The sequence below is a fragment of the Schistocerca piceifrons genome, chromosome 2 (assembly GCF_021461385.2).
Source record: "Schistocerca piceifrons isolate TAMUIC-IGC-003096 chromosome 2, iqSchPice1.1, whole genome shotgun sequence".
Taxonomy (NCBI): Eukaryota; Metazoa; Arthropoda; class Insecta; order Orthoptera; family Acrididae; genus Schistocerca; species Schistocerca piceifrons.
In genome coordinates, this window is record NC_060139.1 from 1,036,420,354 (window position 1) to 1,036,492,442 (window position 72,089).

Sequence of the window (72,089 nt, forward strand, 5' to 3'; positions counted from 1 at the left end):
AAACTCTACATTTCAGCAAGATAATGCATGACCGCATGTTGCAGGTCCTGTACGGGACTTTCTGGATACAGAAAATGTTCGACTGCTGTCCTGGCCAGCATATTCTCCAGATCTCTCACCAATTGAAAACGTCTGGTCAATGGAGGCCGAGCAACTGGCTCGTTACAATACGCCAGTCACTACTCTTGATGAACTGTGGTATCGTGTTGAAGCTGCATGGGCAGCTGTACCTGTACACGCCATCCAAGCTCTTTTTGACCCAATGCCCAGGCGTATCAAGGCCGTTATTACGGCCAGAGGTGGTTGTTCTGGGTACTGATTTCTCAGGATCTGTACATCCAAATTATATGAAAATGTAATCACAAGTCAGTGTTAGTACAATGTATTTGTCCAATGAATACCCGTTTATTATCTGCATTTCTTCTTGGTGTAGCAATTTTAATGGCCAGTAGTGTATATTATTGGTAGTGCAGTGTCGATGAATTCCATCTCTAGCCGTACGTTTCATGATTTATCTTTGTGTGAACGATGCAATTGAATATACAGAGTCCAGGCACATTAAGGTGACCACCCGCAACGTTAGCAGCGCTAGCAGTGAAGAGTGTATAAACTGCGTCGGGGGACGCAGAAAACAGTGCAATCGTTGTCGTAATGCGGAGACAGAGCGATTTATGTGACGTCCAAAAGGGCATCATCACTGGCTTTCGGGTCAAGGGTAGAACAATTTGCGAAATTGTAAACTGTTTGCATGGCGCGGTGATTAAGATAATCGTCGGAAGGGTCCAGGCCGGAGGAAGGAGCATTATGGTCTGCTAAAAATTTTCGTGCTATTCCCTGGTTGATCTGTCATTCTGGGAGACATAATGGATTGCTATCTTTGGCAACCTACAGAACAGCCTCAAAGCAACAGCCCATAACTGATGTCATGTCGTACAATGATTCACTGCTTGACAGTTGCTAAGGAACAGAGATATTGTTGGAATAAAATGTTCTTGGTTTTCATCAGTTCGAATAAAATTCTCGAGCTAGTTTTATTCCTGACGACGATGGTCGAGACAGCTATCGAAAGCTCGAGAATTTAATTCGAACTGACGCGGCTTGAAAGCCGAGAAAATTTTATTCAGACATGGCCGCCGCGAAAGACTGCGACGACACAGAAGCATTGCTGGATAGGAACAATCATAGGCAATGACGGACGACATGAAACAGTATATACATAGTAGAGGTGGACTGGTATATTTATAACGCAAAACGGTACAGATTTTGCCACAGTGGGCAGCAGGATAATAGAAACAAATAACGTTCATATTTGGCACAGGTCAGACTCCCAGCATAAAGACTGATATCGAATTCTCATCAAGGAATACACCCTCCTCAGACAAGCCCTGGATCTACGATATTTCTGAACCGGAGCAAAAACTTGATAGTGGCTCCCCCCCCCCCCCCCCCCCCCCAACCCGGGTCTAGTTTAGCAGGGGATACAACCCGTCGGCTTTGACCAATGACTTCAGAATTGGCCAGACAGCATGTATTACAAAGATGAAAGAGCTGAGAAGAATGTTCAGAAACAAAGGAATGCAAGAGAGAAAAACTGTACTTTACATATATAAGGGCCAGTAGTATTTTCACGTTAACGATATCGTGTGTTTGTCTCTTAGTATTTCTCCGCAAAATACAATGGAAAGAAATGAATGAAATATGTTACTAACAAAGAATACATCACGTTACATGTATGTCAGTTGTATCTCGAAACTCTTTCGAACTGTTAAGTGCAGTACGGGATGCAAGTTCAGCGTAGTCGATTTCTTAGTTTCAAGTAGCATTGCTGTCCTGTTGTTCACTTGAACTATGTATCCCCTGCTTCACTAAACCGCAAATGAAACACCCGATACAAATTAAAAGCTCATTCGAAGTGTGTTGCTTAAGTACAGTCCGGAATACGAGTTGGTCGTAAATCGATTTCTTTGTTTTCACTAGCATTACTGTCCTGTTCTTCACCTGAACGATGTATCCTCCGCTTCAGTAAACCCTACGTGGAACACGGGATACAAATTGTACATGTGCTGTTTATTTCCTCTCCGCTATTACTAACAGTCTTTTCTTACGTACACTCTTTGACATAAAACTCGACCGGCGGCCGGCCGCTTCAGAGGCTAAGTCCGCGCCGATCGCGACATGGGACAAAATAACTGGCCAACTCGCTAATTCTCTAAGTCCGGTTATCTGCACAATCTGGCAACACTGTAGACTGCGGCACTTCCTGGAGGAAAACTTGTCCCATGATAGAGAAACACTAGGCTGATTACGCCTGTGGTCTAGCGGTAGCGTGCGTTGTTTCTGTTCGTAATGTCAGTGGATCGAGAGCAGCTGGCATAAAATATTTTTATAGCCTCTTCTGTCTGAATGCTGAAGACGTGAATGTAATGGTAGCGCAGATTCAATCTATTTCGCTTTCTGACACACCGATATCAAAATTTTATCCAGTAACGATTTTGCGGCAGATTTCCTGCAGACTGTCCTCCTCTGGACGCCGTATGCGGCAAAGCTCCGGGATCCATTTGCTGGCTACCGGCAGCGGCCGTGGCGACAGCAGCGGCGCTGCACTCCCCCGTTCTTTATCGAAAGCGCCTGCTCCCGCTCATCGCTTTTGATGATTTAAAACGCTTTATTATTAAATGTTGCTCCACAGAAAATTTCTACGATTTCCATTCACGCTCAAAAGCAACGGAGACAGACGCCCTGATTAGTAGGCGGGTATTATATTACATTAATCCGCAAGAGCTGAGTATGGCCCGAAATTAATTTTATAGACTGGGACGAAATTAAACCACCTCGCTACATTCGATGAATTTATAAATGCTTCCTACCTCGTTTCTTTTCCTTTCAAACTCAATTATTTGTGCAACTTTTGGTCAATGTTCGGATGTTTTCGTCAAGCCGGGGTGAGCGTCTGTGGTGTAAAGTGTATTACAGTTCTTGTTTTATTCCTTATGGTAACTCTATGCGATAAACTGTGTGAATACCTTGCAATGCATGCTCTGTAGCAGTGCAGGAACACTGCACATTTGGAGTTCCATGAATGGGTTCATGAAGTATTTAATGTTGATCGGAAGTGATAGTTAAGGTCATCAGATTTAGACCAGAAAAATTTGTCGTTTTGGAGGTTTCAGAGAACGGAAAGGAATTGCTAACGCCGGTGTTAGAAAACGTCTGCAGTTAAATGCTATTGCAAAAATTTAGAAGAGGGGAACTATATTAATCAACATGTGCACTTCATAAACAACCTTCTGACATGTTAGACCTATATGACGAACAAAACTCAAATTTATATCGTTGACAGTCGCTTTGAATCTTTTCAGGATCTATTTTACCGTGAAGCACCTTGGCATTTGCAAAGCAGACATCCATGATATTAACTAAATTTACTGAGTTGAATCGGACGAAGACTGATGTTTAAAGGCATTCTTCAGATTTCATATAAAGAATTTTTACTAGCCGTTTGCAATTCCATTAATTAAAATGGAAAATACAAGGTAGTAGTCAGCGGCTTCCACCGAGATTGGAACTGCTGTGTCATACAGTACGACCACCGCAACGCACAAGGGAACCTCTTTTTTTTAAATTTTGCTTTTTTTCTTTTACTTTTTTGACGATTACCCCTTTTTTTCTCTCTTATTTTAAAGCCCCTTAGGAATATGGCAATAAGAGAAGAAACTAAGTGCCACCGCCACTTTTCATCCTATAACAAACAAACAAAAATCTGGTCCACTTCAGGCGTTGGCTCCTGACTAAACTTACCCCAAGAGCTGCCTATATACCAGGGGAAATATGCGAATTCAAGGTTAGGGCTATCATTACAAACAAAACAAAATCTTCCTTTTCTGATTTTATTTTTATTTTTATTTTTGTTTTGTATATCTTTGTTGTGTAATTGATCAGACGCCTTGAGTCACGTCTTCTCGAAATTGGTGTGTTCCGTTCAGTAGTTCAGAAATGTTCATTGGTTCAAACTGGAAACCTTCTTCACTCTTGGCTTAACACATTCCAGCTGCGAGGCGGGTCGTGGAAAGCACTCCCAAGGAAGTTCGAGAAAAATTGTCTGTATTTTGGGTGGCGGACAACGACATAATGACGGTCGTTGAGGTATGTCCAAAAATCGAGTACAGAGTCTACAGTTTGTCCAACTAGGTAGTGAATGGCATGTCCGCGAATCCAATTCACAGCATTGGTCTTTGTCCGAGGAAAATAGTCACGTCCCGGAACTAATAATGAAAGGGGAGTATTCTGATTCAGAATGTCCCGCGTTAGAAAAACCACAATATGACGAATAACCTCTGAGCTAACGACACACTGGCGACCACAGACGGACTTTAGTCACTGCGATGTTGCCTGAGCCTCAAAACGCAACCTTAAAACACACAAACAGGTGTTACTTATGTGAAGAACGCCGTTCTTGGAGTCCAGAAATTAATTATACTTTCTAAGTGTCGCATCTTACGGTGGATTCTATCGTACGAGTCTTCGATGTGGAAAACGAATGACAAGTGAATTTAGCGAGGTAACGCCGGCCTACACCCGGAAGTAAATGCACTATCAGAGTGTTGACAAATACTTGCTACGACGCTGCCATTTCTCGGTTCTCTTACGAGGCAGCTCTTCAGCGAAATGCTTGCCGTGATTCTCCGATACGGTCCTCCAGAGTGGAGACGCGCGGGCACGTTTGGTTTTTATGCGGCGTTCTCCCCTGATGGTTTCTGACATCGCCTTGTGGGCTATGTCTACATTTGAGACGTTCAATTATCATTAATCCAGAATGATACAAGTTTCAGCGTCCGGCGTGGAAGAAGGCTGTTGACGCCGACATTATATCATGTCAACGTAGGGAAAGCAAAACGGGTCATCCAATGTTTCTCATTCAACATAAAGCATGTGAGATAATTTTCCGTAACGTTCATAATCATCTAAAAATACGAACGAAGTAAAAATACATCTGAAGCTTATTCGAATTGAATATAATGTAAGATACCAAACGCTTTGCACCTCGATGTCGAATTTGTCCACGTGCAATCTTTTGCAGCATACAAAAAGAATGTCATGATTACCACGAGAATGAAGAAATATGTTGCTACGGATGGAAGCAAGGAGAGACGCAGTCAACAAATATTCGATTCCTCATGACATTCATTTCATTTGAGACGTAAGAAGAGTTAAAGCGGGATATTACTTTCGTTAACACGAAAGATATGCCGCACATATTGATAACGAGGAAGTCTTCGTCTTCATACGTTTCCTCCTTGAAATCTTTATGCTCTCTTATATACTAAGTAGCCTGATCATTATTTCAGTAATGTTACCCTCTTGTTCGACCCCGTAACGATGAACAGATTCCAAGTGCATGTCTCTGCATGAAAGTAGCTGTTCGAACCCTTCCTGGGTTGCTTTTTGTGTTTTATTGCTTGGATTTCCTGAAGCAGACCACTGTGCCTTCTCCCCTTGTGGGTTAGGTCTCAAAACTAAACCGCTTTTTATCCAATGGCATAATTTATTCAGACAGCATCAGCACAAGACTGTCAAACAAAGCCTTCCATTTACAGTTGCAACACTCTAACCAGCACTGACCGAAGTGTAATCCACGGTCATGGTCCGAAATTCGCAGCTGTCTGCTGCTGAGCCAAAGTCCGTACTACACTTTCGATTCCGCAGCACCATTTTATCTGGTAACACTGTGTAGTTGCAGAGTAGTGCCAGCATGTCTGTCCTCACACTGTCAGCTTTATGTATGTCACTTCTCCTGCAGCGTTGATCATGAGGAGCAGAAGTAAATGAGTGTATTCTGCATGACGTAACATTCAGTATTCCCTTCTTTCATAGCCACTCTTCATGTGCATCGATACCAAATAGGAATGTGAAAACTCTTACGAGTGAGAGAATGACAATAACAATCGTAACAAGAACAATCAAATAATGAATAATGTTTATTCCAACGCAGAACGAGAATGGCTTTAAATATAAAAATCTATATCTATATCCATATCTACTGATGTTTGAGTTGGCACAATGCAAATTTATTCTTAGCATTTAGTTACTGAATTTAGTTCGGGATGTTTGCAGAGAAAAGGAACAGTCGGTACTTCTCGCTAGTGTAATATAATGTGAACCAGCAACTACCCTTCCCTTAGAACACGACTCAAGCAGGTCCCCAAGTAGGTACCAAGGCATTGCTGCATTCTGTTCCCTGACATTGCTCTGATGACGGTTAATGCAGATAGTTCCGATTATGAAATACAAAACGTATTGCAGGTTAGTTCCTAGGATAGTAACATTAAATTTGCGTTGTAGACGGCACATGAACGTGACGACTATCTATATTACTCATCAATATAAAAAGACAATACTATGGGAATTTAGCAGGATTACTCAACATGAATTCTGAAATTGGTTGACTGACCGCACAGGTGCTAAACGTCGTCAAGAGTATACGATGGCCTAATCGCATTAGGAATATGAAGATCGTCTTCGACAGCTCGCAACTTTCACATTGCTATCTCCACCCTACTCCAGACAGCCCTCGGTGGAGTTGCACTAAGTTGCCGTTGCAATGTAAGGCCTTCAAACCGACAACAGACCACATATTGAAAAATACAGGCAGTAAGATCTCTTGCCTTTTGGGTTGTCAGTACTCGATAGCCATTTCTAGGTGCAAGTAAATGACGAAAGGCAGCGCGTTTTTGTCATCAAGTAAAGTCTTCGTCAATTACTTTAGTTTTAATGTAATCTAAGAGTAATTGCTGATGTTTGATATTAACATGAAAAGGATTCCGTAGACAGGGAAAGAACCTGTTCTTGGGAAGCTACTTCTATATTAAAGGCATTAAATGATCTTCAAGCACTTGTGTTCCAGCAGCGGTATGAATAAAATGATAGTAATAATAACAGTAATAATCGAATTATCCGGCAACTTCACACTTCACAGTGGATTTTCTCGAACTAAGAAAATTGCTGAATTTGTGAAAAATCAAAATGGCTTCACATCCAGCCTATGATGCCTAGAAGAGTCTTTACATCCTGCTGACGTGAGAATAGCATAATCTCTGCGTCAGAAGCTTGCTTCTACTTAACCATTTAATAGACTCGCATTTTTTCCACCGTGATTAATTTTGTAAGCTAAGCACATCATTCGTTCCAGCAAACTCCAGGGGCTGTGAAATGTGGCCACAATGGTCTGGTGTAACGAACTATCACAGGTGCAATGCTTGGGTTCAGGCATTTGCTTTTAAGAGGCACAAACAGATTTATTTTACCTCTGGTATCCTCAAGAGAAAGACGTTATAATCCAGAATCAGCATTAAGCATCACGTTCCTTCATTACCAACTGGGCAGAGCCAGTTTACGTTGGGAAATGACATAGCGGAAGTCATTGTAAACAGAAATACAGTCGCCAGTAAGCTTAAATACATTAGCAAATTTTATTTTATTTGATGGACCGATAGCCATTTAAAGGGACAGGGCTCTTAGTTTACTTGTACTTGATTGAACTAGGGACGTTGAAAAATTTGGTGCTGGACTGTGATTCGCATTCGTATCTCCTCTTTCGAGGATCTGAATCTCTCGGAACAGTATAGTTCAATCATTTCGTTCCTTTCCCCAAGACTGCAGTCTTCTCTAGGTCTCCTCCAAAGGTAAATATGTGGGTCCGAATCCTGATCCAGTACAAAAATATTCATAATTTCATTTCCAGCTCTATCAAGTGCACACCCACCTGCTAGTGAAAATTAACGCGCATTTTTAATGTCTGTTCATGTGTTGCCAACAATCGCAACAGGTGTCGTTATTTCTGGTCAAACACGCACACATCTTACTGTTCGTGAGTAAGAAACTGATACTTAAGCTACTTTCGTGGATGCACGGTAGGTGTGCAGTTCGATTGTCGCTTAGGCTGCGTTCACACTGCCGGCCGGGCCGGGCCGGGCTGACGCGTGCTGGCTCGGCTCGTGCCTAGCCAGCTCAGGCCGACAAGTAGTGCATTCACACTGCGCGCCGCGCCGAGCCGGGACGGCGAAATGGGGGAAAATCCACTTCTCCGATTTTCATGTTATAAAAATACTTAGCGGTATATAAGACTGCGCCACATCGTTTTATGAACTCATTTTTTCCTTAAAAGCGTTACTTACGTCGTGAAAAAAGAAAAAGTCTACTTTTCGTTTCGCGTGATTTCTTAGTTTCGTAACGCTTCCCAACCGATTTTGAAGAAAGTATGCGGCTAAAAAATCTTATTTTTGTACACGTGCTAGTGTAACATCTTAGCTTCGTATTGAATCATTTATCTTTTCATATTTCTTAACAGTCATTGTGAAATGATGCTATTTGTCAACGTTGTGCACTTGATTTACAAATCTTGTAGTGAAAAAGTTATGTAGCGGGTAGCTTACTGTTAGATCCGTTTTAGACCATACATTGTTGCGAATGAAATGTAGCTAAAAGTACCAAAAAGTTTTTGAAATGATAACGACACTGATATCTGTCTCTGGTCACAAGTAATGCGAGATATTCAGTGGCGTCAGTGCCGCGTCCGCAAGCCACGGAGTTCGAGCGGTTACAGCTTGGTTTAATGTAGTCATATAATGCAGCACAGAAAAAAACTAATTACTAGTGATCAGTGGTGTAAAACTAATCACAAAAACAAACTGGAGATTTGTGATACGTTTACTGCAGAAACTGAAGCGCAATTCTGTAGTCTCGTTGTCTACTTTGACAGAAAAAATAATGAAGAGTTAATGAAACTACTGTACATCGACACAGATGTGCGTTTCATTGTTCTTCATTGTTTTTTTTTTTTTTTCTTCCTTGGCGGGCTGCGCTGCACTGTCAAGGTAATCACCACTCTTTGGCTAAATGGATGTCAGCTGCCGGAGGCCAAATAAATAAATTTTAAAAAATCCCCACCCTTCGACAGCTGACAAGCAAGTCAGTAGAAAACGCAGCTGCAGCCAACAGCTGCTCGCCTTTAGCTAGTCTGTGCTGTCGTGTAGAACAATGTCTTCACTCTTTTATTCGTATTGTTTTGAATCTGCTGTAACTCGTCGAGTTTTGAAGTACAGAAGAACTAGGAGGTTATGGATTCATCCCATAAATAGCGACAGACATTTAGGAGAATTTTTTTCTTTACATGAAGAACTTAAAAACTGTCCTGAAAAATTTTATTCATATTACAGAATGAATCCTAATACATTTTAGTATGTGCTGCAGAACATTCAAGACAAAATTTCGAAACAGGACACAAATTTGAATGTAAATACGGTAGATTAAATAAATGAAATAAAAGTAATTTCTCATGTATCATTATAATAAACGTAATTTTTCCTCACTGATTGTGAAATGTGAGGTAACATCTTAAAATAAAAGACGTGTGCAGTCACACTTGTGATGAAAGCAGAAGGGAGACGTGTGATGCGTATACTGCAGGAGCAGAAGTGCTGCGCCACAGGCTCGCGCCTGCGGTCGGCTCGCGCCGGCAATATTAAACATTCGAGATGTCGCCGGCTCGGCTCCGGGAGGCGTACGCCGTGTCGGCGCGGCCCGGCCGCCAGTGTGAACACCGCAATTCAAAACCATGTGTTTGATATCAAAGTGGGCGGCGGCCCGGCCAGGCTCGGCTCGGCCCGGCCGGCAGTGTGAACGCAGCCTTAGGCACAAAAGTTTGTATCCTTATTTTAGATTCAGACACCTAGCTGCTCGTAAGAAAAACCGATACGTAACATTTGATTTTTCATAGTTAACAAACCGATTACGTGTTGGGTTTGTATCTCCGTCACAGAACTTCACATCATGCACTTCATCTTTAAATGCATGCACACTTTGTTACTTCAGAATGGAGGTATATCAGACATCTTTCGTGGTTAGACAACAGGGACGAAAGGGTCTTGATAGGAGTCACGGTTTATTACAAAAATTGTCGTCTTTTATTTTCAAGTTTAGATTTGGTTACTGGTATTGGCAAAAATTTCGGTAATTCATGACCTCTTTATGGCTAGTCATCAATATGATGTGATTAGATTAGATTACATTACATTAGATTACTTCTTGTTCCATAGATCATGAATACGACATTTCGTAATGATGTGGAACGTGTCATTACAATGAAGGATTTCTTTAAATAGCATGATTCATTTTCTTTACAACAATTTTTTACACTCTCATTCTTTTTTATCTCTCTCTCTCACTCACACTCACACACACTCACTCACACACACTCACACACACTCACACACAAACACTCACACACACACAAACACTCACACACACTCACATTATATATATATATATATATATATATATATATATATAAACATTCTTTTTTATTTTTATTTGTTTGTTGTGCTCGACTATCGGCGAGGCACGAAAACGCCTGTGAATGAGTTTCTTAGTTTTGAGTACACTTACTAAAGAAATATAAAAACAACAATGAGAGTTACTGATTTATGATGCTTAGTTTGCAGTCAGTTCTGAGTATTATTAGTAACTACGCTCAAGTCCCTAAATCTAGTTACAGTAAGCGAGTCAGACGCGTCACGTATTCCAGGCCGTAGCAGCCGCGAATTGGAGACACCAGCTATGGTCACTTCCCAGCCAGCTGTAGGATCACATCGGTTCGTCTTCTTCCTGCTGGTACTGTAACTGAGATTTGGCAACAAGGCAACGTATGTTTGGCAACTCTGTGATCGACGAGTTACTTCCTGGTGTGCACGGAATTAAGCCTCAAAGTTCACTTGATTTTACCTGTCATTTCCATTGAATAATCTGAGTTATTATCCCTTGAAGGGTAACAAAAGATCGTAAATTTACGGTTTTCAGCCCAGGAAAGTCGTTGCAGGTGGAAATCGCAACTAATCTCGACCTTTAAATAGCGGTTTACGAGTTCTAGGCACTATTGCCGTCGTAAGAGGACGCTCAGACCCATACCTCTTCGCCAGCTCTGTGGTAACGTGCTGACCTGTGGAAAAGCGTCTGTTATGGTTTGCAGTTCCAGTCTCACTGACTGCAACGTTTTTATCCCTTCTGTGAAAGAGCTACAAGGATCAAACATCTGTAAGGAAATCGCAAGAAAATACTTTCGGCTCATAGTGCAATGTTGAAAAACTTACAATGCTGCACAACAGGTAACGCCTCTTTCCGCTGCTGACAAGCGAATTGTGGGTTTCTAGGAATACGTAACTATATTTATGAAATGCCACATTTGCATACCTCTTGAGTACGACACAGCATACCAATGAAACACAGACCCAATCAAAATCTAAGTGAGTAGTATTTTACTAATTCGTGTCGATAGAGGCACATTTGTGTACAGATACTCGGTTTTATTAAAACATACTTTCGTCGTAAGGTTATCGTGGTTAATTTTATTTCATTTCTTATAATACAGTGCACAATTTTCGTAAGGTTTCCTTTAGTGTTGTTAAAACAATAGTAAACATGAGAGAGAAATTAATCATCAACGATATATGCGAATTCTCTAATGTTATCTATGACAGTATGACAATGCACGTGCAATTTATTGATTACATGCATGTAGAAAACTTGTTCTGAGTTAAAGCTGTCAAACAAAGTTTGAAGAAGAATAAAATCTCACTACCACACGACAGCTAATGTAGAAAATACTTTTCTGACATATTATGGCACGATGCGCTCTCCCTACACATCTTCGAGATGCATCTGCTGCCTGCTGTCTATCAAACCTGAACAGAACAAAATGTCACAGTAGTTAGCCCTTTTTCCACATGCGACTACTTTGGGTTGAGAAGTGAAGGGAAGTATGTTCAAAGTTCCATTAGATTGACAACTTCAGCAGACAGCAGAATTGCGTTTCAAAAAATGTAGCACTGAATGTATTCGAACTCGCGACATCTTATCTACGCTACTAGCTGACACGTAGCTACAACAGCTCCAGAGCTCGACAACTATTCCTCCAGAACTTTTTGATTCCACAGCACTCTGAGATTATGCATATGGCCAGGTCTTGACTTCTGAGAGACAAACAGTTACAGCTTTTCTTTTTTTTTTTTTTTTTTTTTACTGAACGACGTTTTCTACGAACAGATAGCGCAATAGAATAGCTCAAGTGGAAAGGAACACTTCCTATTTAAACTTCTGCATCCTACACTGTTGGCAGTTCTGTGTAGGTGGCAGTTACGTGATTTTATTTCGGTGATTACAAAATATAGAGTGGAATGTATGCATTGGGTAGCCGAGGCAGCTAGTTCATGGTGATTCGGTCAACCAAGTAAATGAATTTACTGAACATGGTGCAAATTACTACAGGACGCCTGTGTGTCAGAATTCTCATCCAGTCTGGCGCAACGGCGTTACGATAGAAAAATGAGAGAAGAGGATTTCGTGGTCTGTTGGACGGATGGTAGGTTGTTATACCTATGGTCTGGGTTGGATTCCCACTTCTGTCAATGATTTTAGATAGGGAGAGACAGAGTCCATTCTCTCCTGGCTACACCAAGTGAAGAAGGTGTAATGGCAGTGTGGTCTGAAAATTGACATTGAAGATGATTTTCCTTCTCTACCAAGTAGACGGTAGGTTGAACCACAATAAAGTCTGGAGTGGCGACATGTAGAAACTCTATCACCAGTAACCTTTCTTATACTAGTTATTTATTTCAAGGGACGAAACAAACGCTACGTATGGTCACAGGAAGTGTCCATCTTTTATCTGAGCTTCTGTCTGTCGATAAGATTGGTTCTGAACTGGGAATGCAACTCGGACCGCCCTTAACGCGGAATTTGATCCTTTCGTGACAACACAGCTTGGCTACAATTTGTTGTTTGTTCAAAACTGCAGATTCCTCAACATCTCCACATATTACGCGTGAATGGGATCGAATCCTGGCCCGGCACTAAATATTTAATTTTGTATTATCAAGCTCTAGCATGAGAACACCTATCTGCTGGTGGATAAGAATTTTGATTTTTAATGTATTTTCATTCGTTTTCAACACTAACGATATCTGACGTTTTTAACTCCCAGTGAGACACAGAACTATTTGCGAGATGACTGTAAGTTCAAGATGTTATTCTGAGCAGCTGGTGGAGAGAAATTCGGTAGCTGACGTCTCTTTGTGTGTAGTCAAGAACGATTTTATGTGGGCTCTATTCCCAGTGAGCGCTGAACTCTTCGTCATATTATTTCTAGTTCAAACATGCTCACATATCACTGCTGTCGCAACAAACCCATATTTAACGTTCGTTTTCTCTAGAATGTAACAGCGATAGGTGCCGGGTAGGAGTCCTGGGAAGGAAAAAATTAATGTTTCGTCTCGTCATTTCAGTAAAAACATCTAGCTACTGCCGCGAAAATCCGATATGTCACATTTGACTGTGCTTCGATAGCAATCCGATTAGGTTCTGTGTTCGAATCCGTGTCCAACACAAAGCTTTACCTCACGGCATTTCAAGTAAGTTACTTGTGAAGAAGCAATATTTAACATCTCTCGTAGTTCGTTAACAGGGACAATAGATGATGGGCAGTAATTCGCGTCTGTTAAACATGTTTGCGTTATGTAATTTAAAGTTGATATTTGCTAACTGATACTGTCTGAAATCGAGGTATATCACTCTCTGTATGCTTAATCAGGAATGACTGTTAGTTTCCGTCAGTAACGAAATCTTTGCTTAGCCTGCATGAGCTGGGTTTGAATCCATATGCGGAACAAGACGGTTCGTCGTGTCATTTGAAGTTCATACATATTCTCAACTAGCTGCTCGTGAATAACTTAAATTTTTAATGTCATTTTGTGTTAAATAATAAGTAGGGTATGTTACTTTGAAGAGGAAATCATGAATACGACGAGCTTACTACGTGCATTACCAATCTGACGTAATAATGAGAGTGGTAACATTTCAGGTATGTCATTTATTGTAATAAATGTGAGCTTACAAGCCTTAAGCACAGTCTTCTCTGTGATGAGGTGTTCCCAAATATTTGCAGTACCGCGGTATTACTTTACATCTTGAGTTATTGCGGTACAGAGCAGTGTTTTCTAGTGGTGACTTGTTGGAACCATTTTCAAAAGTCAAACGACTGTACCAAGGAGCGATTAGAGGACCTGCTAGACAGCTTTTTTTGAATAGGACAATGATCCTGTCCAATAATTTTTAGATTAGTTACAATAAGCTTACGCTGCAAGAGAACTCGCTTGTATTTTTCAATATGTGGTCTGTTGTCGGTTTGAAGGCCTTACATTGCAACGGCAACTTAGTGCAACTCCACCGAGGGCTGTCTGGAGTAGGGTGGAGATAGCAATGTGAAAGTTGCGAGCTGTCGAAGACGATCTTCATATTCCTAATGCGATTAGGCCATCGTATACTCTTGACGACGTTTAGCACCTGTGCGGTCAGTCAACCAATTTCAGAATTCATGTTGAGTAATCCTGCTAAATTCCCATAATATTGTCTTTTTATATTGATGAGTAATATAGATAGTCGGCACGTTCATGTGCCGTCTACAACGCAAATTTAATGTTACTATCCTAGGAACTAACCTGCAATACGTTTTGTATTTCATAATCGGAACTATCTGCATTAACCGTCATCAGAGCAATGTCAGGGAACAGAATGCAGCAATGCCTTGGTACCTACTTGGGGACCTGCTTGAGTCGTGTTCTAAGGGAAGGGTAGTTGCTGGTTCACATTATATTACACTAGCGAGAAGTACCGACTGTTCCTTTTCTCTGCAAACATCCCGAACTAAATTCAGTAACTAAATGCTAAGAATAAATTTGCATTGTGCCAACTCAAACATCAATAGATATGGATATAGATATAGATTTTTATATTTAAAGCCATTCTCGTTCTGCATTGGAATAAACATTATTCATTATTTGATTGTTCTTGTTACGATTGTTATTGTCATTCTCTCACTCGTAAGAGTTTTCACATTCCTATTTGGTATCGATGCACATGAAGAGTGGCTATGAAAGAAGGGAATACTGAATGTTACGTCATGCAGAATACACTCATTTACTTCTGCTCCTCATGATCATCGGTGCAGGAGAAGTGAGATCCACAATGTTGACAGTGTGAGGACAGACATGCTGGCACAACTCTGCAACTACACAGTGTTACCAGATAAAATGGTGCTGCGGAATCGAAAGTGTAGTACGGACTTTGGCTCAGTAGCAGACAGCTGCGAATTTCGGACCATGACCGTGGATTACACTTCGGTCAGTGCTGGTTAGAGTGTTGCAACTGTAAATGGAAGGCTTTGTTTGACAGTCTTGTGCTGATGCTGTCTGAATAAATTATGCCATTGGATAAAAAGCGGTTTAGTTTTGAGACCTAACCCACAAGGGGAGAAGGCACAGTGGTCTGCTTCAGGAAATCCAAGCAATAAAACACAAAAAGCAACCCAGGAAGGGTTCGAACAGCTACTTTCATGCAGAGACATGCACTTGGAATCTGTTCATCGTTACGGGGTCAAACAAGAGGGTAACATTACTGAAACAATGATCAGGCTACTTAGTATATAAGAGAGCATAAAGATTTCAAGGAGGAAACGTATGAAGACGAAGACTTCCTCGTTATCAATATGTGCGGCATATCTTTCGTGTTAACGAAATTAATATCCCGCTTTAACTCTTCTTACGTCTCAAATGAAATGAATGTCATGAGCAATCGAATATTTGTTCACTGCGTCTCTCCTTGCTTCCATCCGTAGCAACATATTTCTTCATTCTCGTGGTAATCATGACATTCTTTTTGTATGCTGCAAAAGATTGCACGTGGACAAATTCGACATCGAGGTGCAAAGCGTTTGGTATCTTACATTATATTCAATTCGAATAAGCTTCAGATGTATTTTTACTTCGTTCGTATTTTTAGATGATTATGAACGTTACGGAAAATTATCTCACATGCTTTATGTTGAATGAGAAACATTGGATGACCCGTTTTGCTTTCCCTACGTTGACATGATATAATGTCGGCGTCAACAGCCTTCTTCCACGCCGGACGCTGAAACTTGTATCATTCTGGATTGATGATAATTGAACGTCTCAAATGTAGACATAGCCCACAAGGCGAAGTCAGAAAGCATCAGCAGAGAACGCCGCATAAAAACCAAACGTGCCCGCGCGTCTCCACTCTGAAGGACCGTATCGGAGAATCACGGCAAGCATTTCGCTGAAGAGCTGCCTCGTAAGAGAACCGAGAAATGGCAGCGTCGTAGCAAGTATTTGTCAACACTCTGATAGTGCATTTACTTCCGGGTGTAGGCCGGCGTTACCTCGCTAAATTCACTTGTCATTCGTTTTCCACATCGAAGACTCGTACGATAGAATCCACTGTAAGATGAGACACTTAGAAAGTATAATTAATTTCTGGACTCCAAGAACGGCGTTCTTCACATAAGTAACTCCTGTTTGTGTGTTTTAAGGTTGCGTTTTGAGGCTCAGGCAACATCGCAGTGACTAAAGTCCGTCTGTGGTCGCCAGTGTGTCGTTAGCTCAGAGGTTATTCGTCATATTGTGGCTTTTCTAACGCGGGACATTCTGAATCGGAATACTCCCCTTTCATTATTAGTTCCGGGACGTGACTATTTTCCTTGGACAAAGACCAATGCTGTGAATTGGATTCGCGGACACGCCATTCACTACCTAGTTGGACAAAATGTAGACTCTGTACTCGATTTTTGGACATACCTCAACGACCGTCATTATGTCGTTGTCCGCCACCCAAAATACAGACAATTTTTCTCGAACTTCCTTGGGAGTGCTTTCCACGACCCGCCTCGCAGTTGGAATGTGTTAAGCCAAGAGTGAAGAAGGTTTCCAGTTTGAACCAATGAACATTTCTGAACTACTGAACGGAAAACACCAATTTCGAGAAGACGTGACTCAACATATTACCAGCGGGGCGCAGAAGGCGTCTGATCAATTACACAACAAAGATAAACAAAACAAAAATAAAAATAAAAATAAAATCAGAAAAGGAAGATTTTGTTTTGTTTGTAATGATAGCCCTACCCTTGAATTCGCATATTTCCCCTGGTATATAGGCAGCTCTTGGGGTAAGTTTAGTCAGGAGCCAATGCCTGAAGTGGACCAGATTTTTTTTTGTTTGTTATAGGATGAAAAGTGGCGGTGGCACTTAGTTTCTTCTTTTATTGCCATTTTCCTAAGGGGCTTTAAAATAAGAGAGAAAAAAAGGGGTAATCGTCAAAAAAGTAAAAGAAAAAAAGCAAAATTTAAAAAAAAGAGGTTCCCTTGTGCGTTGCGGTGGTCGTACTGTATGACACAGCAGTTCCAATCTCGGTGGAAGCCGCTGACTACTACCTTGTATTTTCCATTTTAATTAATGGAATTGCAAACGGCTAGTAAAAATTCTTTATACGAAATCTGAAGAATGCCTTTAAACATCAGTCTTCGTCCGATTCGACTCAGTAAATTTAGTTAATATCATGGATGTCTGCTTTGCAAATGTCAAGGTGCTTCACGGTAAAATAGATCCTGAAAAGATTCAAAGCGACTGTCAACGATATAAATTTGAGTTTTGTTCGTCATATAGGTCTAACATGTCAGAAGGTTGTTTATGAAGTGCACATGTTGATTAATATAGTTCCCCTCTTCTAAATTTTTGCAATAGCATTTAACTGCAGACGTTTTCTAACACCGGCGTTAGCAATTCCTTTCCGTTCTCTGAAACCTCCAAAACGACAAATTTTTCTGGTCTAAATCTGATGACCTTAACTATCACTTCCGATCAACATTAAATACTTCATGAACCCATTCATGGAACTCCAAATGTGCAGTGTTCCTGCACTGCTACAGAGCATGCATTGCAAGGTATTCACACAGTTTATCGCATAGAGTTACCATAAGGAATAAAACAAGAACTGTAATACACTTTACACCACAGACGCTCACCCCGGCTTGACGAAAACATCCGAACATTGACCAAAAGTTGCACAAATAATTGAGTTTGAAAGGAAAAGAAACGAGGCAGGAAGCATTTATAAATTCATCGAATGTAGCGAGGTGGTTTAATTTCGTCCCAGTCTATAAAATTAATTTCGGGCCATACTCAGCTCTTGCGGATTAATGTAATATAATACCCGCCTACTAATCAGGGCGTCTGTCTCCGTTGCTTTTGAGCGTGAATGGAAATCGTAGAAATTTTCTGTGGAGCAACATTTAATAATAAAGCGTTTTAAATCATCAAAAGCGATGAGCGGGAGCAGGCGCTTTCGATAAAGAACGGGGGAGTGCAGCGCCGCTGCTGTCGCCACGGCCGCTGCCGGTAGCCAGCAAATGGATCCCGGAGCTTTGCCGCATACGGCGTCCAGAGGAGGACAGTCTGCAGGAAATCTGCCGCAAAATCGTTACTGGATAAAATTTTGATATCGGTGTGTCAGAAAGCGAAATAGATTGAATCTGCGCTACCATTACATTCACGTCTTCAGCATTCAGACAGAAGAGGCTATAAAAATATTTTATGCCAGCTGCTCTCGATCCACTGACATTACGAACAGAAACAACGCACGCTACCGCTAGACCACAGGCGTAATCAGCCTAGTGTTTCTCTATCATGGGACAAGTTTTCCTCCAGGAAGTGCCGCAGTCTACAGTGTTGCCAGATTGTGCAGATAACCGGACTTAGAGAATTAGCGAGTTGGCCAGTTATTTTGTCCCATGTCGCGATCGGCGCGGACTTAGCCTCTGAAGCGGCCGGCCGCCGGTCGAGTTTTATGTCAAAGAGTGTACATATCAGTATTACTGATAACAGAAGGACCTACATATGTAATATATGTATACCAGCCTTCCATTGACCTCGATATATGTACACTGGTAACGAATAGGTGGAAATACACGTACGTTACATTTGCAACCTGTTTCATTTTATATGTTTTGATTGTTTATTTAACCTTTGTGTTTCACTTGTTGAAAGGGAACTACACATTGATCTTGTCAAAAGCCGAGAAGCGATTCTTCTTATTGTTGTAGCTCCCTCCAGTAGCTGATAACTGTTTTTTGGCCTTAAAAAAAAATACCTCACGAGATAGAATAAACTGATCCTACTTTATTAAGCAATCAATAAAAAACTTAACTAAAACATAACAGCGAAAGCTTTTGCTTTTTCACTATTTTGCCATATTTCACTTTCTTATTCCACCAATATGCTTCAGTAGCTGATAAGTGTTTTTTGGCTTTTTTTAAAAAAAAATCTCACGAGATAGAATAAACTGATCCTAAGATACAGATGCTTCAGTAGCTGATAAGTGTTTTTTGGCTTTAAAAAAAATGTCTCACGAGATAGAATAAACTGATCCTACTTTATTGATTGCTTAATAAAGTAGGATCAGTTTATTCTATCTCGTGAGATTTTTTTTAAAAAAGCCAAAAAACCCTTATCAGCTACTGAAGCATCTGTATCTTAGGATCAGTTTATTCTATCTCGTGAGATTTTTTTTTAAAAAAAGCCAAAAAACACTTATCAGCTACTGAACCATATTGGTGGAATAAGAAAGTGAAATATGGCAAAATAGTGAAATACCTCAAAATCATTACGAAAAATATTAAGTACCGTCTGAATAAGAAACAAACAATTAACTTAATTAAATCACACGTTTAATGATTTAGCGAATATCAAGCGATCGCTTTTACATTCACATTCAATTATTTTAATGATAGCGCTTATTAGAACACAGAACTGCTTTATTATCTATGCCTCGAAGTGAAGACATTACTATCTATTACTAAGGAATGACGTCATAGTTCAAAGCCGAGGGGTTGTATCCCCTGCTTCACTAGACCCCGTTATCAAGTGGCTTTATTTTGATTTTGAAAGCGAAATATAAATTTGTGGCTCGTGTTACTTTTTATTCGTGTTTAAATTTCTCTGCAGTTCGTATTTTGTTACGCATTACCGATACGTTTTATTCTCTATTTGTGAGTGGGTGTTGTTTTTCACTCTCGCATTAGTTAGCATGAGTGCTAACGAATGTTGAAACTGCTGTTTTCATGTTTAAAAAGCGATCTCTCTGTATGAAGCATATCTGTGTTATTTTTCGATGTGTCAAACAATGGAGCAAATTAATCTAGAAATAGGTTAAATTTATTATTGACGTTTTTAGCATGACGCATTGTCTTATTCCAACTGCTGCAAATGTCTGCTGAAGGTTTGTAGGTCTTCACTGTTGACTTATGCTCAAAATCTGCCATATTTTTACAGGAAAGAAAATTTACATTACAATAACAACGCATAATTGTTTTTGTGAGGTGAGTTTAAAGTGATTGTTTGCTTGGGGAATGTACTCAGCTTTCCTGAGGGAGCTCTATAAACAGTTACACAATATTTATTTAGGATACTGAAGGCAGAGGAATTTAATATTAGGCTATACACTGTATTAGTGCAGAATTTTTCGAGTGAGTGTAAATAATAGTTGTCTGGTCCAGAAAGAATGTACTTTATCACAGTGCATTTTTCACAAATGTACCTTGTTTTATCATGTATATTGCAATATTATTTACATCCCGCACTCGTACATTTTCACTGGCTATTGATAAGTCTTATGCAATTACATTACCGGTAAAAAAGAATTATAAACTATAGTTTCTGCTATATCGCGATTGATAAAGTTACTTATTTTAACCATTCGGCAAAGTACTCTCCTCTTTGCGTGGTATCATTTGCCAAGATCTCGTTTCGTTATCTCCAGCGGTTTACGAGATATGACAGGCGTTATGATTATTTCATTCCCGCGCGTTGCGATCGGAAGTGAAGTTGCTGCAGACGCTCAATTTTTTCGAGATTGGAAGCAGATGTTGATCCAAAGTTTTACGAAAATTTCAAAACCTCATCTGTATTTCATACTCAGCAATAGAATGTGTAATATGCATCAAACACAAATTCATAGCGACCCCCTTTTTGATGACAACGTTCTCAAATTTGATACTCATCTGTGAAATACCACAATAGTTATGACCATTATCGAAATGATTGGCACTTCATCATGAAGCTGCCATATAAAGCTAGAAGTATTTCAGAAATTAATTATTTTTTACGGAATAGGTTCTGCAAAACCGTTTGACAAAGATTTGCAGGCCGTGCGTCTCGATTCTTTAAGCGCAGCGCCAAGCCAACCCTGGCCCGCTTTGCGTGACGTCACAAGAGCGCAGCGCGGCCTTCCCTGACTGACGACAGGTGGCCTTTTCGGATGAATGACGTTTTATGCTCCATTGCACATACGACCATTGCCATGTCCGGCATGATACGTCTGAATTCAAACATCCTGCAACAGTTAAGATTTCGCTCCAATCCCTGGGTGATCTTGTCATTCTGGAAGGTACATGGATCAACACAAGCATCCATCCATCCTCGGGGACCACGTCACCTCCTACATGGAATTTGTTTTTCCTCAGCATGATGGTATCAACAGTAGAACAAATTGTCAGGCAGCTCACAGTGTATGTGCGTGTGTCAAAAAGCACTTGGGATGAGTTTACCGTTCTCCCGTGGCCACCAGACGCCCCGGACTAAAAGCCAATCGAGAGTCTGTGAGACCACCTTGATCGCACTGTTCGCACTGTTAATGCTCAACTAAGAAACCTAGCGCAGTTGGCTGTGGCACTCGAATCGGTACGGCTCCACATCCCTGTCGGCACCTCCCAGAACTTATTTGCCTCTCTTTTTGCACATCTCGCAGTGGTCTGCGCTGCAAAAAAGGTTTTTGACAGATGGTCACATTAATGTGCTTGGACATTGTACAATCACGTGCGTTCTGCGTACAGTACCAAAAGATATTGTTTGATGTTGTTCAAACCGAGATCGGGACAAAATTTTCAGTCATGCAGGGTCGAGTTTAAATCAGGTAAATACCAGGTGGACCGGTATGAAATGAGCGTTAAGATACAAATGTGTTGATAGGGAACATTTGTTGTGAACGAGCCTTAATTATTATTTTTTGATTGATATGACATCTGTAAAAGATATTTGTTATACATCAAGTCATGGAACAAACAACATCATATGTTTTCATTGCGTTAACAAAGTCGAATTTTGTACCAGAAAGTGATGATTTGCGGAAAGCTTTAATTTTTTGTTTTCATTTGAAAAAAAGTGCTGCAGAGTCGCATCGAATGCTTGTCGAGGCATATGGTGATCATGCTCTATCAGAAGCAGCATGCGAAAGATGGTTTCAACGGTTCAGAAATAATGATTTTGATGTAAGAAATGAAGAACGTGGAAGACGACCAAAAAAGCTCGAAGACGCCGAATTGCAAGCAATATTGGATGAAGATGATACTTTGAGTCAGAAGCAAATGGCAGCAATGCTAAATGTTGCACAACAAACAATTTATGAGCGTTTGAAAGCTATGGGAACGGTCCAAAAGTGCGGAAAATGGGTGCCACATGAATTGAATGAAAGACAGATGGAAAACCGAAAAACCATTTGTCAAATTTTGCTTCAAAGACATGAAAGAAAATCAATTTTGCATCGAATTGTTACTGGCGATGAAAAATGGACTTATTTTTAGAATCCTAAATGGGAAAAATCATGGGTTCATCCGGGACAACCGTCACCATCGACTGCAAAACCAGATCGATTCGGCAAGAAGACAATGCTCTGTGTTTGGTGGGATCAGAAAGGTGTGGTGTATCATGAGCTTCTAAACCCCGGTGGAACTGTGAATACTAATCGCTACAGACAACAAATGATCAATTTGAACTATGCATTGATCGAAAAAAGACCAGAATGGGCCAGAAGACATGCCAAAGTAATTTTTTTACACGACAATGCACCTGCACACAAAGCAAACCTGGTTCAGGATACAATCAAAACACTTAGCTGGGAGCTGCTACCCCACCCGCCGTATTCACCAGGCTTGGCCCCTTCCGAATACAATTTGTTTTCATCAATGGGACACGCATTGGCTGAGGAACACTTCGATTCCTCCGAAGAAGTCGAAATTTTGGTGTCTGATTGGTTTGCTTCAAAAGACGAACATTTCTATTGGCGTGGTGTCCACAAATTGCCAGAAAGGTGGTCAAAATGTATAGAAAGCAATGGTCAGTACTTTGAATAAAATGTTTTTACTTTTCAATTCAAAATTAGTGTTTCATTTTCACAAAAAACGCTCATTTCATACCGGTACACCAGTTAGTGCATAGTGACATTTCGTATTCCTGGACATCACATGTCCGTGTGCCAGTCGATACGCGGATTACACAAGCCTAGTCACGAGGGGCATCCGTTATCTTAGATTGCCCGCCTGATGATGGACGTTCGAGGCGAGCGATAAGCTGATGCGAGCCACAAGCCCACGATCACGCGACGTCACTTGGACGCACCGCCGCCAGCAGGTGTATAAGAGTGGCGTAGAGCAGCGGTGACGCGGTCAGACTGTCACTGCGAGATCTGACGCTTCACTGTGTGTGCTGGGCGGGCGACGGGTCACTATCTGACGTTACTCTGCAGGCTGTCACTACGAGACTCTGACGCAGCGCTGTCTGTGCGACGCGCTCACTGTCTGACGTCACTCTGCTGAGACGCCAGGGTGAGTAGGGGTGCCGCAGAATGTACTTCTTCTCTTTACTCTCCTAGATTCTAGGTATAATGAGTAGGTACTCCAGAATGAGATTTTCACTCTGCAGCAGAGTGTGCGCTGATGAGTAGGTACTGTTTACACTGTCACTGGGTAATTCCTCTTTCAACTTCAGACTCACAAGGCAACCGTGCCTGTTCGTCGTCATCGATTTCGTCGAAATTTATAATATATTCCTGGCTTGGCCAGAAATGGTGACTGAGGTGGGAGGTCCAGATGGCCAAGCGATTAGAAAAAAATAACATTTTTGGCAAGGGTCGGCCGAGGCATGAGCCGTTAATGGTAAGGTGTCTTGCAGCTGTTGACGCAGTGGAAAGAGTACGGAACGGTATTCCAAGGATCGTGGAATCGAGAGACGAAATTGTTCACGATGAAGGACTGCCACCGTACAGCGTCAAAGGGACCTCCCCCCGCCCCCCCCCCCCCTCCCAAAAGGTCACCGCTAGTGCAACCCTGCGATGTTTACATCTGTATGGTCACCTGAGGAATTTGAACAAAAAGCTTCAAAACTGCTCTTTATTTCGTCGAGAGAGAGGTATGAAATCTGTGATTGTGTTGCATCACTTACAAAATTGTAGCACATGTGTTAGTTAAATGGGAGGAATATCTCCAAGACTCGCTCAATACCTGACCTACACATGGTCTGGGGTTCTTTTGTTGGAACATCAGAAAGAGTTGTTGTCTGACTGCAGCTGATGTTATAAGAGCAGAGAGACACAAACTGCAGCCGCAAAATGTCGTTGTTCATTTAGAGCCTCTTTGAAAGTCTCTACAGTGTGATTTTTTTCATCGTGTACAAACTCTAGGGATTGATCGATGAGAGGATACGCAACAAAAAGGATCTAATGAACATATGTCTGGAAATGCACAGTTTCCATGCTAGAGACCATTTATTCAATCATGCTTTGTTACAGAGACTGCGATCTAATACGCGCTGTACCATGCACCCACAGTTACAGTATGCATGCTTTCCTCCTAGAAGGTGGTACTGTTCCCCCCTCATACGTCATGCGCTAGCGCTCTCTCGTGCCATAATAACTGGTCATGTTGTGTCCGATGGACTTCTCTTGCTGACTCTTGTACACAGTGGTTCTGTATTCGAATCAAGGGCTTGCCAACGTGGTGTTTACTTTTACAGAAAGGCAAATGGCAGCAGGCAGCTGGCAGCAAGGTTGTATCAGGAGACGTATACCCACCGACAACAACCACAGCATTCAATGTTTGCAACACATGTTTCGCCGTTTGTCTGAGACAGAGTCGTTTCAGGAAGCAGGAAATCATGAAGGACGTACCCGAAACGTTTGGACACCTGACTTGGAGGGAAAATGTGATTAACACTGTGGAAGGCGACCGCCGTGTCAGTACCAGGCAGTTGGCCCGCCAGTACAGGGTAAGTCAGACGACCGTGTGGAACATTCTCCATGACAACTGTTACTACCCTTATCACTTACAGCGTGTGCAGGGCTTACTAGCGACAGACTTTCCACATCAGGATCAGTTTTGTCACTGGTTTCTTCACCAAACAACCACAATTCCGGGATTTTTGTCATCCATCCTATTCACAGATGAATCCACCTTTACGCGGAATGATATCTTCAGCTTTCATAACAGTCGTCTGTGGGATAGTATGGAGAACCGCTATGCAGAACTCCCATGGTATATGACAGCGAACCATCAGTACCGGTGCAGCCGGAATGTGAGGGCCAGGATAATTGCCGACCGTACTGGGAATAGTGTTCATACACAAAGCCTAAAAGGCCGGAACTATCGGCGTTTCTTGCGGGTGACTTTGTTCCCTCCACTGGAAAAAGTGCCATTGATGATTCGAAGGGTTATGCGGCTGCCACATGATGGTACTCCAGTCCACTTCGCCGTTAACGTCCGGAAGCATCTCAGTCGTGTCTTCCCTGGTCGATGGATCGGACGCGGGGGTACAGTTGCATGGCCTACTCGTTCACCGGATCTCAGCCCATGTGATTTCTGGTTACGGGGCTGTCTCAAAAGTATCGTGTGTGCAGAGTCCATTCCAGATGGAGACACTGGAGCCGCGTATTCATGCTGCTTTTCGACACGGTTCGGATGCAGCCTGACGGTTTGAACGTGTGAGACAGAACATGCTACGGTGCGTACACGCCTGTGTTGAGGAAACCATTTTCAGCACATACTGTAACTGTGACTGCATGGTACAGCGCGTATTAGACCGCTGTCTCTGTAAGACTGTATGATTGAATAAATGGTCTCTAACATGGAAACCATGCATTTCCGGACACAAGTTCATTAGACCTTTTTTGTTCCGTATCCTCTCATCGATCAATCCCTAGACTTTGTACACGGTGGAAAAAATCGCCGTCTTTAGGTTGTAACCTCCCCACAAAATAATAATAAAACAAGTATTATGGATAATGATTCTATTTTTAGTGTAACCTCCCCACAGAAATTCAATAAATAATAATATGAATATGATTCTGATTTTAGTGTAACCTCTGAACAAAATTGGTTCCCATTTATAACCTCCCTACAGGAATTCATTCACATTTAACCTCCACACAAAATTTGTTTCCCATTTAATGTACCCACAAAATTCTTTTCTCATTTAATGTAAGCTCGAAACAGAAATTCCTAAACCTCGTAATAAAAAATAAATTCTGTAACCTGGTAAATTTTGGACGACAGCAGTGCTGCGTCATGGCCCTGTAAGATCATTCCGAATAAAAAAAAGAGAAAAATTCTTACCTCAATAAAAACGGCGAATATATCTGCTCTTACAATAAATTTTTCCGGCACAGCTCTGTGCAATGCTGGCCGATAGATTGTCATTTATGAAAGGAAGCAACTGATTTTTCTTTTGCAACAATCGGAATGATCATGGATTGGAGAAATTAGTAAATTCTTTAAATTGAAATGAATGCTTATTAAAAAATTACTTTATATGACAAAGATTATTATTAGGACATTTTTTAAAACATTTACATGGGAGTTCAGATAACATTACTAAATATGCGCGAGGCTGCTTTTTACCTTATACAATAATACTCAGGCTCCGGCATCGCTGCACCGCGACCGACCAGCTAACACGATACACCATACCAGACCAGAGCAGACTCCAGACTAGCGCAGACTAGCAACAACTTACTGCTACAGCTACACAGTACCTACTGCAGTCAACACTGCTCTCTGGTCAGCGATTCTCTTACACTTTGCATATCGCAGGCAGCGCATAAGTAATACATCGAAAATACATCTGCTCGGACCTCTTACATAAAATTACATCTGCATTACATCTGCTCGGACCTCTTACATAAAATTACATCTGCTCGGACCTCTTACAAGGTATTATCACTGTTCGGTTCTTGGAAGACATCTGGGGGTCTTTTAGTAAGATTAGAGAATCCTTGACGTGGCCAACCCTATATCGGGATGTTAGGAAAATGGTGAGAGCTTGCAGGGAATGCAGTATGGCTAAGCCCAGTTCTAACGCGCGACGGGGGTTGCTTCAGTCTTCACGTGCTGAGCGTCCTATGGAGCGCCTCTTTATTGATTATGTGGGCCAACTGCCTTGTACCCAGGCTTGGTACAAATATATTTTGGTGGCGGTTGATGCTTTCACTCGATTTGTCTGCATGTGTCCGAGCACCGGAGTCATGGCCAAGAATACTATTGCTCATCTCGAGAGGATTTTCTCCTTGTTTGGTCCGCCCAAGGTTTTGGTTAGCGATAATGCGCCTGGCTTTGTTTCAAAATAGTTTTGGTTTTGTTTTCATCAAGCCGTGACTCATGTCAGGACGACACCCTATTATCCGCAGCCTTCGTTCGCTGAGCGTTTTAACCGAAACCTTAAACCAGCCTTGATAATTTATCACGAGAAGAGCCGGACCAAATGGGATAGATCCTTCCCGTGGCTCAATTTGGCCTTCAATACCGCCCGCCATGACTCGCATCAAACCACCCGGGCCGCTTTACTGTTGACCTATTCTGTAAATTCTCCGCTTGCTAACTTGTGGTCGATCTCGGACCTGTTGCCAGAGGAGATATCGGCAGAAATTATCCACGAGAATTGGCAGAGAGCAAGAGCCAATATAGATCCCGTCCACAAGAGGGAGGCGGCACGATACAACAAGGGGCGTCGTCCTGCTAACATCAGAGGGGGGCGACCTGGTTTTCGTTAGGCGTGTGTCAGGACGGGGGAAAGGACATAAAGCGTCATCTAAAGTTGAGCCTCGCTTTGGGGGCCCCTATCAGGTTCTTCAGGTCCTCACCCCGGTGACCTACCGTGTACGGCATCAACAATCTGGCCAGGAAAAGAGAGCGCACATATCACAAATCAAGCTTAGCAATGCTGGGTATTTGCTTAAGTTCCTGCTTGTGTAACCTTATCCCGGCGGTTTTACGTTAAGGGGGGGGGGGGGAGGCTGATCCAGATCGCTGGTCGATCATCAGCGATCGGCTTGTTATCTTTGGCGCGTCTCCGGGCATGATGATCTTTGCGTTTTCGGCTGGGGCGCGCGGGACGGCGAGAGGCAGTCGGTTTGGGGCGGCCGGTGAGACTGGCGGAGTTGTGGCTCGGGCGTAAGCACACGTGTGACGTCTGTTACGCTGGGCCTGTTTGCTAATCGTGAAACTCCTGCGGCGGTTACTGGTTGCCTGGAAGGCATTTCATATAATATGTGCCAAGCCTGGCAGTGAGAGGGGAGTCCGGAGTTGGTGTTGGCCTAGATGTTTGTACAAATTGAGGTGCCTGTGTGAGAAGCACGGCGTGGGCCTGTCGGTTGCTTCGTCCTTCTGGCAGCCACCGAAAGCGGATGTTCGGCCGGAATGTCTACAGTTTGTGGTGAGCATAGTGTGAACATGTTCTCGCAGGATGTGCTCCCAGCCTGATTCTTAGCCTGTGCTATTTGTGGGTGATGACCCCTTGTCTGTTACTGCTTCCGGGTGTACTGTAAGATTTCACAGCAAAACTGTGTTTTTGTGGCATTCTGTGTTTCTGGCTCAGCCTCCGCCTAGAAAGAGGAAAGATTTGGAATTCCTTAATGCTGTAATTTAATTGACTTGTGACGCACAAATTTTATCAACTGTTGCTTGGCACAGGTTTGACTGCCCCCCCTTCCCCCCCTCCTCCCCCCCCCCCCCCCCCCGCACACACACAAACATGTGTCGAGGGTGCTGTGTAGGGGCAAAGGGTTGATAAGTGAGAGCTTGTTTCAGGAAGAAGCACGATGGAAGCAGCTAAGGAGGCTGAGGACATGGGCGGTGGGGGCGGATCCGTGGCGTCGCTGGCGGTGACCGCGGGGTCGACAGCAGCGCTCACGGAGCACAGTCAGCCCAGAGAAGGCTTCTCCGCAGAAATCAGGTGAGCTTGAGGCAAGATGCCCATCTGCGTTTTCCAGTTCTTTGCGTGTACGTGCTTCCCAGTCTACAGTGTTTGCCACTGAGTTACCTCACTGCTGTCTGTGCTGTGAAATGCACCTTCAGGACCGCTACTACACTACTGGCCATTAAAATTGCTACACCAAGAATACTTGCAGATGATAAACGGGTATTCATTGCACAAATATATTATACTAGAACTGACATGTGATTACATTTTCATGCAATCTCAATCTGCGTGCATAGATCCTGAGAAATCAGTACCCAGAACAACCACCTCTGGCCTTAATAACGGCCTTGATACGCCTGGGCATTGAGTCAAATAGAGCTTGGATGGCTTTTACAGGTACAGCTGCCCATGCAATGCAGCTTCAACACGATACCACAGTTCATCAAGAGTAGTGACTGGCGTATTGTGACGAGCCAGTTGCTCGGCCACCATTGACCAGGCGTTTTCAGTTGGTGATTGATCTGGAGAATGTGCTGGCCAGGCCAGCAGTCGAACATTTTCTGTATTCAGAAAGGCCCGTACAGGATCTGCAACATGCGGTCGTGCATTATCCTGCTGAAATGTAGGGTTTCGTAGGTATCGAATGAAGGGTAGAGCCACGGGTCGTAACACATCTGAAATGTAACGTCCACTGTTCAAAGTGTCGTCAGTGCGAACAAGAGGTGACCGAGACGTGTAACCAATGGCACCCCATACCATCACACCGGGTGATACGCCAGTGTGGCCATGACGAATACACGCTTCCAATGTGCGTTCACCGCGATGTCGCCAAACACGGATGCGACCATCATGATGCTGTAAACAGAACCTGGATTCATCCGAAAAAATGACGGTTTGCCATTCGTGCACCGAGGTTCGTCGTTGAGTACACCATCCCAGGCGCTCCTGTCTGCGATGCAGCGTCAAGGGTAACCGCAGCCACGGTCTCCGAGCTGATAGTCCGTGCTGCTGCAAACGTCGTCGAACTGTTCGTGCAGATGGTTTTTGTCTTGCAAACGTCCCCATCTGTTGACTCACGGATCGAGACGTGGCTGCACGATCCGTTACAGCCATGCGGATAAGATGCCTGTCATCTCGACTGCTAGTGATACGAGGCCGTTGGGATCCAGCACAGCGTTCCGTATTACCCTCCTGAACTGACTGATTCCATATTCAGCTAACAGTCATTGGATCTCGACCAACGCGAGCAGCAATGTCGCGATACGATAAACCGCAATCGCGATAGGCTACAATCCGACCTTTATCAAAGTAGAAATGTGATGGTAAGCATTTCTCCTCCTTACACGTGGCATCACAACAACGTTTCACCAGGCAACGCCGGTCAACTGCTGTTTGTGTATCAGAAATCGCTTGGAAACTTTCCTCGTGTCAGCACGTTGTAGGTGTCGCCACCGGCGCCAACCTTGTCTGAATGCTCTGAAAAGCTAATCATATGCATATCATAGCGTCTTCTTCCTGTCGGTTAAATTTCGCGTCTGTAGCACGTCATCTTCTTTGTGTAGCAATTATAATGGCCAGTAGTGTATATATTATGACTTTTGAACTGTATTAAGGTAAATACATTGTTTGTTCTGTATTAAAATCTTTCATTTGCTAACTATACCTCTCGGTAGTTAGTACCTTCACTAGTTAGAATCTTTTATTTGGCTGGCAGTATTCGCGCTTGCTATATTGCAGTAGTTCGAGTAACGAATCTTTTTGTGAGGTAAGTGATTCCTGAATGGTATAGGTTATTGTTAGTCAGGGCTATTCTTTTGTAGGGAATATTGAAAGTCAGATTGTGTTGCGCTAAAATAATGTGTGTCAGTTTAGTGATGATCAGAATAAGTAAAGAGAGAATTGTCTGAGTACGTTGAGTTTTACTCACCTGTTTCTGTATCAAATAACGTAAAATGTTTACCAGTACAGTCTTTCTTTACATTCTGAGGGCAAGTTTCAACATTAATGTGAGTGGACCGTGTATCTGTAAAATGAACTCTGTTTATTAACAGGAATGTTTTTAACAAAAATCATGGAAGCGCCAAGTTTTTCCCAGCTTCACAAATTATGTCGACCTTCAAACAATTCATCCTTTCATTCAGTGATTAGGTTTGTTAAACTGCATGTGAACGAGCAGTTGTTTTTATGTTATGGCAGTGAACCTTTCAACAGGACTCTGTAACTAGCAGGCGCCATTCTTGCCATGGACGAAGAGATATGCTAAATAACGTTACTCGGACACAATGGCTGTTTGCAGCCAAACAGACTACTGCTCGGACTGTTTCCAGCATGATATACTGTAAACCCGCTTACACAATGCAGCCTTAAAATTCGTTTAGTATCTCTACAGTTGCTGACAGTGAGATATCTATAAATAACACCTCGCTGCATAAAGAGAAGAAAAAGCTAGGTGCTAGGGTGTCGCTCATAATCAGCACCTGGAACAATATAGGATGCTGCAGCACTGTTCAAGGAGGATAGCAACATGTTTTCAGTTTTCCATCTATGATGTTGAAGAGCAATGAATACTGATTTTCGCAAATCTTTAGGTGTTGTAAAATAGACGGTCAGAGTAATAGCTATTCACACATCATTACTACAGCTTTGTGTACTGCGTAGTTTTCTTACCTTTTGTTAGTACATATATGCGATGTGCCAGCAGTTCTACCAACACAATCATTTTTCTCTCCAAATCCTATATGAGAGAATTGGGATAATCTGTAAGGCACACAAGAAGAAAGAACATTCAAACTGGCGGAGGCTCTTGTAATGGTGTGGGACGAGTGCAGTCGGAGTGATATGGAACCCTGATACGTCTAGATACGACTCTGACAGTTGACACGTCCGTAAGCATCCTGTCTGATCACCTGCATCCATTTATATCCATTGTGCATTTCGACGGACTTGGACAATTCCAGCAGGACAATGCGACGCCCCACAGTCCAGAATTGCTACAGAGTGGCCCCAGGAACACTCTTCTGAGTTTAAACACTTTCTCTGGCCACTAAACTCCCCGGACATGAACAATATTGAGCATATCTGGGATGCCTTGCAACGTGCTGTTCAGAAGAGATCTCCACCGCTCGTACTCTTACGGATTTATGGACAGCCCTGCAGGATTCATGGAGTCAATTCCCTCCAGCAGTACTTCAGAGATTATCGAGTCCATGCCACGTCGTGTTGTCAGAGTCCTGCGTGCTCGCGGAGCCCTACACGATATTAGGCAGATGTACCAGTTTCTTCTGCTTTTCAGTGTATATTCTCCTTCACTATTTACAACACTCTGAAAACGCTGGGGTACCTTTTTGATTCCACGGCTGTAGAAATCACGTCCTTTTGATGCGAAGAACTCGCCGCGCGGTGTTCGGAGCGCATTGTCTTCTGGAAAGGGAGTTCCTTCAAGGATGCTCGATAGAGAGCAGAAAATGTGAAAATCTGACGGCGTAAGATCAGTTGAATAAGGTGAGTGTGGAATGACTATCCAATCAAACTCCCGTATAGTGTTTTTCGTCTGTCTAGCTGAATGAGGGCGGGCATTATTTTGCATTAGCATCACCTCAAGCAGTCTTCCTGGTTGTCGTTCTTGTATTGCGTCTGCACTTGCGTCTCAGTTGTTGACAACAAACGCCAGGAGTGATGGTTACACTTCGTGGAAGCACTTTGTAGTGTATCACGCCATATCTGTTCCACCACATGTATAACAATATCTTTTGTGAATGCACACAGATCTACGGGGAGTTGCTACTTTGTTTGGGATCAACCATTGTTGCCTTTTCCTCATGTTAGCATAAAGACACCTTTCCTCGTCACCACTAACGATACGGGATAGGTATGATCGGTGTTGTTCATGAGCCAGTTGATCACGAACAATCAGAGATGCATCCATTGACTTTTGTGATTTTCGGCTTAGAGCATGCGGTACCCACACATACAGATGTTGGACTTACACTGACGTGGATCATTGCGGATTAACGCGTTTAAACGCTCTTCATAGAACTCTGAAGGTCTTCCTGAAGGTTTTGTAGAGTTATTAATGTCAAAATGATCCTCCTTAAAACGAGAAAACCATTTTCTTGCCATGATCTGTCCAATGGCATTATCCCTATACACGGCGCAAATGTTGCTGGCTCTCTCCACTGCTGTTTCATCTCTATTGAAGTCAAACACGAAAATATGTCGGAAATGTACCGATTTCTCCACTTGGCACTCCGTTTTCTAGCGTCCACAACTCCACTCACTATCTCCAAACACCAAAATGAGAATATGTAAACCCAAACAGCAACAGTGAACTACAGATACAAAATCATAATCGATAAATAAACCCATAGCAACCGGAATATCAACATGCAAAACAGAAACGTTACGAATGCTACCAAACTAATATTTCTCTTTCTGATACTCTGGTAATGACATTTCCGTACAATAACATTTTTGCGAAAGGTTTCTTGCCCCGCTGTCTGCCTTTGAACGCCACATGCGCCAGAGCTCCCCGGGGCCCATTTACTGGCAATCGGCAGCGGCTGCTACAGCGGTGCTGTGCTACCTCGCCTTCTGTGGAAAGTATCAGCTGTCGTCTATCGCTCTGGAGAGTATAAAACGCTTCACTGCTGTTGAATGGTGCTCCACAAAGACGTCTACCATTTGTATTTCACGTTCGAAAGCAACAGGGGCATACAATCCGTTTTAACATTATCAGTATTGTACACTACTGGCCATTAAAATTCTTACACCACGAAGATGACGTCCTACAGGCGCGAAATTTAACCGACAGGAAGAAGATGCTGTGATATGCAAATGATTAGCTTTTCAGACCATTCACACAAGGTTGGCGCGGGTGGCGACACCTACAACGTGCTGACATGAGGAAAGTTTCCTACTGATTTCTCATACACAAACAGCAGTTGACCGGCGTTGCCTGGTGAAACGTTGTTGTGATGCCTCGTCTAAGGAGGAGAAATGCACACCATCACGTTTCCGGCTTTGATAAAGGTCGGATTGTAGACTATCGCGATTGCGGTTTATCGTTTCGTGACATTGCTGCTCGTGTTGGTCGAGATCCAATGACTGTTAGCAGAATATGGAATCGCTGGGTTCAGGAGGGTAATACGGAAGCCCGTGCTGGATCCCAACGGCCTCGTATCACTAGCAGTCGAGATGACAGGCATCTTATCTGTATGGCTGTAACGGATCGTGCAGCCACGTCTCCATCCCTGAGTCAACAGATGGGGACGTTAGCAAGACAAACCTCTGCACGAACAATTCGACGACGTTTTCAGCCGCATGGACTATCAGCTCAGAGACGATGACTGCGGTTACCCTTGACGCTGCATCACAGACAGGAGCGCCTGTGATGGTGTACTCAACAACGAACCTGGGTGCACGAATGGCAAAACGTCGTTTTTTTCGGATGAATCCAGGTTCTGTTCACAGCATCATGATGGTCGCATCCGTATTTGACGACGTCGCGGTGAACGCACATAGGAAGCGTGTATTCGTCATCGCCATAGTGGAGTATCACCCGGCGTGATGGTATGGGGTGCCACTGCTTACACATCTCGGTCACCTCTTGTTCGCATTGAACAGTGGACGTTACGTTTCAGATGTGTTACGACCCGTGGCTCTGCCCTTCATTCGATCCCTGCGAAACTTTACATTTCAGCAGGATAACGCACGTCCGCATGTTGCAGGTCCTGTACGGGCCTTTCTGGACACAGAAAATGTTCGACGCTGCCCTGGCCAGCTCGTTCTCCAGATCTCTCACCAATTGAAAACGTCTGGTCAATGCTGGTCGAGCAACTGGCTCGTCACAATACGCCACTCACTACTCTTCATGAACTGTGGTATTGTGTTGAAGCTGCATGGGCAGCTGTAACTGTACACGCCATTCAAGCTCTGTTTGACTCAATGCCCAGGCGTATCAGGGCCGTTATTACGGCCAGAGGTGGTTTTGTTCCTCAGGATCTATGCACCCAAATTGCGTGAAAATTTAATCATATGTCAGTTCTAGTATAATATACACTCCTGGAAATGGAAAAAAGAACACATTGACACCGGTGTGTCAGACCCACCATACTTGCTCCGGACACTGCGAGAGGGCTGTACAAGCAATGATCACACGCACGGCACAGCGGACACACCAGGAACCGCGGTGTTGGCCGTCGAATGGCGCTAGCTGCGCAGCATTTGTGCACCGCCGCCGTCAGTGTCAGCCAGTTTGCCGTGGCATACGGAGCTCCATCGCAGTCTTTAACACTGGTAGCATGCCGCGACAGCGTGGACGTGAACCGTATGTGCAGTTGACGGACTTTGAGCGAGGGCGTATAGTGGGCATGCGGGAGGCCGGGTGGACGTACCGCCGAATTGCTCAACATGTGGGGCGTGAGGTCTCCACAGTACATCGATGTTGTCGCCAGTGGTCGGTGGAAGGTGCACGTGCCCGTCGACCTGGGACCTGACCGCAGCGACGCACGGATGCACGCCAAGACCGTAGGATCCTACGCAGTGCCGTAGGGGACCGCACCGCCACTTCCCAGTAAATTGGGGACACTGTTGCTCCTGTGGTATCGGCAAGGACCATTCGCAACCGTCTCCATGAAGCTGGGCTACGGTCCCGCACGCCGTTAGGCCGTCTTCCGCTCACGCCCCAACATCGTGCAGCCCGCCTCCAGTGGTGTCGCGACAGACGTGAATGGAGGGACGAATGGAGACGTGTCGTCTTCAGCGATGAGAGTCGCTTCTGCCTTGGTGCCAATGATGGTCGTATGCGTGTTTGGCGCCGTGCAGGTGAGCGCCACAATCAGGACTGCATACGACCGAGGCACACAGGGCCAACACCCGGCATCATGGTGTGGGGAGCGATCTCCTACACTGGCCGTACACCACTGGTGATCGTCGAGGGGACACTGAATAGTGCACGGTACATCCAAACCGTCATCGAACCCATCGTTCTACCATTCCTAGACCGGCAAGGGAATTTGCTGTTCCAACAGGACAATGCACGTCCGCATGTATCCCGTGCCACCCAACGTGCTCTAGAAGGTGTAAGTCAACTACCCTGGCCAGCAAGATCTCCGGATCTGTCCCCCATTGAGCATGTTTGGGACTGGATGAAGCGTCGTCTCACGCGGTCTGCACGTCCAGCACGAACGCTGGTCCAACTGAGGCGCCAGGTGGAAATGGCATGGCAAGCCGTTCCACAGGACTACATCCAGCACCTCTACGATCGTCTCCATGGGAGAATAGCAGCCTGCATTGCTGTGAAAGGTGGATATACACTGTACTAGTGCCGACATTGTGCATGCTCTGTTGCCTGTGTCTATGTGCCTGTGGTTCTGTCAGTGTGATCATGTGATGTATCTGACCCCAGGAATGTGTCAATAAAGTTTCCCCTTCCTGGGACAATGAATTCACGGTGTTCTTATTTCAATTTCCAGGAGTGTATTTGTCCAATGAATACCCGTTTATCATCTGCAAGTCTTCTTGGTGTAGCAATTTTAATGGCCAGTAGTGTATTAGTTTTCGCTCATGCAGCATACGGATAATTCCATGACAGTTCAACAAAGAAAACTGACATTTTCAACTCAACCATCTCAGATTTCTTTTAGATTTTGTGCATTCAATGATCCACATAAGATATGGAAGATATGGAAAACTACCAATTTGCAAAAGTGTACGACAATTGTGAAGAAACTTAAAGATCTGAAAAGTTTGGAAATTACCTGAAATTTACGTGCATGTGTCTAAACACAAATGACTGTAAATCTCGTCCTAATCGAGATACAGCAATGAAACTTGTATTATTCAAAAGCTAATGAGTAAAGCTTTACATTGCTATTCAACATGACAGGTTTATAAGAATTTTCGCATTCAGGGTCATTGACCTTTGGCCTTGAATATCTCAAAACTTCTCATCTTCAATTTTTTTTGACAAAAATACATTGTACTGCTCCAATACTATTAACATGGTATATATCAAGATGGCACACTGAAGGTATCATGCCCAAACATTTATTTTTTTCACCATAAGTACACTAATAAAATTCAGAAGGCAGCACTTAGATATGAAAAACAAATTATTTAAAAGTGTAATTCAAAGCAATGTTGTTCAAAAATATGGTTTGTATCATTTAATGGTGTTATGAACCATTTACAGCGTAACTTGACTGAAAAGGTAATAAAATGTGGTAAAATCTCGTCTCGCGATTTTCCAATTAAATTGTTAGTGTTTACCACATCTGATGCAGGGAGACTGTATCTCCTTCCAGCTGGTGTCCTTGGATCCAGCCTTGTGAGAATGTCAAATCTTCTGATAACACAAGTCTCAGGTTTGGCAGGAAACACTGATGATGGAGAGGGTGCATGTGGGTGCAAGAAGCTTGCCTGTACTTCATCTACTTCTTCATAAGTTTGCGACACATATACAACCCACCAATGACTGTCATACATACTGGTAACAAATCCATGTAAACAGCATTTCATTCGCCATAGCAATGGCTGACCCATCCCTGGTTAGTAACGAAGCAGAATATGTGTTTGCTTTTACTATACCTTTGTTGATAGGTATTATACAGTGAAGCTTCAGGGCACCTGGAATCGTTCTTGTATTCTTGAAACGTTGCTTCAGCTTGGCAGTGTGTTCATCATAACAGAAAGCCGATATATAGTGGTCGACACATGAAGTAAATGAAGTAACATTTTCTTTTCACCACTGAAACAACTGTTGTGGCGTCAAAATATGATTTTGATGGGATCGCTTGAGGCTGGCAAGTGTGGCTAATCTCTTTACAGTCCCTGCAGCCTCAATACAAGGTCTTTTACCACGTGTTGTAGCATAAAAATGCCATTCTGTTGAACTATCAAAATCTTCCTGGTGGTACGACAGATTCTTGAAATGCTTTCCTTTTTTGTATTGGGTAGCACACTACATCCATTCAAAAAGTAATAAATGTGGTTTGGAGTTAGAAAGTGACATTTTAAGAAATTGATGAAACTGCGCTGGAACGATTACAAACACAATGTATCATGCTGAAGGCAGTCGGATATTTCCACATATGACATACGGTGTATTTCATCCGTATTTGTGTCTTTGTAGCAAGCAACAAAAGGGCGAATTGCAACCTGTTGAATTATTCCAATGAATTCTAATTCTCTACATAATCACACACAAGAAGACATTCACCTATTTCGAGTCCTTCTTTAGTGACTTTAAAGAACTGTGACCTGCTTGGTGATAAACGAGTGTGCTAGGAGCTGTTACAGACTTGATGCAAACATCTCAATGAAATCATCTACTGATTTTGTTAATCTCTAGAGCTACCTTGGCTGTTTGTAACCAACTCTTATATGTAATTTCATCAATCCAGTTCGTATCAAACAGTCCAAACAGATAATCAGTCAGCCTTGCCACACTTGGACAGTAGGGGCATGCATCTAAGAAACATGTTGGATGTGCAGGACTGCATGCAACAAATGATACACAGTGCTTGTGTGATGGTAATTTGTGGTCTTCACGCATCGTTACTTCTTTCAGTAACAGCCTTCAACCATTAACTTAGAATTCTGGTATGAAACACACAAACAGTATGTGTCCCACTGGCATTGACAAGAACGCAGTGATTTGGTCGCAACTCAAAATTTTGAGAATCCAATATTTACGTCTGGGTATGTATCTTCGAAATATGCATATAATTCCTGAAGACTGTGCAACAATAGCTGCTTCTGCTTATGTACTCTAACTCAGTTTTTCAGGTACATAGTCTTTTCTTCCTGGCATCACACGGCTGACATTATGATCGCCGTAAAAGTCACGTACACGTTGAACGGTTTTCTCATTCAATGTCTTACCTGGTTTTGCATTTGGTGTCACTAATATACGATGTTCTGCTGCTAACTGTTTTGCCCTTGGAACCACGTAAGCTGAAGCGGAAAATTCTTTCATGGTTTTTCTTATACTCCATCTCTTTGTAAGCACTGTCAAAATTTTTGTATTCATAGCAAAGCCCATTTGTGAATCGTCATTCAGCAGGATTACTTGAATAAATCAGAGTTTCTTCTTGATTTTATTTACACAGCTACGTAAATTGACACGGAAATTAAAGGTAATCAAGTGCGCGTTTCACTTGTTGCATTCGATTTCCAATACAATTCGTAAGCCTCCAGGCAACCTCGATCAAATACCTCATGATCTGCTTCCAGAATACCAAGAAACAACACACAAAAAAAGTCATTGGAAACATTTGAAGGAACCATCAGTGGCATGGATTTGGATAATCTGGGGACCTAGAAGTGCGGAAACGTTACGGAGCCAATGAAAAAGCTAGTCAGTATAGTTTTCAATGTGAAAAACATTTGATGGCTCAGAGTTGCACATTGCCCACATTTACAGTATAGTTTGTGTGTTAACGAACATAATTATCAGTTTTTTCTCCTCTGAATCTTCAAATGAATTGATTACTCTGTGGCATCGAATATTTAGTTAAGTACGTTTCTTCTTGCCTCCATCCCCAGCAACAGACCTATGCGTTCTCGTGGTAATAGTGAAATTATATTTGTATTTGGAACACAAGAGTGCACATAGACACAGTCGATTTCGAGGTGCAAAGTGTTCGATATCTTACTGTATTGTGACGAGTGGGACGTGGTTGATTTCCAGTTACTTTTTATCTTTGTATGTCAATCTTTGTGGAAGATGACAGTTGGGATATCGGCTGGCCAATGTGAAATAAGCAGCGGTACACCTTTTGAACACATTATTAAACTACCGGTTTGAGTGTTACATTACACCGTTACATAAAATCAGATTGTGTGCAGTCACTGTAGGAACTACAATAACATAACAGGTGTCTGCAGATCTACGATATAAACGACATGATCGCTTCTTGCATCAACTGACAACTCGTCGTAATAAACCCGGCTGTCTGCCCCGTTACTAAGGAGTATGAAATGAAAATTGTAGACTTTCCTGTGGAGCATCACTCAACTACAGTAAAGGATTTTATACTGTCCAGAGCGCTGAGGGGAAGCTGACGCTATCGACAAAGGTCGAGTGAGCGCAGTGCCATTGCCATAGTTGCAGCTGGTTGCCAGCAAATGTGCCCCAGAGAGCTTTAGTGCATGCGCCGTTCAAAGGCAACTGGTATTTATCAAAAGTGTTATTGGACGGAACTGTTATTACCAGTGTGTAAGAAAGTGCAAACAGTTCTCCTTGGGAGTGTGTGTTCTACCCTTTACCTGTGTGTGGACAAACGTTCGGCAGTGGTGCCTGCAGTGAGGACCCCATGTGCACACACCCACATCTCTCTCTGCGTGCAGCATGCCAGCTGCTACGCATAGGAGGCCCACCACCACCGCTGGGATCCCCTGCCAGCCCCACACCAGCCACATGCCTGCCGCAGCCGTGCCACCCACCGTTGCCTGCCACAGCTGCACGCCCTACATGGTGGTTGGTGATGCCGTCTCTCCCTTTGGTGAGTTCCCTCGGTACACACAGTGAAAGTAACATTATGTCGTAGTGAAAAAATAAAATCTGGAAAAGGAAATTTAAAGGCTCAAACTAAATTTAATGGTGACCAGCAAAATGAAATGGAAATCAGATGAAAAATGTGGTGGTATTACAGCATGAGAAAACTGTGTCATGAGAGAAAGGTTAATTATAAGAGGCAGCCATATCAAAACAGAATAGCCACCATTGAGAAGTAATCATCACCTGCATTAAGACATTTATTCCACTGGGGTACGAGACACTCAATTCCTGTATCATAGTATGTCGTCGGCTGCTGACAGATCCACAACTACACCCACTCTTGTACGTCCTCATCCAGTGAAAACCAAAGCCCAAGTATGAACTATCTGTGTTGTACAGAAGATGTTCCATGTTTCCAACCAAATCGTTGAAGCATAGCCTTCATCCAACTTGCAGTGTGGGGTCGACTAGTGTCTTCATAGTGCTGCACACTGATTGTGGTTCCGCTCTCGAGGAACAGAAGGCCCCTGCAATCGAAGAAGGAGGTCATAATGACCTCACTGGAACTGTTGTAAGCAGCTTTGGATTTGTTTGGCCGGAGAGGTGAGGGATGTTTCCACTGTTAGATTTGCCACTTTCCCTTGGCCTCGAAATGGTTGCACCACGGCTTTGTTCTTCGAGCGTGGAACCACACTCAATGTCCAGCGTTATGACGACTCTTTGCAGAAACTGCAACACGCCATAAAGTCAAACGCCCAGGTATGCTATCAGATGGAATCATCCTGCTGTACGATAACCCCTGTTCCCACACTGCCGAATGGACGAAGGCTACACTTCAGTCACTTGTCTGGGTAACCCTGCAACGTCCTCTGTCAAGACAGGATTTTTCACTCTGTGATTGTCATATGTTTCGCGACCTGAAGAAAGACATTCGTGGACATTCAGTCAGATGAAGATGTGCAAGAGTGGGTGAGGTTGTGGATCTGTCAGCAGCCAACCACAATCTACGAAAAATGAATTGGGAAAATTCGGAAATTTGTGGTAAGTTCCTATGGGACCAAACTGCTAAGTTCATCGGTCCCTAGGCCTACACGCTACTTAATCTAACTTAAACTAACTTACGCTAAGGACAACACATACACACATGCCCGTGGGAGGACTCGAACCTCCGACTTGGGCAGCTGGAAAAATGAATTTATCTTCTCATCTCCCAGTGAGATAAATATCTTGACACGTGTGGGGATTACTTTTGAATGGAACCATTCCATCACCCTATTGTGAATCAGTGTTTGGTGGCACAAGTAGTGAGTCATTGTGAAGAGTTCGGTGATTTGTTCTCATCAGAATCGCAAACAAAGGTAAACAATAATCCAGTTACGTAAGCCAATGGCACATTTAGAAAAATCCAGTGAAAAGTACAGTGAGTATATGACAGCATGTAAAACGAGATGAACATATAATTATCATAGGGCATTGGAATGCTAGAGTAGGGGAAATGATAAAGAGATTTGTGTGACAGTATGGAGTCAGTAGTATCAATGAGAGAGGAGAAATAACGTTAAAGGCATACATTAAATTTCTATTGTAACCACAAATACACTACTCAAGAATCAAAACAAGAGGAAGTGTCTCAGAAGAAGGCTTGTTCTGCCTCAGCTCCCCAGGGTGTGGAGCACCTTGGTCATACTACCACAGGTTGGCGTAACCGTGAGTCCCAGGGATGACACACATGGATAGCAAAATCTCTGTCGATTGCAGATCAAGTGGCTGTTTCATCATCTCTCTCTTACCCCATAGAAGTTATTGCGTGATCTCTTAATACATGCCCTGTCATTCTGTTTCATCTTTTTATCAGTGTTTCCCACACATACCTTTTCTCGCCAGTTCTGCGGAGAACCTCGCCATCTGACCTTCAACAACCATTCTATAGCATCATATCTCAAACATTTTGATTCCATTCTCTTCTTGTTTTCCCACAGTCCATGAGTCATATACATACAATGCTGTGCTAATGATGAATATTCTCAGAAATATCTTCCTCATGTTAAGGCCTATGTTTGACACTAGTCAATATGTCTTGCGAGCTAAAAAAATATTCTTGTCCTACTTTCTTTAAGTTTTCTGTAGCAGTCTTCTTTGGGCGAGAACTATTGTCTTTGCCTGAGTTAGTTTAGTTCTTATAAACACTTTACTTCATCTAGCATGCTTCCAAGGTAGCAGAATTCCTTCACTTCTCCTACTACATGGTCCTCAATTTTGACATTAAGTTCACTGCTAATTTTATTTCTGTTACTACCCACTACTTTCGTCTTTCTTTTCTTTATGAATTCAAATTCTGTGCTAATCAGGTTGTTCACTTCATTCAGCAAATCCAGTAATTACTTCTCTCCGTTGCTTAGATAGCAGCTTCATTGGAGAATCCTATCACTTACAATACTTCGCCCTGAATTTTAATCCCATTCTTGATACTTTCTTTTATTTCCATTATTGCTTCTTCAGTGTTGATTTTGAACAGTTATGGACAATGACTGAATCCCTGGCTAACGTCTTGTTTAATCTTAGTACTTCCTTTTTCTCTTCTCATTCTTCCCTTTTGAATCTTGTATGTATTGTGTAAAAATCACTTTCCTTAAATATTGTGCCATTTTTTTTCAGAATTTCAAACATTCCACCATCTTACGCTGCCAAACGTTTTTCAGAGATCTACTAATCAAATGAAGGTTTCTTAATTTTTCTTAAGTCTTGTTTACATCATCAAGTCGAAGCTCAGAATTACCTGTCCGGTGCTTTTACCTTTCCTAAATCAAAGCTTATCGTCCTCTAACAGATCCTCGATTTTCTTTCCTATTCTTCTGGTGAGCAAGATGAATGAATGAGCTGTTAAGCTGATTGTGCTATAGGCCTCACACTTATCTCTCCTCGCTGTCTTCTGGAATGTCTGGATATTATTTTTCTGAAAGTCTATTGATATGTCCCTACAGCAATAGAGTCTACACAGCAATTCGGATAGATTTTTGGTTGCCACTTGCACCAATAATTTCAGAAATTTCGAAAGAATGTTATCGTTTTGTCTTGTTTGTTCACAACACATTATTAAACACTAAAACCGTGATCGGTTCCTTTATCACATTGTCAAACAGTTCCTCCCTCTCATAGAGTCGTTCGGTGCAGTCTCACCTCCCATCCGTTCTCTCTTCTGGATATAACTGTGAAATTCCATTAATATTCTTGCATTTAACCTTTCGATTTCTTCTAATTTTTCCTGTCGCCATTTTGATTTAGCTCCCCTGCACTTCCTATTGTCCAAGTGAAATTGTGCGTGCATCAGAGGCAGGCAAAGGTGCTTCGCTTCCACTTGCGCCGCGCCACGCCTTGAAAAGTACTGCGACAGTCAAAACGAGGACTGAGCCCTTGACTATGGCACAATCGTTTACAATTCGCACTTTCATTCTCGCCTTTCGAGAGATGAAGACGGTTTTTCATAACTAGTCGGGAGATTAAGATTCTCTTTGAGTGTATTAATGTTTTGATTTGATGAATAATTTGAGTTGAAAGTCATTTGTCACTTGTAAGAATTTGTTTTCGTTTGAAGCACATAGCATCACTATATAGCCTACATGTGATGTTTATAGAAAAAGAAACTGAATGTTTGGAAGAAGGATAGATTTTTGGTTGCCACTTGCACCAATAATTTCAGAAATTTCGAACGAATGTTATCGTTTTGTCTTGTTTGTTCACAACACATTATTAAACACTAAAACCGTGTCCCGTATGTCTTCCAGATCGATTTCCATTTCCTTTATCAGCTGCAATAGGTCCCTTGGCAGAATAAGGAAAGGATTGTTTTTATTTCTTTTTCGTTTGTATGTCTTTGGTATTCCTTCGATCATCCAACAGACAGTTTCCAGAACAGAGGGCCGAGCGGAGATACCTCTGCTTGAAGTGAGGATAGCTGTTGGCAACTTGTGAAGTGTCAACGACGCTAGTAAAACATTATTAGCGTTCAATTATTTATTCACAATGTTCACAAATCGCAGTTCTTTCGCAGCAGCCTTAGCAGTTCGTTCAGCTGCAATGGATTCCAACTGACGTCTGTTGAGTCAGCTCAGTGGTAGCATGGTCAGGAGATGTCAGCGACCCTAGCGCCATGGTGGGCTGCCAGCAAACAGGCGCACCCGTTTCTGATTGGCTGCTGGAATACAGTCGGCCCCACTCTGAATTATGCAATAGCCTTTGATGATCCATCCGCTGTGTACCCAGTGTCGGTAGTTGTGCGGTCATTTCATCTCCTCCCTACCCCTGGTAAGACTCAGCACTTGATGGCGACTGGTTGTTGAACAGCAATGTGGACCCCAAGAGGCCCTGTTGTTCGAAATCCATCAGGTAAGTCCACCACCTCGAGAACATCTTCGGCTATTTCATGGACCGTGCTAGAGCATCTAGGACATAGATCCACTGCAATAAAGCAATCATGCAATCGAGTGTTATTACTGTGAGTGCCATCGATCCCAATGATATGATGAGAGCTGGAGCATTTAAAGGGAGCTGGCATGAGGCTATGAGGCAAGGCTCAGTTCATAATGACTGCATGAGTCCTCCTTATTCTGCTATATTCACCTAACAGGCTGTTAACTGCTGGGTCAGTTCCTCGCTATGTGCTCTTGTGAAAGAGACAGAGTTTCTTGCAATATGTCTTGCGAGCTAAAAAAATATTCTTGTCCTACTTCCTTTAGTTTTCTGTAACAGTCTTCTTTCTGCTGAATGAGTATCCATATTTGGCACACAGTGTCGTCTTCCTGACCGATCTATGATACACCGGCTTGCTTCCTGGTTTCACCTCTGACTCTGGCGTGTTTCGAATTTCCCTGTGGGAGTGGGGGCGAGTTTTAATAATTTTTTTTTCTAATTTTTACATCTTGCTATTCTGTGCCAACACAGCAGTAAAGGACTACAGATGTTCTCTTCTAGAGTGAGTGTAGTGAGGTTGTCAGATGCAAATGACACTGTGTTTTCCTCAGTACATACATCAGCAGCATGAGGTACACTGTGTGTTCAAGAAGCCAATGTTTGCTTACTGGAATATTTCTAACGACAATCTGGAGAACTGGTTTTACGCTTGTCAGCAGGCGTGTGACGGGTGGAAGAAGTATAGAAAGGTACGGCCAAACTTTCAGGAAACATTCCTCACACACAAATAAAGAAAAGATGTTATGTGGACATGTGTCCGGAAACGCTTAATTTCCATGTTAGAGCTCATTTTAGCTTCGTCAGTATGTACTGTACTTCCTCGATTCACCGCCAGTTGGCCCAATTGAAGGAAGGTAATGCTGACTTCGGTGCTTGTGTTGACATGCAACTCATTGCTCTACAGTCAAGCACATCATTACGTAGCATCACCAGGTTAGTGTTCACCACGAACGTGTTTTTGCAGTCAGTGCAATGTTTACAAATGCGGAGTTGGCAGATGCCCATTTGATGTATGGATTAGCACGGGGTAATAGCCGTGGCGCGGTACGTTCGCGACAGATTTCCAGAACAAAGGTGCCCCACAGGAAGACGTTCGAAGCAATTGATCGGAGTCTTAGGGAGCACGGAACATTCCAACCTATGACTCGCGACTGGGGAAGACCTAGAACGACGAGGACACCTGCAATGGACGAGATAATTCTTCGTGCAGTTGACGATAACCCTAATGTCAGCGTCAGAGAAGTTGCTACTGTACAAGGTAAAGTTGACCATGTCACTGTATGAAGAGTGCTACGGGACAACCGGTTGTTTCCGTACCATGTACAGCGTGTGCAGGCACTATCAGCAGCTGATTGGCCTCCACGGGTACACTTCTGCGAATGGTTCATCCAACAATGTGTCAATCCTCATTTCAGTGCAAATGTTCTCTTTACAGATGAGGCTTCATTCCAACGTGGTCAAATTGTAAATTTTCACAATCAACATTTGTTGGCTGACGAGAATCCGCACGCAATTGTGCAATCACGTCATCAACACAGATTTTCTGTGAACGTTTGGGCAGGCATTGTTGGTGATGTCTTGATTGGTCCCCATGTTCTTCCACCTACGATCAATGGAGCACGTTATCATGATTTCATATGGGATACTCTACCTGTGCTGCTAGAACATGTGCCTTTACAAGTACGACACAACATGTGGTTTATGCACGATGGAGCTCCTGCACATTTCAGTCTAAGTGTTCGTACGCTCCTCAACAACAGATTCGGCGACCGATGGATTGGTAGAGGCGGACCAATTGGATGGCCTCCACACTCTCCTGACCTCAACCCTCTTGACTTTCATTTATGGGGGCGTTTGAAAGCTCTTGTCTACGCAACCCCGGTACCAAATGTAGAGGCTCTTCGTGCTCGTACTGTGGACGGCTGTGATACAATACGCCATTCTCCAGGGCAGCATCAGCGCATCAGGGATTCCATGCAACGGAGAGTGGATGCATGTATCCTCGCTAACGGAGTCCATTTTGAACATTTCCTGTAACAAAGTGTTTGAAGACACGCTGGTACGTTCTGTTGCCGTGTGTTTTCAGTCCATGATTAATGTGATTTGAAGAGAAGTAATAAAGTGAGCTCTAACATGGAAAGTAAGCGTTTCCGGACACATGTCCACATAACATATTTTCTTTCTTTGTGTGTGAGGAATGTCTCCTGAAAGTTTGCCGTACCTTTTTGTAACGCCCTGTATACACTTAAGGGTGTTCCATTTATCTTGACCACCCTAAGTAACTCTTTGTCCAGATGCAAATTACAAAATGTTTCACGCAAATGTTCTTTAGCCGTCAGGGGGACATCAATCAGCATGATTGCCTTCATTGTAGCTTTGTTTTTTACAAAGATATGAACAGTGGTATGACTTTTTTAAATGGCACCCTGTATTTTTAATTCGGTAATTCATTTCCTCTCCTAAAGACCTATTCAAAAATGTATCACAGTGTACCATTCACTGAAACACAACGTTATTAATTACGTATCACAACATTGACTTTGAGCCCTGGATCACAAACTCGTCCAATTGCTGGAGTTGTCAGAAATCAAATGAAAAACCAAGTAAAAACATAACACAAAATTGACTTTGACTCTCCTATACCATTACCTAGGAGTAGAACATTCAAAAGTGCTCAGAATGGTGAACCTGGACGCCGATACACTGGTGCACTCGTTGAAGGAAAGAATTATTTACTGCTTCCAGTGTTGCCTGCTGAAGAGAATTACAAACAAGCAAGATACGTTCTTGCATGTCCTCTGGAGTTATTGGAATATCGCGATAGGCAACGTCTTTAATGCATCCCCAAAGAAAAAAGTCCAGAGGATCTGCATCAGGAGATCGATAAGGCCAAGTAACTGTTCCTCCTCGACCAATCCATCTGGCAGGATACCTCCGGTGCAGAACACGACGTGCACGCAGGGCATTACGTGCTGGACATCATCATGTTGATACCACATAAAGCCGGCCGAGGTGGCCGAGCGGTTCTAGGCGCTACAGCCCGGAACCGCGCGACCGCTACTCAGAGACATTTGAACCATACCACATAAACATCCTCGTCCTTAGTGGCACTTCATCCATAAGAGGAGGAAGAATTCGTTTGAGGAAGTTGGCACACGCTGTGCCGTTTAGACTACCATTGATGAAATGAGCATCCTACACCAGACGTTAACTCTCCATTGACGCTGATATTCCACCTGTCTAAACCATCGTGGGTTGTCGCTGGACCAATAGTGCATGTTCCTTGTATTTACCTGTCCTTTGTTTGAGAAGGAACATTCATCGGTAAATAGCACATTGGAGAAGAAGTTCGGGTTAGCAAGGATTGCTGCTGTGCCCACTGACTGAACTATAAACGTTTCTGGAAATCATTCCCATGCAATTCTTGATGTAGGTGTACATGGTAAGGATGGAACCGGTGACGTGTAAGAATATAATGTACACTGGTTTCAGGAATGCCAATCTCTTATTCAATCTGTCGTATGCAAACATGTGGATTCATAGCAACGGAAACGAGAACAGTAACTTCGGCAGCTTCTCTGTGCGAGTGCTACGACGATTGCATTGTCGTGGGTTGAAACTTCCCGTTTTCTGAAGCGTCGCAACAAGACGAGAAAACGTCCGTCGGGAAGGTGGGTTCTTGTCAGAGTATCGCTCTCTGTACAGTTCCGCTGCCTGCGTAGCATTTTGCCTACCTTCAACAACAACAACACTAAAAGAAACGTTATGTGGATGCAGTTTGTAGGAAGGACAGCCTTTACTGTATGCCTACTCTACACAACAGTGCTTAAAAAGGGCTAAACAACTGTATTAAATGTGTAACTTACATTCCCCATAGATGAGTAGCATTTCTACCTTCGTTTGTGTACGTACTACTCACAAAACTCCTCAACTGACGATGGTTGCCGGAACGACGGGTGCGCGTTCTACTTATGTTTACATTTGTCCTCTGTCAACGTCAGCACTTAGATGTGTTTCATTACCCCGAGTACCCGCACTAAGCGCTGGGAGCGTCAACGTCAATGTTGTGTTATGTAGTTAATAACGTTGTGTTTTAGTGAATGGTACACTGTGATACATTTTTTAACAGGTCTTTAGGAGAGGAAATGAATTAACGAATAAAAATACAAAGAGCCATTTAAAAAAGTCATACCGCTGTTCATATCTTTGTAAAAATCAAAGCTACAACGAAGGCAATCATGCTGATTGATGTCCCCCTGACGGCTAAAGAACATTTGCTTGAAACATTTTGTAATTTGAATCTGGAAAAAAGTTATTTAGGGTTATCAAGATAAATGGGACACCTTTTTTATACTTCTGTTGTTTAAGTCTGGACATTTTGACGAGCCGCCCTATTATGGGTTTCAGTGTGTATTTATATGTCCCTAGGTAGACGCGTCAATGTTATTTTGTGTGAAAAAATGACTTTCTCTGCTTTGCGAGGCTGTGTCAAGGCCTTTGCCAAAAAGTGAACCGAAATTTTTTGTCGCTGTGTTGGGGAATTGTGTTTAAATACTGGAAAAGTGGTTCGTATTGTGTGTTGTTTTTGCAAGTTTCAAGAGGGATTACTGCACACAGAGGATTAGTATTGGCCACATGCAGCATCTGTTTCAATGGAGATCAACAAATTTATCACTGGGAAATGTGTTGAAGTCAAGTCTTTGTTCAACAGGAGCAGATAAAGAAACCCTTTATAATTTCTGTCCATTTCCACTTTTTGCATCATTCTCGATAATTTTAGAAATGGTAATAGACAATCAGGTTATTAACCATCTGACAGCAAATAATACAGAGACAAAGTCGCAGTTCGGATTTCTACAGGTTGTGGTATAAAGAAGCCTGCCTACACATACAGCGAGAATATTCTTAATTCATTACATGTGTTACATGTTATTGGTATTTTTTGGGATCTGCCAAAGGTATTTGACTGTGTAAACCACAATATGTTGTTAAGTGAACTGGAATATAATGGTGCAACAGGAAATTCTGTAAAAGATTAAAATTCTGTATCACTGACAGGAAACAAATGGTTTCATTAGAAAAGAGACATGTGTTAAGAGACGAGTATTCATTCAGCTGAGAACAAATTACATGTGGTGTCCAATGTTCCATCTTAGGGCCCTTACTTTTTGTCGTGTGTATATCAGTGGCCTTTCGTCTGCAACACTACCAGATGGCGAGTTTGTTTTGTTAACAGACGATAAGAACATTGCAGTAAACAGCATGTCAACTGCAGTTTTAGAAAGAATGGCTAATGAAATTTTCATGTATATTATTAAATGGTTCCTACACAACTTTCTGTCACTAAACTTTGAAAAAAAAAACGCACTACCTGCAGTTTAAAACTTGTAAAAAGGTTCCAACCAGTATATGGCTAAATACTCGTATGATGACAAGCAGATAGAAGTTAATAGTGTTAAAGTAGTGCGGTTAAGCTTGATAATAAATTCAACTGGGGGGGAGGGGGGGGGGGGAGTATACCACAAAACTGTTGATGCACCTAAACAAATCCCTTTTTGCAATGAAACTGTTGTCAGAAATCGACGTTACGAAAACAAAAAAACCTGGCATACTGTGCTTACTATGATTCCATAACGTCATATGCCTTTATGGGTAACCCATCAAACCAAACTAATGTTTTCTGGGTCCTTTGTGATGTGATCTCAATAGAATCCTGCAAAGGGCCGTTTAGGGGACGAGAGATACCAATTGCAGCTTCCCAATATATTTTTTCCTTACGAAATTAGTCATTAAAAATATATGTCTTTTTGAAACCAACACACTCATACATGGAATCAATACCAGAAATAAGAGTAAACTTTACAAAGATTGAAAATCACTTACTTTGGTCCAGTTAGATACAGATTATTCAGGAACACACATTTGCAATAACTTTCCACCCACCACAAATACCAATAACTTTCAATTTAAGACAAGCCTGAAGTATTTATTGGTGGCCATCTTCTTCCATCCATTGATGAATTTCTTAGTGGAAACATGTGTTGTATACAAACTCAGTGCAGTAATGTGACTATTAAAACAAGTGTTGTAAAATAGCTTCCCTATTTGATGATGCACAGCTACAATTGCCTAAGAATTATCATATGTACATAAATGTATTGATAATTCTGATGTTTTATTTTAAATAAAAATATGTTTAACATTATTTTTTATTTATTTCATATCCATGAGAACCATTTCTCTTGAGATCTGTCGAAGACACGTTAGCATATTTGTTTGTTCTTTATAAATATTTATTATGATTTGTTATTTTTCTGACATGTTCTACAGTCCTGGGGATCTACTGGCTATGGAACAATTGAAATGAAAAATACATCTAAATCTAACTTCTTTTGTAATATACACTGAGGCGACAAAAGTCATGGGATTGTGATATGCATATATACAGATGGCGGAAGTATCGCATACACAGGGCATAAAGGGGCAGAGCATTGTCAGAGCTGACATTTGTACTCAGATGATACATATGAAAAAGTTTCCGAAGCTGCACAATGGAAATTAACAGACTTTGAACATGGAATTGTAGTTGCAGATAGACACATGGGACATTCCATTTTGGAAATCATTAGGGAATGCAATATACCAAGATCCACAGCATTAAGAGTGTTCTGAGAATACCAAATTTCAGGTGTTACCTGCTATCACCATGGACAACTTACTGACTGACAGCCTTCACTTAACGACCGAGAGCAGCAGCAGTTGCACAGCGTTGTCAGTGGTAACAAACAAGCAGTACTGCGTCGAATAACCACAGAAATCACTGTGGGACATACGACGAACATATCCGTTTGCACAGTGCGGAGGAAGTTGGCGTTAATTGGATATGGCAACTGACAACCGATGTGAATGCCTTTGCTAAGAGCACAACATGATCTGCCGCGCCTCTCCTGGGCTCAGGATCAAATCGTTTGGACCATAGAGGACTGAAAAACCGTGGCTAAGTAGGACGAGCCCCGATGTGAGTTTGTAGGAGTGTGGCGCAGACCTCATGAAGCCACAGTCCCAGGTTGTAAACAAGGCAATGTGTAAGCTGGTGGTGGGTCCATAAGGGTGTGTTTACACGGAATGGACTGGGTTCTCTGGTACATCTGAACCAATCACTGAAATGGAATGGTTCTGTTTGGCTACTTATAGACAGTTTGCAGCCATTCATGGACTTCATGTTCGCAAATAACGGTGGAGGTTTGTGGATGATAATGCACCATGTCGCTGGGTCACAACTATTCACGATTGGTTTGAAGAACATTATAGCGGCGCGGTACTCAGATCGCCCGACTTGAATTCGATATAACGTTTATGAGACATAGACGAGAGGTCAATTCGTGCACAAAATCCTGTACTGGGAACACTTTCGTAATTATGGACAGCGACAGAGGCAGCGTGGCTCAGAATTTCTGCAGAGATTCTCCAACGTCTTGTTGAGCCGACGCCACGTCGTGCTGCTACAGTAGACTGGTCAAAAGGAGGTCTGACATGATATTAGGAGGTGTCCCATGATTTTTGTCAAATCAGTGTAATTAATCATTTGTCACTGGACAGATGTGTTGTATGAACTGTTCACAGTCTCACATCTGGGATAGTTTCCTTTATCCAGTTTGTGTGTTTACAGCGAAGTGTGAAAAGTTTCGTGTTTTGTGCAGGAGACTTTCAGAAGAAGAGAAAGGCAGGAGGCTGATCCAGGCGGCACAGAAGGGGACAGTGGAGCAGTTGCAGGCGCTGCTGTCCGTTGGCGCGAATGTGGGGGTGACGGATGAGGAACGGTGGACTGCCTTGCACTGGGCAGCAGCCAGGGGACACGTGGAGGCGGCGCGGTGCTTATTGCAGGGTGGATCAGAGGTGGACGCCAGAGACTGGCAGCTGAGAACACCTTTGCACCAGGCTGGTGGTAAAGGTCATGCAGATATGGTGCGCTTGCTGGCAATGTTCTCAGCCGACCTCAATGCCAGGGATGAGCAGGAGAGTACTCCACTGCATGAAGCAGCAATGTTTGGCCACGCAGAGGCAGTAGCCGCCCTGCTTGAGGCAGGGGCCGACAAGAAGGCCGTGGATGAATGGGGGAACACCGCCCTGGGCCTTTCGAGGCAGCATAACAATCAGCAGCTGACAGAGATGCTATCATGAAGCGTGCAGTGTAACACATGTCTGTACAATGAAATTGAAATAGTTTCTCTACATCGATTTTTGATATTGTTTCATTGAAGGATACAAAAAATTAATCCTATAGTCAATTGTTTGTACCAGTCTCTAAGCTACATACTCACTTACTCCAGTAACTGTGGCAAAATTGGGGCAACAGTAGATATGACTAAACAAATTAAGAAACAAAAAGGCAATCTCTTTCTCAAGGAAAATGTCTCGAATACATTTCTAGGCTAAGCTTTGCAGAAGTCAACAAGAACTGGAAAACACACACTGTAACATGCCCGTCTGCTCTGTCTATTGAGTGATATCTCTACACTTTATTCTGATTGAGTTCAGTCAGTACCACACCCTGATGTTAATGTCTATATTACCTGATAGTGACTGTGATAGGATAGAGGCATATTTACTATTTACTCTAATAACATATTTTAAACTATGTATCTTCTTCAATTTATGAATCAGAGATAGGTGTTCTCATGGTAAAGAACTAAAAGAAAAGAAAAAGAATTAATAGTTCTGTATTACAGAGAATCATGGATAATTAAAGACGTGACAATCCCGAAGGGCAGAGGTGTGGTAGTCCTATATAAGTATAGTGGATTATCATTTGGGTTTCACTCATTGTGTTTGAGGCGTGATAATTTGTTGTAGGTGAGATACAGAGTAATATCAGTTACACATTGCCATGAATTTTTATTGTTAGGTACATGCTAGTAAGTTGTCTTTGCACTCGATTATTTAGAACAATTTGACATTGAATAACATGTGTGATCTGACATGACACATACACAAAAAAATTATTTAGTGAACAGTGTGTACATAAGCTCCTGACCAGCATCAGAGCACTTGTATGTAGTGAGACAATTCAATAGCTCTGAGATAGGACTTGCTAAGGGTTGTAAAACATCTTCCCCTTTTGAGAGAGTTTGTACTTTAAGTATTAATCTGGTTATGTGACTGGTACTAGAAGTGACGCTCTTGAATCACACGTGTTATTCAATGATGAACATACTTGTAAAAATCTTTTTCTTTCTTTGATTTTTTTTCTTCAAATATTGAGTGTAACTTCTAGCATCAACAGATCATACCATCTGAGACAATTTAATTATCATAGATGTCTTTCATTAATGAATATGTGATATGACAAACTTTCAACTATTTCCATCATTAATGGAATACACACAGGGAATCTAGTTACCAAATCAGAAAACGTTTTAGTTAGATAATTTTTTGTTTGAATCAAGGAATATCATTTTTTGTGTTTTATTTACTATTCCTGTGTGATTCAAACACTTAATAATGCGAATGTGACAGAGTGCCAACAAAGAAAACTAATTCCCCTCTGTCAGATTCGAATTACACAACAACAACAAAATAAAAAACGTAAATGTTATTTTGCATTACAGTTATGTAATGCAAATCGATATTCAGCTTCTTCAGGGGTTGACAGATCACAAATCCACAAACAAAATCTAATTTAATGATGGCTAGTCGTCACACGCTATATTTCCATATTGCAAAATAGCTCCACATCGTCTCTCGCCACAGTTCCAAAGCTTTTGGGATAAAATTGTTATATAAGCGTATGCTAGGGTAGATATCAACATTAAAAATACCAAGCGCTTTATGCAGTACTGAAATACTAATGTTTCCTGACTACGTCTTGCTAGCAACTGTCGTAATAACAATCTATTCACCTCAAGACATTACCTTACTAATGTTTCCTGACTACGTCTTGCTAGCAACTGTCGTAATAACAATCTATTCACCTCAAGACATTACCTCGCTCAGCTGTGCCAAGTCAGCATCAATCTCCAAAGAGACATCAAGCTCACACTCAAGTATCTTAGAGTGAGCCTACAGTTCCACTAGCTTTACTTACAGGAAACAATCAGGGCCTGACAATGTGACTCATGTATTCCCACACACCAGTAAATTAAATTTAAAAGGTACTGCATAAGCGAACCCATTCCTTCAGTTTAATTATTAGCACTGTCGCTTAAATAGATCTCCCTAGTGAATGCTAAAGCACTCATGAGCTCACTTCTCTGATAGCAAATACCCATTACCTATTTTCTTGTAATTCACCAGAGTCAGTGTGCTAACCACGATCTCTTCATGCAGGTAGACTTACCACACTGAGACGATTAGCTCCTGACCAAGATTCTCCAAATGAGACGATATGTCTTGTGCCATGGCCAATAGGGGACTGACTATCTAGGGTAACTCTGGAAGAGTTGGACAACTTTTTTTCTTCAGCACAAAATTTCTGCGATTTTCAACTTTTTTCACTTCTAGCAGCATGTTCATATAGAGTATCATACAACTTAAGTAAAATACGTTATTAAGGCAGTGACACATAAAATGCAAGAGATATGATAAAATGAAAATATATATGAGTGATCCATCTCACCCATACACCTATGGGTATTGGTGAAATGGACCAGTGCACTGCCAGTGATGGACCATTTAAAGATGGCTGTACATGAAAAAAAGAATCAATTAAAATTTCATAATTTTTGTTGGGAACATGTTTTAATGAATACATAATTATATTCTTTAATATTTTAGTCCAAAACAATTTCATCAGTTTATTATAACTCTTGATTGAACATTGGCCTTTTGATGAGTTGTTTGTTGGTTTTGTTCAAGCATCAGCAGCCTTTCTCTCACCTCAGCAGTTACACTTATTATCAGATGTTGACCATCATGAACAAGCAACATACAGAATTCAACCGTCATTTTTATTAGTTTCGTAATATATTCCACCACAGCCAATACATGCATCTTCATCTCATTCATCAAAGTTGTTTTCGTAATCTTCTCCAATGTCTGCACCTGATGAACATGGTGAGCTATTTGCAGCTTTTTTTTTTTTTTTTGAGCATCTTTGGTCTGTTTTCTCTTCACTAATATTTCCCTTTGATGATATTTTTCTGCTATTTTTTTCCTTCCTTTTCTTATCTCTCTTTTTCTTTGCAGTTTAATTATTTTAAGCAGAGTTTAGCCCTTTGATTACAGTTACTGTCTTCCTCTTTAAATTCATGGATTTATCAATAGGAGTTTTGTCTGCATTGGCTTACGAGTAGTCAGTTTTGAAGCGGTAATCTTGAAAGTTTTAGGTTCAGTAAGAGTGGAGTCCGAAGTTGTATCAGTGACGGAATTTGACCTGTGCACATAACTCTGCTCTTTTGATGTGCTTGGGATCAGTTCGTCTTTTGATGAACTGTGAAGTGGTTCATTGGCCTGTGTGTGAGATTCTTCTCTTCCATTTGTTAGCACAGGCATATCTTCCAACAAATACGTATATTCTGAGACTACAGCCATTTTCAGAGGGATTATTTCACATGCCTTGAAGCTAAATTTAACTGTGCTCCATGTCTGTCACATTAAGACAACTGGCCCATCTCTCTCGATTCTCTGGAAGAGATGGATCACTCCGACTTCTCTCTGTAGGCAACAAACTCGCTGGTCATTTTAGGTTAGTTTCATGCCTACACATCTGCCAAGACCGCAATACACAAACTGTTTAAATATTGTTCAAGCTAAGCCTTAATACTAAGATCATGTAACTACACGATAAATCTTTTCGGCTTACCAGGACAGAGAATGTGATTTTTCTACAGAGCTAACACGAAAATGGCGGCAACATTTCTGCAGCATATTTGTTCACAAAAGAGCTTCCTCGTAAGTAGGAGGTGCTGCTCTCCAGCGGCGTATATGTGAAATGCCACAGGTTCGTCTCACCCAGCGGTCCATCTCTCCTGGACTTACCCTATGTGAATCATAGCATGAACCATACTTTGAGACAAACATGTAACGATTTTGTAGTTTTAAAATAATAAAATCATTGCAAGTGATAGCTGTCGCAGCATCATGTAGCGGCCATATCTCGATACTGGTGGAGGATCTTTGGAATCACTCTCTCTGCTTTGCTGCATAACTGTCAACACACACCCAGCACCATGCCGCTTTTCTACAACAAACAACCACCGCTCAGACAACCATTCAAACAATATTTTACATGAATCGCTTTAGTTATTCGTGTTTCGTATCGAGACTTTGCAAAAGGTGGAGGCGACAAGTAAACCACTTCCATGAGGCAAAAACTTTTGTCACAGTACAGCACGTAAGTGCTAATAAATACAGTTACTCTACAATATCTGACTACAGGCCTGTATAGTGCACCATACCCAGATTACTGCATTATGAGCTCCATGGTTAGAATTTTTAGCTCTGATGTCAGACTGATTATATACACTGCACAACACAGTTAAAGGATCACGTAGTCGAAACGCAGAAAGTGTCTCCCATTGCGACGTAGAAGTTTGAAATTTAGCTCAAATGTACCTACCAATTTACGCTAAGCGTGTAGCACGCGTGACGTGACACGGCACTACAGGGCGACGCGCACATTCCGACCACTTGCGCTGGTTCTGCGCATATTGAGACGCACACACGTACTTCACACGGGCCGATTGAGACGCACTACGCTGAAAATATTTGATTTTTGCCTAACTTGTAGCGTTATATGTCAGCTTCGTGGCGATGTGCCCATCATCTCGCTAATGGTGATGCGTATTGTGATGCACACATTTTAGTAAGAAGCTACGCAAAAATCGAAAAGTTTGCAATGAAAAATAGGGGTCGCTATGATTTTGCATTTGGTGAGTATTACGCCATACGTTGCTGCGTATGAAATTTAGCTAACATACTGAATTTTTTTTTAGACTTGGGAGGAGGTCTCTGTCTCCAATCTCGAGAAAATTAATCCTATGCAACGCGTTCACTCCCTGCCTCATGCCCGCGGGAATGAAAGATTTAGAACATCCCTCATATCTCCTAAACCGCTCGAGACAGCGAAACGAGGTTTTGGCGAATGATGAAACACAAGGAGGAGAGTCCTTTGTCAGTTTGTAAACACACTGAACATTCTAATTTATAGCGATATATCCGAAATTGTACTTTCTATTTTATTTTCTTTCATTCCAGTGGCTGTAATTCTTTAAGAGTTGTCGACAGCTAGTGAAACAAGAGTTTCCTAGTATGAAAATAAACATGAAATTTCTTCTCTTATGCTACCACAAACCGACACAAAGAGGTTTTTCGTAAGCTGTTTATGAGACACACTGTTTCAGAATTCTGTCACAGTAGCTGCTGCAAAAATGAATTTGTGCAAATTATACTGTATTTTGGCAAAAGAAGTACAATTAAACCTGTCAACAAGAGAAATGTGGCCGTTACTCATAGATAGTTCATACTTCTTCGAATCGGAAAAGGTTAACAATTCACACAAAAATAAATCGCCAATTCTGTTGGAATTTTGGTTGAATCCAATAACTCATCATATTTTTAACACTGAGCGACTGGAATGGGAACTTACCAAAGGATTTTATCCCTTTGCTTCATCTGAGTAGTATTAAAATAATGACGAGCGTACCCTTCGGGCAATATGACACGCACATACCAGATGCTGGCTGCTCACCTACGGCTTGCCAAACTGACAACATGTGATTCGCGAATAAAATGGTCGTTATTGAGAAAAATAAACATTTGATACGTGACACAACACAATGGACAGTGTACATCTACATCTACATCTACATTTATATTCCGCAAGCCATCCAACGGTGTGTGGCGGAGGGTACTTTACGTACCACTGTCATTACCTTCCTTTCCTGTTCCAGTCGCGTATGGTTCGCGGGAAGAACGACTGCCGGAAAGCCTCCGTGCGCGCCCGAATCTCTCTGATTTTACATTCGTGATCTCCTCGGGAGGTATAAGTAGGGGGAAGTAATATATTCGATACCTCATCCAGAAACGCACCCTCTCGAAACTGCAGAGTCTGCCACTTGAGTTTGCTAAACATCTCGGTAACGCTATCACGCTTACCATATAACCCTGTGACGAAACGCGCCGCTCTTCTTTGGATTTTCTCTATCTCCTCTGTCAACCCGACCTGGTACGGATCCCACACTGATGAGCAATACTCAAGCATAGGTCGAACGAGTGTTTTGTAAGCCACCTCCTTTGTTGATGGACTACATTTTCTAAGGACTCTCCCAATGAATCTCAACCTGGCATCCGCCTTACCAACAATTAATTTTATATGATCATTACACTTCAAATCGTTCCGTACAGATACTCCCAGATATTTTACAGAAGTTACTGCTACCAGTGTTTGTTCCGCTATCATATCATCATACGTTAAAGGATCGTTCTTTCTATGTATTCGCAATACATTAAATTTGTCTATGTTAAGAGTCAGCTGCCACTCCCTGCACCAAGTGCCTATCCGCTGCAGATCTTCCTGTATTTCGCTGCAATTTTCTAATGCTGCAACTTCTCTGTATACTACAGCATCATCGGCGAAAAGCCGCATGGAACTTCCGACACTATCTACTAGCACCTGAGAATAATGCACGCGACAGGAATGTGGAAGCTAGCCAAGTGTGCTTTGTGAGAGGAAGAGTTCATGTCTTTCGAAAGACACTGTCATGCAATTGGATCTGTTCTTATCGGCAATACATTTAACAAATTAAATATATCAAATCACCACACTCTTTCAGGATACTCATAGTTTCGAAATAATACCAACCACCACTTCAATTGTGTAGCCTTTTGTATAATTAGTTTATTAATGCTGATAGTGTGTATGCGACCACTGAAATGCTTTTTCTCGTCACGACGAGCCGATTAAAACATCGTTATTCATGAGGTCTTCACGACTGTTTACAGCTTGCAGTCGAAACATGATGTCCACATGTACGTAGTATAACTTATTACATCCATATCCAAATAATGATAGTGAAACTTACGAACTTCATATCTCGGACGCTTTTTACCAGGAACGCAAAGGCGTCATACCTGTGGAAATTACGCCTTTTTGAACTTTTTTAACAGATCGTAGAGATACGTCAGCAAGCAGCAAGTACATAAGCTTGTTTTACTTTCCTGCTTTGCTTCTAGATCATATTATTTTATAATATTCCGTATTTCCTTATTCACTACCCTCATAATGAATCGTCTGCCCCTTCTTACAATCTGAAAACATTGTGGATGCAGAAGATATAACTACAGTGGCTAATGGCTCACCAGTTATTGAACTATGCATTGTTCTTGACAAAAGAATAAAGAAAACAAAAAAGTATACAGATATATGTAAGTGAAAACTATAGTGTACTAACGAAAAGAGATGAAGCTCTTAAAGGGCGAAAAACGAAGACTACTCAGTGACAATAAAAGTAAGTATACCGCAAGGCCGTATTTTTCGGATGGGCAACACTTCCACTACCCATACGCTCCATGCCGAAGTGAGCATAAGGCAGGACTGTCTTCCCGCTCCCCACCTCACCCTTTCCTCAGTGCTCGCGTGACGCGCGGCGCGAGAAACTGTGCCACAACCACAATTTGCGCGGTCTCATTTCAACCTGTGTAGTTACAAAAAAGCGCAGGGACGCGACACACGCCTGCGCCAGACGCTATTGTTCTGGAGGTATGGTTATCCTGAAAGAATGCGGTGATTTGATATATTTAAATTGTTTAAATGTATTGCTGACAAAGGCAGATCTACTTTCATGACAATCTTTCTCGAATGACGTGAACTCTTCCTCTCAAAAAGTACACTTGGCTAGCTTCCGCATTCCTGTCGTGCACATTATTCTTAGCTGCTGACGATACACCGGCCACTGTGTTGTGTCACGTATCAATTTTTTACTTTTCTCAGTAACAACTATTTTATTCACCAATCATACACTGCCAGTTTGGCAAGCCGCAGGTGAGTAACCAGCGTCTGGCATGTCCCTATCATTCCACCCGAAGGAACGCTCGTCATTACTTTAATACCGCTCAGATGAAGAAAAGGCATAAAATCCTCTCGTAAGTTTCCATTCCAAGCGTTCAGTGTTAAAAATACGATGGATAACGGGTATCCAACCAAAACTCCAACAGAAATGGCGATTTATTTTTGTATGAATTGTTAAGTCTTTCTCATTCGAAGAAGCATCATCATTTATGAGTAACAGCCACATTTCTCTTGTTAACAGGTTTAATTGTACTTCTTTTGCCAAAACACAGTACAATTTGACCAAACTAATTTTTGCAGTAGCTGCTGTGACAGAATTCTGAAAGTGTGTCCAATTCAACTGGTAGCAGTTACTTCTGTAAAATATCTGGGAGTATGCGTATGGAACGATTTGAAGTGGAATGATCATATAAATTTAATTGTTGGTAAGGCAGGTGCCAAGTTGAGATTCATTGGGAGAGTCCTTAGAAAATGTAGTCCATCAACAAAGGAGGTGGCTTACAAAACACTCGTTCGACCTATGCTTGAGTATTGCTCATCAGTGTGGGATCCGTACCAGGTCGGGTTGACAGAGGAGATAGAGAAAATCCAAAGAAGAGCGGCGCGTTTCTTCACTGGGTTATTTGGTAAGCGTGATAGCGTTACGGAGATGTTTAGCAAACTCAAGTGACAGACTCTGCAAGAGAGGCGCTCTGCATCGCGGTGTAGCTTGCTGTCCAGGTTTCGAGAGGGTGCGTTTCTGGATGAGGTATCGAATACATTGCTTCCCCCTACTTATACCTCCCGAGGATATCACGAATGTAAAATTAGAGAGATTCGAGCGCGCACAGAGGTTTTCCGGCAGTCGTTCTTCCCGCGAACCATACGCGACTGGAACAGGAAAGGAAGGTAATGACAGTGGCACGTAAAGTGCCCTCAGCTACACGCCGTTGGATGGCTTGCGGAATATAAATGTAGATGTAGATGTAATCGCGACCAGAGAGTTCCAAAGCTTACGAAAAACGTTGTGTCAAGTTGCGACGATATAAGAGAAGAAATTTCATGTTTATTTTCTTACTAGGAAACTATTGTTTCATTAGCTGTCGACAACTCTCCAAAAATTACAGTCACCAGAGTAAAAAAAATAAAACAGAAACTACAACTTCTGATATATCGCCGTAGATCAGAAAGTTCAGTGTGTTTACGTACTGCCAAAATACTCTCCTCCTTGTATGCCATCATTCTGCAAAATCTGCTTTCGATGTGTCGAGCGGTTTAGGAGATAGGAGGGCTTTTGTGAATATATCATTCTCGCGGGTGTGAGATCGAGAGTGAACGCACTACATAGGATCCATTCTCTCGAGATCGGAGACAGACAGAGGCCTCCTCCAAAGTCTAATGAAAAATTCAATATGTTATCCAAAAATGTTCAAATGTGTGTGAATCCTAAGGGACCAAACTTTTGAGGTCATTGGTCCTCAGACTTACTCACTGCTTTACACTAACTTAAACTAACTTATGCTAAGAAGAACACACACGCCCATTTATTTATTGCCAAATTATAGATCTGTTACCTGGTGTTTAAAACAGATCGTACATCTTACAATTTTCGTTTTTCATCTTTTTATAATTTTCTTTTCTTTTGTTTTATCTGCAACATTTACAAAGAATGATACTTTTCAAAATAACAATAATTTAAGGTTGAAATATAAATAAAATTTTGTTATTTTTTAAGAAGAATATAAAAAGATGATAGGATAGAGGAGAGATTTGTTAGTACCATCACCGAATGTGACTGACGGTGAATACCTCGGAATGGTTTCTTCGAGCCGTTGGCCGCCAGTCGCACATATACAGAAAAACTACTTTAGGTGCCCATCCATGTACAGCATTTGGTGACTTCTTGGCTAGATCGCTGGCACCTTATGCTTATTTACTGTCACATCTCAGCTTCCTCTTCCTGTTCCTCCTCATTGTCACTATTTCCGCTGTCACTGTGGGTATCGCCGTCCCACCCTCTAGAGATTGTTGTTACGTTGTACATAGGCATGTCTGTTATGTCGTGTCCGCATGTACTCTTCATGTGTTGTTTTTGAAATACTGTTTGTCAGTGCGTTTAATTGTGCCCATTGTTCTTCGTCTCTTATTGCTGTGTATATCTATGTCTGTATCTGTGTAGTCTAAGTGTAGTGTATGTCTACTGTTCGCGTACTGCCCGCAGAAAAAGACAGTGTGTTCCGGGGAACATTCTTCCCCGCATGTGCATGTAGGTGTCTGCCTCAGACTCACGCGGTTTAAGTGCGTGGGATAAGGTCCGTGTCCGGTTAAGAAATGTACCATACCGCGGCTGAGATCGATATGTCTCATTCTCAACCGCTCCCTTATGTCAGGGAGGAAGTCGTGCAGTCTACATCCCTTATCACTTACATCCCACTCACCTTGCCATGTATCCAAACGCCAACTTTTAAGGTGACGTATCGTCTCTATCGGCACACCGGTTATTATGTGTAACTTATCTAGTCTCCCCACCATCAACCAGTACGTTGCAGCTCTGTATTTGATCGTGATATCTATGGGGCATATTCCGAGCACTACACACAGTGCATCCGCTGAGGTGGTACCAAAGACTCCTGATAGCTTAAGTAGGACACTTCTCTGCCCTCGCCTGACCGATGCTTTGTTGGTGACCGTGTTCAGTCTATGACTCTATGTGCCCACGTGCTAGCTGCGAAGCTGAGTACTGATTCGAAGAGCGCAAAGTGGTATGTCCGTATGACTGGTAGAGGTAGTCTGTACTGTTTTGAATTTAGCCTCACCAGTTTGTGTAGTATTTTTTCTGCTTTGTCTGTTGTAAGCCTTATGTGTTCGTGGGAATTCAGTTTTTCATCTATGTATACCTCAAGATAGCGCGTAACGTGTGCTCGTTTGATGTTTGTGTTCCCAATTTTAACGGAAGGATTCCTTTGGAGTGATCCTTTCAGAAAAGTGTATGTTGTTTTGCTTTCGGCTATCCTGAGTTTGTTGTTGTGACACCACTGAGTAATTGTTTGTAGTTTCCCACTGGCTTTCTCTTCTAACTGGGCTCTGTTGTTTGCAGTGACTACAACTAATAGGTCATTTGCGTAGGCGACAATTCCGTCTGACCTGTCATCCCCATCCAGAAGTTGTAGGAGGGGCTCAATTGTTATGTCCCAGAAGACGGGGCCGCAGATCGACCCTTGAGGACAGCCTTTGGTAATTACTTTCCGGCTGTCCATCTGCCATTCGACTACTCGGTCCTTACAGTAGTCTAGAAAACTGCTGTACAGTGACTGCGGTACCTCCAGATGTCGTAGCCTCTGAAACAGTGCGGGCCACCAGAGACTATCAGATGCTCCGGCAATGTCAATCATTATTGCCATGGCGTATTTCTGTTTTGTGGTGTTAGCTATGTGCAGGACCTGGTTGATGGCATCATCTATTTATCTGTCAGTTCTGAAGCCGAATTGGTGTTGGCTCATCGCCCCTGAGAGCTGTGTGTGTTGCAGGCGCTTACACAATAGCTTCTCCTGAATCTTTGCTAGGGTGTTTATTAGGCATATTGGCCTGTAAATCTATGACCTGAGGGATCCCTGTCCGCTGATTTCTTAATAATGACTGCTTTGGAGGCTTTCCATACTGTAGGTACCATGCCCAGCCATAAGCTATCGTTCAGTATCGTTGTTAGGAACGGGGTGACCTCCAGTACTAGTTTTTTCAGTGTTCCCGAGTGTATACCATCTGGTCCAGGTACTTTCTTGTTTCTGAGCTCTGAGATTGCTAGCGCAACCTCTTCTTGCGCAAAAGGACAGGTGACAGTTGCAGTGTTGTATGGTGTGTGTAGGTTTTCTCTCAGTGTTGCATGATATTGTGTGTCTGTATCGATAACGTCGCCAGGGAGCAGTTTACACAGCAGATACTCCGCTGTATTCCTCTATCCCGTCGCCATCCTGCCTTAGCGTTCCCAGAACTAGTGGGTTTTTTATCTTCTCTGTCAGTATTTTGTATGGTGCCCCCCATATATTTTGCTCTGTTTGTGTTGTTACAAATAGCTCCCATTGTTGTCTACGCGTGCTGTATAGGGTCTGTCTGTAAAGTCTTGTGCATGCCTATATGCTTCAAGTCTTATTCGGCTGTCCCCATCTGCTATCGCCCATTGATATAATTTTCGTTTGCGTTTTGCATCTTGTTTGAGTCTCGTGAGTTCGTTGGTCCATGGTACTGGTGAGCATTTTGTGTTTTTTGCTGTCGGTATTGAAATGTTTTGTGCGTGTTGTATTACCCGTGTAAACTTGTGTGCTCTATAATCGATACTTCCGTTGATGTTTTCTAGATCGCGTTGTTGGATACTTTCCGTTAATTTGTTCCATTCTGCTTTGTGCAACAACAAGTGTCTGGTGTGGATTTGGTCATTGCGTTCTGAGTGTGACTTAGTGTGTATGTTGTGACAATGTGACCACTACTGGTTATGTCGTCGTGTACAGTCCAGTTTGTTACGTATGCCACTGCTGCATTATTTGCTAGCGTAAAATCGATATTACTGCTCGAACCATCGAACCCTGCATACGTTGGTATAGGTCCTTCCGTATTCATTACATGTAATTGTATTTCTTATATTAGGTCGGTGACTATGCGTCCTCTGTCATTTGTTCTGTGTGAGTTCCAGAGGGTCGATCTGGAATTAATGTCAGCACTTATCACAATTTTTTGTCTCTGACATCCATTACTAGGTCTCTGATGTAGTCTGCGTACGGCTGTATTTGATGGCTGTATTTCTTCCCACTTAGAAAGCGTCCCTAACACGGTATCTATCAAATACTGTGAGTGATCTAATATTTCTGCTGTATTCTTAGATGCTACCGACCCTTCATCCACATGTTCAGTCTGAGTATTCTGATCTGTCTTACCAATTCCCGTAACTACTGGCTTAGGAAAAGTAACCGCCTGGTGAGCGCCAGTGTCCTCATTGACGGGAACTAGTTTTCCTGCCTCGGCCTACTACTGTTTCCTTTATTTTCATTCTAGTTAACTGGCATAGCATTGCTTTCCGCACTGTTGTTTACCTGCATAATTTTGTTTGGAACAAAATTATTATCATTTGGATGCCATTGTTGGTTCTGATAATTATTTCTCCAATTCCTACCTCTCTTAGGATGGCGAGCACCTACTGTTCTGATCTTTACGTTGCCATTCTGCTCGTTCTTAAAATTACTACTATTGTTATTAGCATTTCTGTTATTACGTGCTTGCTCCTCATTGGCAGCAACACGTTCTACACGTTCCAAATATTCAATGAAACGATCCAGATTGTCTCTAGGGGCAGATATAATTCTAGTTTGCCAATACCATGGCAGTTTGGCTTCAAGACCTAGTATTATCATTTCAGGTTTTAGCTTTTCGGCCAAATGTAACAAACGTGAGATCCATGACCTAGCAAACTCTTTAATGGATTCCTTGCCTGCATTGAAGCGTTTTCCACTCCAAAATTCTCTCAACACTTCATTTTGCTTATTACTAGACCAATACTCATTAATGAAAGCTGTTTTAAATTCCGCTAATCTTTTACACTTCAACATAACATCAGCTGACCAACGCATGGCGTCACCTGCTAAATGGCTTCTAATAAATGAGATTTTCTCTCGTTCAGACCAAGTTGGTGGAATCACATCTTCAGAATCGTTCCAGAAATCTAGCGGGTGGATATTTTTATCTGGATCGAACCGCAAGAACTGCCGACACCCGATAAAAGCGGCGTTTGCAGCTACAACTTGTTGTATACTACCATTACCAGAAGTTACTGACGCTACTTTACTCTCAATGTTAGCAATGTTAGTACGGATATTTTCTACTCTCATTTCAACATTATCTACTCTTTGCACAATATGAGTAGTATCAGTTTTGATTGCGTCTACTTCTGCTTGACATATGTTTACTTTTATATTAACATCTTTAAACCTATCTGAGCACAGTTCAGATTCGGCCTCGATCTTTTCTGTTAACTTGTGCTCCAGCTTCGCATCTTCCATTTGGAAGTCTCTGCGAACCTCAGCAACTTCGGATTTTACTGTTTTATACATTTCAGAAAACTGGTGAGCAACCTTTTTCTTGATATCCTCATGATTGTAATCAATTTTATAATTCAAACTGTCCAGATCCTCTTTCAACTTATTGCAACCAGCCTTGAAGAAAGTTTCTAATTCAGCTTTATTGAATTCTAATTTATTGTCCATTACCTCAAACCGTTTATTAAAATTGGTTTGACTGGCCACAATCCTATTATTTACCTCAATTATATTAGATTTTAATTCAGCATTACTGGCTGACAATTTTGCATTACTGGCAGCTATTGCTTGTAATATAACATTTACATCAATAGCCCCAGTATCTTTCGGTTGCTCACTAGCTGCCTTTTTATCACACTCATGTGACGAAAAACTAGCTCCAACACCAGAATCATCAAAACTAAATGAAACTTCTGATTGATCAGTCATACCTAACTTATCCTTTTTAAACTCTACCACCTCTGATGGCTGTTTCGTTTTTAATTCATCAGATAAACTATCATCCAATAAATTAACAATTTCTGATTTCTGTTTTACTACAGGGGTCTCTATTATTGAATCATTGCCCCATCCCACACTACTATCAGGTGACAATACTTCGTATTTCACTTTAACATTACTACTTTCATGCATATTTACACTTGAACCGTTGTCTGGATTTACAGTTCCTTCAACAGACATAGGTTCTGATTCAAGTTTAACCTCAGTTTCTTTTGGCGGTTCCATCGCCGACAGTCTTTTAGTGCAGGTTAGTAAAATTTTTGACAGCTTTTCACTTAATTTAGTTCCTTCTGCACGACATATGGCGCTGCCAACGGGGCGTACCAGGATTACTGATGCGACGCAGCTCGCTGAATTGCAGACGACACTCCGACGGCTGTTGTGTGTTTGCGTGGCCCGCAACTGCAGGCGCGGCTCCGGCTGCTCCGGCGGATGACTGCGGTGCGGCGAAACTGGCTTCTCGCGATGCCGGCAGCGCCGCTAGACTCAGTGCCAGCTCCGTCAATCCAGATGCGTCGTTAATCCAATTGCTTCGTCCACATACACACGTAACACTTTCACTGTTCTATTACTCAGTTGCGTGTCGCATTTCACTCGCGAATCCCAATATTTAAAAATCACTTTCACTTTACTCAGTTTCTTCCCGGCTGATGCACCATTTACGTTCCCATTAATTATCTCTATGGTAACCAAGTGTTGATTGCATGGCTGTGTTACCTTAATTATGTTGTCAATTCTATTTAGAATTACTATTGCAGCCTTACAGACATTGCTGCCTGTTATTGTGGTAGCATCTTTTGGTAGACATAACAGTTGCCCATTTCTATTGTAAGCTTGTAAGCACATGATGTCTGCCAGCAAGTCTTGTGCTATTTTAGAGATTTCTGCGCTGGCTGTCATACTGTTTTTCGTATTATGTTGTAAGATATTCATTTTTTGTTTATGTGTTCTGGGTGTTTTACGTGTACAAAACATTTACTGCCAGTCTGTGAGTAATCGAAATATGTTTGTCCGTGTGCTCTTAAATGATCTACATATATATTTTGTCCAAGTCGAATGATTCTGAGCTGCGCAGGCAGACCTGGAGCATGAGGTCGAGCAGCGGCTCTGCTGATGTAGGAATATTTTCTGACATTAGGATGATTCTGCCTGTCTGCTCAGTTACTGGAAAACAGAGAGAATCTCCCTTTGGGTGGCACAATCTAAGTAGCACCCGCTGCGCTGCATGCAGTATTTTTTTTCCTCTAGCCTACTTAAGAGTAAGTTAAATTCTAAATTACCACAATTAGGTGTAGCTGCCTTGCTGTTGGTGACGGTTTCTGTTGCGGTCTCTGAGGTGGTACTAGACTGATTGTGGCTTGGTGTTGGCCGCTGACGCTTCTTCAATGCTTTTTGCCTTCACACGTTTTTCACTGATGCTGATGGTGCTTGCTGGTGTGGTGTCGGCGATGGTGGTGATTTGTGTGGGACTGGCTGTATGTGTTATGTTGTCTTTGTTGATGTTGGGAATGGAGGTTGTTTCTAGACGCACGTTGACATCGTTACAAATGTCACATGTCTCTCCCTCAGATTTATCCTCATCTAATTTGTCTACTTTTATGAGTCTGGGTCCGGTAGTTCTGAGTTTTGTACTGGTGCCTGATAGTTTCGGTGTGTATTGATTCAGAGTCTATGTGCCTGTCTGTTCCTTGTTCCTTTTTCCCGGGGTGAAGAGTGCCTCCCGAGACAAATTTGACTGGTTTGATGTACTGTTCACATTTACTTGTGTCGTAGGGTTTTCCATGTGATGGTGATTCTGGTTTGTGTTCATCTTGTGTATGTCTGATGTGATGTACTTCAGTTGGGAGAAATTGTGAAGGAGTATGCCGGTTTTATTTGTACATTTTCTTGTGCACAATACAGATAAGCTCATCTTCCAACTCATCTATCCTCTGCCTTAATGTTATTTGTAAGTTTATACAATGGTGTAATTGTCTTTTAATTTGCTTTGCCACCTCGTAGTGGATGGAGCCACCGACTGTCATGTCATCTATATATTCTACCGTATTAATGCAGCTATCCTGTAACGCGTTGAGTGCATTAGGGTGCGGGATGGGTTCATTATCGTCGTAATTCTCCGGCAGAAGATTCATTTGTCTTCTCCTGGAAATTGCTCTTTGGTAGCTTCTCTGTAATGTTGACTGTAATTTATGTGTTTTGAGTGATTGGCTTTGGACGTTCGTGTTTCTTGTGTGTGTGCTGATTTTAGTTGCCATAGTCTATACTGTCCAGGAGCCAGTCATGCAATTGTTTATAGATCTAACAATCACCTTCTTTTGTTTTATTGCAGACGCGGTCTCTGTATTTGCAGGGGATGCAGACGCAAACCGCAAACATGCACTCACTGCGCTTTTGTCCTTGGTTGCCGCACTTGGCACACGTAACGTCGGCCTTTCTGCCGATTTTAGTCGAATGTCCTAGGTCACAACACTAAAAACACTGGTTTACTACTGTATAGTCTTTCACAGAAAGTGATTCGAAGTCTGTGTAGAATCTCTGTCTTCGTGTAAGGACTCTGTACAGGTGTGGGCTGACCTCCAGTATCTGGTGACTGAAACCCCTTCCCTTAGGCCCTGTTTTAAGCCTTCTTTTGACTTCTCTGTCTACTTCTGCTCGTAAAGGCTTTCTAGGAACTCTTCGTCGGTAAGTGTATCTGGCACGAGATATACTGCCACGAGTGGCTTGCGTTTTCGCGGTCCTTCACAGACAATGGTGTGCAGGTCTTTTGTCTTTTCTATTATTTTTCGACTATCCTCATGTGTTTCCGTTCCTACTATAACTGCATTCTGGGTGGTTCTGATTGATTTTATATTTTCTTTCCTGGGATTTATGTTCTTGGTGCTTGTCTGCCGAACAGCTTTGGTGTCTTGATTTGCTGTCGACTTGGTATATAGGGTTGTGGCCTGTTTTGTCTTAACCTGTTCTATTCTTCGAGCCTCTTTTGTTTTGGGCTCTATTGTTAAGGCGGCAGCATATGTCAGTGTCTGTGCTTGTTGTGTGACTTTATTAGTTAGTTCTCTAATTTGTTGTTGCAAGTCTTGGTTCGCTACACTCAATTCCCTATTTTGCTCCTCTAATTTCTCAGCCTTCTCTCGCAAAGTTTGTATTCTACATCTACATCCATACTCCGCAAGCCACCTGACGGTGCGTGGCGGAGGGTACCTTGAGTACCTCTATCGATTCTCCCTTCTATTCCAGTCTCGTATTGTTCGTGGAAAGAAGGATTGTCGGTATGCCTTTTGACTCCTCCGTGAAGGTATGTTCTCGAAACTTCAACAAAGGTCCGTACCGAGTTACTGAGCGTCTCTCCTGCAGAGTCTTCCACTGGAGTTTATCTACCATCTCCGTAACGCTTCCGCGACCACCAAACGATCCCGTAACGAAGCTGGCTGCTCTCCGTTGGATCTTCTCTATCTCTTCTATCAACCCTATCTGGTAGGGATCCCACATTGCTGAGCAGTATTCAAGCAGTGGGCGAACAACCGTACTGTAACCTATTTCCTTTGTTTTCGGATTGCATTTCCTTAGGATTCTTCCAATGAATCTCAGTCTGGCATCTGCTTTACCGACGATCAACTTTATATGATCATTCCATTTTAAATCACTCCTAATGCGTACTCTCAGATAATTTATGGAATTAACTGCTTCCAGTTGCTGACCTGCTATTTTGTAGCTAAATGATAAGGGATCTATCTTTCTATGTATTCGCAGCACATTACACTTGTCTACACTGAGATTCAATTGCCATTCCCTGCACCATGCATCAATTCGCTGCAGATCCTCCTGCATTTCAGTACAATTTTCCATTGTTACAACCTCTCGATGTACCACAGCATCATACGCAAAAAGCCTCAGTGAACTTCCGATGTCATCCACAAGGTCATTGATGTATATTGTGAATAGCAACGGTCCTACGACACTCCCCTGCGGCATACCTGAAATCACTCTTACTTCGGATGACTTCTCTCCATTGAGAATGACGTGCTGCGTTCTGTTATCTAGGAACTCTTCAATCCAATCACACAATTGGTCTGATAGTCCATATGCTCTTACTTTGTTCATTAAACGACTGTGGGGAACTGTATCGAACACCTTGCGCAAGTCAAGAAACACGGCATCTACCTGGGAACCCGTGTCTTTGGCCCTCTGAGTCTCGTGGAGGAACAGAAATGATAAGCACTTCGCCACAAAGCTTACATATGACGATACAGGTAAGGCAAAAATCGAACATTTTTACTGAACAGTTTCTATAAAGTTTGGAAGGTAGGAGACGAGATACTGGCAGAAGTAAAGCTGTGAGGACCGGGCGTGAGTCGTGCTTCGGTAGCTCAGTTGGTAGAGCACTTGCCCGCGAAAGGCAAAGGGCCCGCGTTCGAGTCTCGGTCGGGCACACAGTTTTAATCTGCCAGGAAGTTCCACATCAGCACACACTCCGCTGCAGAGTGAAGATCTCATTCTATAAAGTCGTTTGAGAAAGATTACAGGATGCGCGGCCTTTTAGGTATGTCAGGCAAGACTCAAGTTTCACACGGAATTTGCAGTCTTCCCTCCACAACGGGCACAGGCCGGTCACGTTATTCCACCTCCACACGGACGGGAG

General features: G+C 42.4%; 1 protein-coding gene across 1 annotated transcript; it reads left to right on the plus strand.

Annotated features, from left to right (window-relative positions):
• The first annotated feature begins 28,816 nt into the window (after positions 1 to 28,816).
• LOC124776105 (GA-binding protein subunit beta-2-like) lies at positions 28,817 to 53,065 on the plus strand. Its single transcript, XM_047250947.1, has 2 exons — positions 28,817 to 28,950; positions 52,585 to 53,065. The coding sequence occupies exons 1-2, from the start codon at positions 28,817 to 28,819 to the stop codon at positions 53,063 to 53,065; spliced, it is 615 nt and encodes a 204-aa protein (XP_047106903.1).
• The last annotated feature ends 19,024 nt before the right edge of the window (positions 53,066 to 72,089 follow it).

Bases quoted from the DNA above. Each gene is read 5' to 3' on its own strand.
- LOC124776105 (XM_047250947.1), top strand. From the start codon at position 28,817: ATGGAAGCAGCTAAGGAGGCTGAGGACATGGGCGGTGGGGGCGGATCC. The intron at 28,951-52,584 runs GTGAGCTTGAGG...TGTTTTGTGCAG, and splicing joins GGCTTCTCCGCAGAAATCAG to GAGACTTTCAGAAGAAGAGA.